Consider the following 72,089-nt stretch of genomic DNA (forward strand, 5'->3'; position numbering starts at 1 on the left):
TTTAGGAAAAATCCATTTCAACTAAATTTGTAATTTGTCTTTTCTCTATTTATACAAATATTGGCTTTAAAAGATTCTTCATTATTATCTTTTATATACATACATCATGTTGCGATATCATGGGGTTGTTGCGACACTAGGTTCTCAGATTGCTCATGTCGCGACATTTTGTGACCAGTGTCACGACCCTGAGTCTTCTTTTACTAAATAAGTCAAAACTATTTTATTTTTGTGTTAAGATCAATACCACATAATCCCACAAATGTACATCAATCAATTTAAATCTATATAATACTTCAATTTATCAACTAAAATTTCATTAATTCATCGTATAACAATTATCGCTTAATGTCCCAACAATCTCATTTAAACTTCTTTTATGTATTAGCAATTTCATCACTTGTAACATCTTCTTAGCATTACAAATCTTCTATTATTTTCCTCTTCCTCCTCTCCATTCCACATCCTATATGTACATGTATATATATGAGAATCTTTGGCTTTTAGTATAGCATGCCTATATGTAATATTAATTATTCTTTTACTAATTACCTTATAGTACTCTTAACAAAGTTGTCTACTTAAGCAGCAATCACTAAATCATTTTTATCTTGACCTAAAAAAATCAAAATTAAGATAGCCAGTTGTTTTTGAAACTAACTCAAAATTTCAGAATTTAGTTTAAAGTAGATTAATACCAATTTTTCTTCAAATCTTCCCATGTTCTACTGCTATGCAGTTTTGACCCTTCTCTACTAAATATTATTTATCTTTCTGTACAAAATTCGTATAACATTTCCATTTATTTCTCTTGAATTAGACTCACCAAGATCTTTAGACATATAAAGTTCATCTCCTAAATATTTTTATAGAAGTTTTAATGATTTTTCAAAGTCAAAATAGGGATCTTAAAATCCATTTGACCTTGTCTCACTACAATGCATGTATCTCATTCAATACAATCTCAGTGCTTGCATTGTTTCTTTCACACAAAACTAGATTCATTAAAATTTAATTCTACACTTGGTTCATCATTTAACTCATCTTCTGCATTTTTTGGTGAATTTTTAAAGTTAAGCTACTGTTATTATCTAGAAACTATTTTAGTGATAATATTTACTTTTCCGTGATTTTTTGTATTAACTTTCATTTAAACATACATAATCATTATACTTTTGATATCATATTCATTTATTTACATTGAAACTTCTCATAATACAAATCATGTTCTTCTCTTTCACTTGAAAACTTAGTGTTTCTATATATCATATTTCCTCAAATACTTTCTCTCTCTATTATTTCAATTAAAATTCACATATCATACATTTTATTCATAAAATATTTAACTCAGCTCATAGAAATACCAGTAAAGTTAATATGAGAACTTACCTCTTTTGACAATAAATTTTTTCTCTTTTGCTTCTCTTCCATTTCTTTCTCAACTTCATCACTATCCTTCTCTTTTCCTTTAATTTTCTTAACTTCCATATCGTAATTTCTTGCTTATAAATTCTGGAACATACTCTCTAGGATCTCTACTTCATCTTTCCGATTTGCTTCCTATGGAATTTTTCAAAGAAAATGAGAACTTCTCCCCTTTTATAATGGTGCTGGCGACGTTGGAGTATGGAGAGTATGAAGGAATTTCTTCATATTTCCATACAAATATATCCTTTAATTTAATTAATTAAAATATTAAAATATCTTATAATAAAATATTCCATCAATTATATTTCAATACCTAAATTCAACAATTATTATATTTCAATATCTTATATTGATTGAGAAATGGTCATTTTGCCCTTGTAATCACTCAACATTCACTTTGGTGTCATTTTCCACTTTTGGTAAAATTTTAATTTAGCCTCTTTAGGGAATTTCCACTTTTGGTCATTCAATTTTTCCATATTTATGTTTTAACCCTATAAATTTTAAATATTTACATTAAAATCACAACACACTTTCATATGTTTACGATTTAGTCCATATCTTAAATTAATAAGTCACATCATACTTCTTGATTTAACTTTCTTTAAGTATCTCATGACATTTACTTATACCTTATTTTATTAAGAAGACTAAGATGTTTTTGAAATGTTACATTTCTTTCCCTTTAAAAATATCGCGTTCGAAATTTTTCTTAAATCGGTAGTCATCTTTAATTTTCTGTCACTTTCGTTTTCCTTTTATCACTTACTCTTACCCTTACTCATTTAATAACAATACCAATATTAATACTAACTAAGTTAATGGTTGAACCAAATATCCAAATCAAAATTAATCATGCAAAATGTCGTGAAATTAACTGAATAGATAAATTCAACATTCATCATGCAAATCAGTTTACACTAGAGTTGTTCATGGGCCGGGCCGGGCTGGGTTCGGCCCGTGTCCTAGGCCCGGGTCGGCCCGACCCATTTTTTTAATAAACACCAAAAATTTATTTTAAAAATAAAAAATAAAAAAAAATATTTTAAAAATAAAAAAATATATTTATTATATTCGGGCTGGGCCGGGCCGAGCTCGGGGCAAAAAAAATGGTGCCCGAAAACGGGTCTCGTTTTTTTTCCCAAACCCATATTTCGAGCCTATATTTTTACCTGAACCCTCCCATAATTCGGGAGGGCCGTCGGGCTGGGCCGGGCCTCCCGATCCATGAACACCTCTAGTTTACACCTCACCTACCCTCCCGTTTTGCAAGCAAACTAAATTGAGGAAATTATTAAAATTGATTTTTTAATGCATTAATTGCTTATTATCCTACCCCCATTCAGGTTTTCCTAAAGCAAATCTCACTATCTCAATGATAGATAATAAAAATAAAGCAAATTAGGTCAAAGAAATTACTAATTTCTTTTTATTGGCAAAAAACCCCCACTTCCGCCTTTTTTAAGCAAAGAATCTAAAAAAAAGCAAAGAATTACAGACTGAAGTAACCATTTTTCTGCTAACTCTTCATCTTTTCACCTACTGAAGAAAAGGAAAAAAAACCTTTTCTCAAAACAATAACCTAAAGTGCTCTGTGCCACCGTTATTCTCTATTGTCAGTGCCGTCATCTCCGATTGAGAAGGCCACCAAATCGGGCACCGTTGCTTTCTGAACTCACATTGAAATGTAATGTTGTCAAAATTCCGACATCGTCACATCGATAATAATACTAATAGTGAAAGATGACAATAGGACTAAATTGGAATTGAAGAGATGAAGTATAATTTGACCATTAATATTTAAATTAGAAAAGTGGATCTAATAAAAAGATTTGCAAATGTAAGAGGACCAAAGTAGAAGTAAGAGATCAAAGAATTTATGATGAATAAATAATAACATATGAGGAATGTGTTTTAGAGTATAGTTTTTTTTTTGGTGAATTATAATAATAAGGTAAAGTCTAAACAACAAGCATAATTAATGTGACTCAAACTTAGGTTCCACTTGAGACGGTGAACACCCTCAACCATTAGATCATTACATGGAATTTTAGAGTATAGTAACATATAGAAATGTTGGCAAGATATATTAGTAACATATCCCATGCATAAAATGCTTAAATAAGTGATAATAGAAGGAACTAAAATTTAACATTACAATTTTGTTTCACTAATAAGTTAAGTGATAAAAATTGAATCAAGTATAGAATAATGGGCTTAGGCTTTGGGTTTTAACTTGTAATTGGGCTTACAATTGTGTTTCATTAATAAAATAGGTCAGTAAGCACAATTACAAATTAAAACTAAAAAATTAAGTGAATGATGGGCTTAAAAATTAATTAGCCCAAAATCAAGTTGAAACATAAAAAATGCCTTATCCAAAGAACAAAATTAGAAGTTAAAACCAAAAGCCCAATTAAGAAAAAAAAGTTGGCCCAATCGTGTGTCAACCCAAAATTCCTCTAGAACAATTTTAATTGAAATAACAAGTTGAACCGTCTATTGAAGATGTAACACCCCGGATATTGGGTTAAAGGTTTTGAGGTTTGAAGTAAGGGTCAGTGAGTAGGTTGAGCAATTGGGTTGATTTTTGCGTTCTAATGTCAGAATGAGCTTGTTGGTACAGTGGTTGGAAGTGTGTTAGTTTACTTTTGGATCTCGGGTTTGAATCCTCATGTGTGTTAGAGAAGAATTGGTTTTATTCGAATTTTGGTTTAAGTTATGTTTTGATTTTGAGTTAAATTATTTAAGTAATTGTTATTTTATTTTTTTAATTTTTTTAAAAAGGAAGTTGTTCTCATAAAACAAATATCACGTTTTTTTTCCATTACACTCTTTTCACGTTCTTCTCTTTCTGTTTCCCAAATTTTTAGAATTTTGTTGGGGTTCCTTCCGTTCTTCAATTCTTTTCTTATTCTTTTTAGTTTCTACATATATGTTACTTGCCGATTGGTCAAGGGTTAGTCGTCTTCGTGTGTTCCGTCTATTTGCTTTTTAAATTGGGTTTTCGAACTGTTTAGTGGGAGCGAATCATCAATCTTGGCACCAGGGTTTCAATTTAAGGTGCGTGTTCTTAAACTATTTAATTTCGCTATCGAATTACTGGCGGATTCTGTGGAATTCGACAATTTCTTGTGTGTTTCTGAATTAAGTAGTTAGAGGTTGAATTGATAATGAAATGTATGATCTCCAATTGGTTTCGGTGTGTGATTTCAGTACTGTAGATGTTAGGGATTGATTTGCTGAGGAAAATCATGATTTTTGGCATGTTTGGGTATGGTTTCGTGACCACACGGGTGGCCATACGAGCATGTGCCGCACACGGGCAATCCACACAGCGGTGTGCAATTGGGAAATTAGGGTTTTCGATGATTTTTGGTGCCACACGGCCATGTGGCTACTATTTGGGAATTTTGTCAATTTTCACACAGACGTGTGCCTTGGACACATGGCCGTGTCCTGTAGCCACACGGGCGTGTGATATTTCTATATAGCCGTGTCTACTCTGCTCCTTATTTTGGCACTTTTGGATAGTGAGTTATACGGGCTACTCACACGGCCATGTAACTCGGACACACGGGCGTGTGCTTCTTGCACATAGGCGTGTGTCCCTTTCACACGGCCATGTTGACCTTCATACGATCTAGATCCTTCCACACAGTAGGGGCACACGGCCGTGTGGCCTTGTTTCACAGATTTTTATTTTGAGCTATAAACTGTCTGTTTTGTACTTCTGTGTAATCCGACCCTCGGTTAAGCCTTAGTAAGTATGTTTGGGACTCGGTTAAGTTTGGGTTCGTGTATGTCTGTGCATTTATGAGCTTTAATTTAATTGTTCGTTTATGTGATGAATAAGTTTGAGTTTGTTGTTGTTATCATAACTGAGTATTGGAGTGCAAGGTAGGGGTGTTCATTCGGTTAACCGACCCAAAATAACATTAACAGAATTAACCGACCTTTCAAAATTTTTAACCGTTAACCGAACCGAAAATTTTTCAAAAAAAATTAACCGAACCGAAATTTTTTCGGTTAATTCAGTTGGTTAACTGAATTAACTAAAAATTATATATATATTATTTTTGGTTAAAAATTAACCGAATTAACCGAATTACCTGAATTAACTGAATTAACCGGATTACCTGAATTAACCGAATTGAATCACTACATAATTAAATTATTTTTAGACTTTAGACTTTAGTTTTAGTTTTAGTTTTAGAATTTTATTTTTATTTATTAAATTATTTGTAATTTTTATGATTGGGTTGGGTTGGGTAATTGGGTTGGGTTGAATACTTGGGTTTGGATTGGGTTTAGGTGAATAGTGGGCCTATTTATATATTATAATTTTATTTATTAATTTTTTCGGTTAAACCGAAAAAATTCGGTTAACCGACCGGTTTCGAACCGAATTAACAATTAACCGAAAAATCAAAAAATAATTAACCGACTCCCGACCTAAAAAATTTGGTTAACCGACCGATTAACCGAATTTGGTCGGTTAACCGAATTTTTTTGGTTTTACCCAAATTTTGCACACCCCTAGTGCAAGGGCAATCAAATCTGAATCTGTTCAATTGGAAACGTGAATGTCTCTTTCTGTATGTTTGTCTGCATACTGTGTGTATTACTGCATTAGCATGAAAATTTTGGGATTTGGTTATAGAGATAAGGAAGCTAATTTGGCAGTTTTAACTGCAATATTTATGTACAGCAGTTTACCGCACTATACTATACATATGCTAGCTTAGCTGCATATTGTTATTTTAGTGGCTTAGTTCCACATTGTGGTGTGTAGGGTGGATGAACCTATTATGGTTCTATGTGGTGTGCAGGGTAGACGGGCCAGCCCTTATGTGGTGTGCAAGGTAGACGAAGCGGTGTTTGGTTGGTGGGGTGGGATCTTTGACTTGTTGCATTTATTTTGTATCTGAAAATAAGTTTGTTTGTGTGAATGTTTGGTTATTGGCAATATGGTTAATGTGTTATAATGTGTTCTGATTATTACGTATAGTTGGGACGTCGTTTCTGTGGTTTGGTATGATATGAGAATATTTTGGTATTATGAATTACTGGTTTGAGTTTTTGTAAGTGGTTTTTTATACATATATGGTTTTGGAATATTGATGTGTTACTATGTCTTTTTCCATCTGTTTATGTTTTGGACTCACACTGAGCTCGCATAGCTCATCCCTTTAGTTTCTCCCTTTCAGGAAAATTTCGTGTTTGAAGCTAGACTCGACGACCAGAGGTCTCAGAAATAATGTTAAAATAACTATATAACTTGGAAGGACCTGTTATCTTAACAATATTTATAATGCATGCATTCTTCCCATCATTTCTTCTATACCTATCTTCAGTAAAAGCAAATAATGTTTTGAACACATTTCATCTACCATGTGTGTTTGCATTTCTATACCCATCATGTAGTAGCAATTGGATCTCTCTTATTGTCAAGAAGCTTAGCAAATATTATACAATTTATTGAAGACAATTTGTGGGCTTATGATTTGGATTAAGAAAAAGGCAATATGTGCATGTCACAATCTTTTTTTTTAATTCAGCGGGGTAGACAACTACACACTATTAAGGAGACACTTAGAAAGATTTATTAAATTTTTGTCGATGTTAATAAATGACTAAACTGCTTTAACTTTTGATCCAATTAATTTTAAATACTTGTCTTACAATATTTGATTTATCTTTATGTTTTTGTCAAAATATTAACTTCAAGAACTCTACTCATTTAAGATTACAAGTTAAAGTTAAAAATAACTTGGAATGACCTGTTAGTAAAAATCTTTGGTGAGGAAAATCTCGAACACACGAATGGAACTCGAATAGAAAGGAAGAAATAGGACAAGGCTCCAAGGCGTGTATCAAGCCACCATCTTTAAAGTTATATTCGCCCCCACCTATCTTCGGTGTGCAAATGAGTCCAAGCAAATTAACCTCGAGAATACAATGAAGCCAATGACTATTTGCGTTTTTCACTGACAAGAATAGTTCATTACGCACTGAGCAATGTATAACAAGAAACTCAATTTCTACAATGGACTTCTGCAGTAATATTTTATAGAATAATCTAATAATATTAGAAAATGAAGGAAGGAAAGAAAGAATATTAGAATTTGTTTGTGTGTTTTCCAAATGAAATCCCATTCCTATTTATAGGAATTTTCATGTCTCTTCATAGAGACATCTTTCAATAGGTTTTTTTTTTGAATAATAATGTCTTTAAAAATAAACACATAATTATTCATTTAATATTATAACTATTTAAATAATATAATTTTTGATTAATATTATTTAAATAGTTATAATTCTTTTTAAAAAAAATAAATAATATAATTTTTGATTAGTTACACCTATTCATTTATAGTTATTGGAACACTATAAATATTTGAAAATATTCCAACAATCTCTTCCAATTTTCAAAATATTTAGATTTTGATATTCTTGGAAATCAATTTGCATAAATGAAGGTACCTTACGATTGAACCTTTACTTAGTGAAAACATGTTAAAGTTACTCGAAATTGCATGGTAGACTAAGCTTTGAACCAACTATTCCATTTGATTAACCGAACACATCTCACACAATGATTTCAACATTGGTCAATGCATAGTATCTAAGGACACTATTATGGCATGTGTCTGTGTCCTCTTTTCATGAGTGCTTTCAGAGCCAAACCAGTGAGCTCCTAGAAGTGGCCACACTTCCACTCACATAGGTAGATCCTATCAAAAGTGTTCCCGTAATTATAACACTCTAACATATTTATGTTATGGGTCCATTAAGAGTACATTACTCATCCTTCCCTTATCATTACGGGTACCTAGCACTTTAATCTTAGGATGGATTTATTTATAGTGCAAACAGTCACATACTAATGATGTACTTTGTCTCATTGAACTCAAGGTTTGACGCTATACCAAGCATTGAGTCGAGTTTCCATCATGGGTGACTCTAATTAATGGGCTTGAGTCCCATCCCTTTTGAGGTCCTTTTTATTGCATCTCTAGCATGACTTTTTGTCAAAGGATCACCAAATTTTCACTTGACCTCACATAATTAATAGTGATCACTCCATCAGAGATTAATTATCGGACATAACTATGTCTTAATCCAATGTGTCTAGAATTTCCATTATATACTTGCACTACACCAAAACAGGCTTTTAGCGGCGCTTTTTTAGGCCTTTAGTGGCGTTTTTTAGCGCCGTAAATACTTCAAAGCGCCGCAACAGAAGCCACTAATGACTGCGCCGCTAACTTTAGCGGCTTTTGTAGAAATAAACGCCGCTAAAGGTATTGGTCTATAGCGGGGCTTCAAGCACAAACGCCGCTGAAGACTCAGACCTTTAGCAGCGCTTTAATGGAAGCGCCGCTAAAGATTAGGGTCTTTAGCGGTGTTTTTGCGAGAAGCGTCGCTAAAGATTAGGGTCTTTAGCGGCGCTTTTCCCACAAACGCCGCAAAAGACCCTGATCTGTAGCGGTGCTTTTCCCACAAATGCCGCAAAAGACTCTGATCTGTAGCGGCGCTTTTCCCACAAACGCTGCAAAAGACCCTGATCTGTAGTAGCGCTTTTCCCACAAACGCCGCAAAAGACCCTGATCTGTAGCGGCGCTTCGACCACAAACGCCACTAAAGAACCAAATCTTTAGCGGCGCTTCCCCCACAAACGCCGCTAAAGACCATGATCTTTAGTGGCGCTTTTTCCACAAACGCCGCTAAAGACCCTTATCTTTAGCAGCGCTTTTATCAAAAACACCGCTAAAGGCCAACACCTTTAGTGGCGTTTTTTAAAAAACGCCACTAAATTTGGCAGATTTGTAAAATAAATTTTTTATATTTTCAGCCCTCCTGTAAAAACAAATCAGAAGAATCATATCTAAACCAGCCAAAAGTAATAAATCTATAGATCAATAAATAATATAATAAATATCAATAAATAAAATAAAATTCGTATTATTCTTACAAAAATTTTAAAAGTAAAAAAATGATAATTAAAAGTCAAAATTGAAGTATATTTACACGATAGTCTAAGACGGCGGCTGTTGCGACTGCTGAAACATCTTCATCATACTCTGAAGCTGCTGCTGGAGTTCATCAAACTTTTGACGCTGCTTTGCTTCCCTCGCTGCAGCTTTTACTTCCCTCGCTATAGCTTCTGCTTCCCTTGTTGCAGCCTGTACTTCTCTCATTGCCGCCTCTGCTTCTCTTGCTGCCGCATCAGCTTTTACTTCCCTCGCTTCAGCTTTTACTTCCCTCGCTATAGCTTTTACTTCTCTGCTTTAAGCTGCTGCTGGAGTTCTTCATACTTTCGTTGAACCTCAGCTTCTCTCGCTGCTGCATCAGCTTTAAGTTGTAGCTGGAGTTCTTCATATCTCTTTTGAACCTCAGCTTCTCTCGATGTTGCCTCCGCTTTAAGTTGTGTAATTTGCTCAGTTGTTGTCGCTTGCATTTGAGCCATCTGGTCTCTTAACCTCTGAACTTCAGCTTCAGCTCGACTCCCCGAAGGCATATGTTGTTGCGAGCTAGATCCAAAATATTGGGATGGGTTAACAAAAGATCCTTGAAATCGAACCCGACCATACCTTTCAGGACCCGAAACTTCAGTGATAATCCGGTTATCAATGTCGTCAATATGAACAGAACTATCACTGGAAGCAATCGCTTCGTACTCCGCCTTTTTATCCTTTAATTTTCCTAAAAAATAAATCACATAGTTAGGAGCGCAATATATATTAAAAAACCCAATGCAACATAACTTAACAATATTTGCATTACAATAAATGAAATAAACCATTAGAAAATAAACACTATAAATAATTAAAACAAGTGAAATTGTATTAAGCAAACGTACCATAATTTCTGCAGCTTTAGGAGTCATAGGGTTTCCATCTTTCTTCCTATGTATAATGTCAAAAAGTTGAAGGCGTCCAACTTTTTGACCGGACGACAGTTCCTATAATACAATAGTAAAAATATTAATTGATAGAAAGTAATAAATATCTGCCAATATTAAAAAATTCAAAATACCTCTGCATGAGCTACACACGTAAAACTTTTCGACCCAGTTGTGTGGGTGAATTTTTGTTGCTGCCTACTATTTTTTCCAACTCGTTCACGATCCTATATTATGAAATTATTAGTACGTTAATTAGGAAATACTATACACCAAAATAATTACAAAATTTTATAAGTTACACATACCTCTCCTTTCTTCGAAGTCTAAAATCTAACGACCTCTTCCCACTGGTACTTCAGCATTCCCAGTGGGACATTTTGTAATCTCTCGTCGAGTGTTGTTTTTTTCTTAAAATAGTCTTTCTTTAAAGTGCTCTTATGGTCTCTCCATCTTTTTCCCAATGCCTTCTTTACATAAGCATCGGAGACCTCTAGAGCAAATCTCGCCTACAAAAAACACAACTTAAGAAAGTAAATGTAAACGAAACTTAAACCCAAGTATTATAAATGACATACACGTTTTGTTACCTCAATGTTATCGAGAGCTTGGTTCTTGTTACTCTTGGGCACTTTATGCCATGACTCGAAGTTAATTGGCAACATATTTGCATTCCGTGCTAGAATGCCCATGTATCCTGCTAAAAGGCGAGCTTCTGATCCAACAGGCTAACCAAAGCTATTACTGGATACTTGGACACGCTCGACTGGATCTAGCTCGTATAAATCGCTCAGTACTGTACGTCCGCGAACTCTCCGCGTCCTACCAGTTTCATCTGAAAAATAAAAGTATTGTAATATACGAAATTTAAAAAAATAAACAAGAAGTCAACACACATGTAAATTAAATGTTAAATCACTTTGAACTTCTATAGGTTCCTCAGGTGTAACCGGAACATTCGAAGATCCAATAGCAGTCTATTGTTCAGTGCTGTTTGTTTCTGCCGAGTTTGGAGTACCTTGAACAATGCGGTGCGATCGCACTTTCCTTCTAGGCATTTTATCTGCAATACAAATAAATTAGTTGAAAACTTTGTATACAATTACAACAATAATATCACATATAAAATAGTTGAAATATCTTCATTCGTAAATATAATTAGATAATGGTAAAAGCTTACTACATTATAATTCGTAAATATCTTCATCCGTATCCTGGCGGACCCATTGAAATTGTGTACTAGTACTAGGGATGTTTTCGTTTAAGTTCTGTTCTGGAAATGGCAAAGTTTGTGCTCTGTCGTCAATGTCATCTCTACTTCCACTGCCCATGTCAAACAAGTCTCTAGGGATGTTACGGAGTACAACGTACCAACCCTCATCAGTTGGATCTTTTGAGTAAAAAACTTGTTTGACTTGAGAAGAAAATACATACGGCTCATCAATCAATTGTTGTCCTGTGTGAATCAATCGAGCGAAGTTTACCATTGTGAAACCAAATTGATCTTGCTTGATTCCACGTGCAGTATTAACATCGGCCCAATCACCTCGAAATAAGACAACTTTCCATTTGCCGTAGTAATCCAACTCAATTATGTCAGTAAGAAGTCCAAAATATTCCACATTTCCCTCCACAGGATTATTGTCCTTAGCACTAGCATAACTTGTAATTGAGGAATTAACAACTATTCCACAATTTTGCGTTCTCCTCAATCTCTCGCGATATTTTGTATGAAATCTGAATCCGTTTATGAGGAACGCACTATATCTTTTAACCACCCGATTTGGACCTTGGGAAAGCCATTTAACTTCGTCGGTGATGTTCTTCCCACTCCAAACCTATTGAATGGAAAGTAAACTGAGTAATTAAAAATGTTTTGAGTAAATATTATTATTTGTCGGTGAAAGCTCCAATTACATACCGTTTGGCTTAACCATTCATGAAAAGATTCTGTAAACAACTTATTGATATCTCGATGTTGTGTTCTTCGGGAGTGCGAACGAGATCTCAATATTTGTTTGTACTCACTATGTTAAAAATATGTTCAGTTTGTTAGACTATTTTAAATGATGAATATTTATCAAATTTCTAGAACTTACTTGCGTAAAGGTTCCACTGATTCGTGGTGAAACAGAACATATCGATGTGCTTGTACCCACGATAAATCATCTAGTTCTGCAATTTCAACTTTACCGATTGGTTCTCCAAAACTTTGGAACAAATAATTATCGGCAAAGTTATGATCCGTGAGTCCAGCATTTCTATTTGGTCTGTTCAACCTTGTTTCAACATCTTCCAAATATCTTGAACAGAAGGTCATACATTCCTCTGCCAAGTAGCCTTCAGCAATCGATCCTTCTGGATAACGCTTGTTGCGGCAATAAGACTTTAATATGGATAGGAACCTAAACACGATATACAATATTATCAAAAGTTGTAACTAAAGGCATATAGGTGAATGAAGGAAAATTTTAAAAATTGTAATTAATACCTTTCTATGGGATACATCCATCGATAGAAAACGGGTCTTCCAAGAATTGCTTCATGTGGGAGATTGATTATCAAGTGAACCATAATAGTGAAGAAGGAAGGTGAGAAGATTTTCTCCATGTTGCATAAAGTTAAAGCGGCTCGATCCTGTACCTTCTGAAGTTCTTGAACATCCAAAACTTTGCCACAAATGGCTTTCATTATATTGGATAGTTCAATTATACAAGACGTCACCTTCTTCGAAATACAACATCGTAGAGCAACTGGCAGTAAATCTTGCATCAAGATGTGTAGTCATGTGATTTTAGCGAATATAGTCTTCGATCTTTAACACTAACACATCGAGATATATTTGATGCATACGTATCTGGAACCTTTATATCCTTCAACACCATGCAGAACACTTCTTTCTCTGTCTTAGACATTGAGAAAATAGAAGGCGGCAACCGATATTTACCATTCGGAAGTGGATTCGGATGAAGATCAGGTCGAATTTCCATCTTAACTAAATTAAGTCGACTCTGAAGATTGTCTTTTGATTTTCCGTCTACATTCAAAATTGTACAGACAATGTTCTCGCAGACATTTTTCTCAATATGCATAACATCAAGATTGTGTCGTAAAAGGTGGTGCTCCCAATAAGGCAACTCAAAAAAAATACTTTTTTTTCCACAAGTCCGCCTCAGTAGGATCATCCTCTTCATCGGAGTTATCATCAGCTTCATCATTTGATCTTCTATTTCTTTGCGTGTTTGCCGGTTGATTCATCTTCCCATAACTGAAATTCATATATTTCAACATTAACAAGATTTCAGATCCACTTGTCTGCGAAGGAGCTTCTCTGAACTCTTCAGTACCGTCAAATGCCGAACTCTGAAATCTAAATCTATGATTTTCCGGTAACCACCAACGATGCCCCATGTAAGAGAACTTCTTCCCATTGTATAACCATTGCGAACATGTTTGTGCAGCACAACAAGGGCACGCATAACGACCCTTGGTACTCCAACCAGATAAATTGGCATAAGCGGGGAAGTCATTAATGGTCCACATTAAAGCTGCACGTAAATTAAAGTTCTCCTTTCTTAGCACATCGTAGGTCTCGACACCAGCCCATAATTGTTTTAACTCTTCAATAAGTGGCTGTAAATAAATGTCGATATCATTCCCGGGCCTTTTTTCTCCAGGGATAATCATAGATAAGATAAAGGAAGATTGCTTCATGCAAATCCAAGGAGGCAGATTGTAAGGAACAAGCACTACTGGCCAAGTACTGTATGCAGTACTCATGATCTTGTAAGGATTAAATCCATCAGATGCTAGGCCAAGCCTCACACTCCTGGGATCGCTTGCAAAGCTTGGAAATTTATTGTCAAATGATTTCCAAGCTAAAGAATCTACCAGATGCCTTAATAATCCATCATCGGTTCGTCCTTCATGGTGCCACGTCATTGACTCCGCTGTCTTCGACGACATGAAAAGCCTTTGAAGCCTTGGTATCAGCGAAAAATATCGCAAAATCTTGACCGGCTTCTTTCTTGGTTGTGCATCATTTTCATCGTCGTTCCCATCTTCTGTGTTTCTATTTATTCAACGGGATTCGCCGCATACATGACAGCACTGTTGGTTTCTCCGATCGCCCCAATACAACATGCAATCATTCGGGCAACTATGGATTTTGTTGTACCCAAGACCCAAGTCTTTTATCATTTTCTTCGTATCTTTGCATGACTGAGGGATTTTTGCAAACAGAAACATTTCTCTCAAAAACTCTAACAGCATTGTCAATGAGTTCCCGGTCCACCCTCCCAAACATTTTAACTGGAAAAGACGAATACAGAAAGACATTTTTGAAAATTTCGATCCCTCATATAGTTCTTCGTTCATCTCATTAAGTAGCGCGTAGAACTTCGCCGCTTCTGCATTCGGCTCTTCATGAGGTACACTTGTTCCCGGTTCGGTAAAAGCATTTGCACCAACATTACAATCATCAGATGCCATAAAGTCAGCTGGGAATGGCGACTGAAAACCATGATTGTGCATATTAAATGCATCCCGCAACATACCTTCCATGTCATCCCCTCCAACAGACTGATGGTATGCAGTACTAGGATAAGATACATCCATCGTTGAAGAGGAGGTACTAGGCGGGCATTCTCCATGAAAAAGCCATTTTTTATAACCCCGAACAAACCCATCAACAATTAGATGCTCGTATACAACTTCGCGATAATGCCAGTTTATGTTCACACACTTCTTACACGGGCAAAGAATCATGTTCTCTTGGCTTGCATATTGAAATGCAAAATTTAGAAAAGTCTCAACTCCGTTTCGATAACCGTTGCTTACCCTTAATAAATTCATCCAAGATCGGTCTATATCTCAATTCTTGAAGTCTGACGTTGACAATAAATTGCACGGGTAAGTTATGTATTATGTAAGCTATGTAAGTTGTGTATTATGTAAGTTATTATTATGTAAGTTATGTAAGTAATGTATTATGTAAGTTGTGTATAATGTTAGTTATCAAAGTTATGTATTATGTAAGTTATTTAAGTTATGTAAGTTGTGTATTATGTAAGTTATGTAAGTTGTGTATTATGTAAGTTATGTAGGCTATGTATGTTAAGTAAGTCATGTATTATGTAAGTTGTGTATTATGTAAGTTATCAAAGTTATGTATTATGTAAGTTATTTAAGTCATGTAAGTTGTGTATTATGTAAGTTATGTAGTCTATGTATTATGTAAGTTATTATGTTATTATGTAAGTTATGCAAGTTTATATATAAGTTTATATTATGTAAGTATTTCACTTTTATGTATCTTATTTATAATTATTTTTAAAATTATAAAATTCATTTCTAATAAAATTGAAATGTAGGATATATATCCATATCATATATGGGGTAATATATTAAAAATATAGGTTTTAATATTTAAAAATAATATTTACAATTATTTTTAAAATTATAAAATTTATTGACAATAAAATTGAAATATAGGTTATATATCCATACCATATATGGGGTGATATATTAAAAATATAGGTTTTAATATTTAAAAATAACATTTACAATTATTTTTAAAATTATAAAATTTATTGACAATAAAATTGAAATATAGGTTATATATCCATACCATATATGGGGTGATATATTAAAAATATAGGTTTTAATATTTAAAAATAACATTTACAATTATTTTTAAAATTATAAAAAATAATTTACAATAAAATTGAAATATAGGTTATATATCCATACCATATATATAAATTTTTAATATATATATATAAATTTTAAGTAATGTAATATATTTAAGTAATGTAAGTTATAAATTTTTGTAAGTAATATATTTAAGTAATGTAATATATTTTAGTAAGTAATGTAAGTAATGTAATATATACTTTAATTTTAGTAAGTCATGCATTTAAGTAATATATTTAAGTAAATTCTAGTAAGTAATGTATTTAAGTAATATATTTAAGTAAAGTTTAGTAATTAATATATTTAAGTAATGTAAGTTATAAATTTTAAAAATATATATATTAATAATTCATTGACATTCATTGACAATTGACTAACAGTCAATCAATTAATCGATCAATTTATTGAATAATCATAGATTATTAAACATTAACATTCAATCAATTAATCACATATAACGTCGATAATTTATTCATTGACATAAAATTGAAAATCGATAATTTATTCACATTAAACCGAATAAACTAATCGCCCATAATTTATTCAATTACTCAAATATAAAAAGTGATTTAAGAATCATAATCTGAACATTATGAAATTTGTGTAATTTTTTTTTCTTGGGTAAATGATACGTAGCAAAATAACAAGCATAATTTAAAACTAGCATAACTTGTAATAAGCTGCAAAGTTACACGCAAATTGAGCTAGCAACATATAAAGCAAAGATGATAATTAAAACCGATACCCACAGCTTTAAAACCAAAAATCTTAATTAAAACTCCGTTTTAAAACTAAAAATAATAATTAAACGATAAAGCTAAAATATAACCAAATCCGAAATTTAAACATTTGGAGGTGTTTTTTTTAAGAAAACTATCTAGGGAAACATAGAAATAAATACCTCAAATTTCCTCAACTTCGAAGCAAACTTCTGTAGAAAAAAAAAGAAAAACACACACACAAGTAAATTAGTACCAACAAAACAGAAAAAAATAATAGAAGGAAACAAAACAATATTTAACTAAATTAAGATACAAATCTAAATTTGAATTTTAATTATCACAACAATCAGAACAATACATAAAGACCAATGCAGAACAAGACTCTATATTTCTTCAGAATTACCGTATGAACTATTTCCATATCAAATTCACTTCATTAGTCATACCAAATATTAATATCAAATATTTAACAACTTTGATTCAGATGAAATATCTAATATCAAATTCACATCAAAGAACATTTGACAGTAGCCTAAATTTAGGATCTAACCAACCATTCTTTTACAAATTATGAACAGTTGACAGTAGCTAAGCTGCTGTCTACAGCCTGTCTACAGTCACAATTTCGGCAAATTGCAGCATTGAGTCTCATAACCCACAAGATATAATTAGTTACATTTAACTAAATATGAATAAAATCTATTATTAATTAATATATGTTGCTATCGCAAAACAAGGTAGAAAACAGAACAGCTATTTGCATATTCATTTAGAAAATCTCGCAAAACAGACTAGAAAACAAACTAGATCCCTTTTGTTCAAATTGATTATAAAACAGTCATCCCGAGGTATTGAAATTTAAGCAGCAAAATCTGGTATCGATTTCTCCACACTCAAACCACAGGTGTGAAATGCATTTTAAACATTTATAAATTTCATAGCTTTATTTTTTTATATATCTGATTGACCTCATGAATAACATGATAACAGAAATGAGTCTTATATATTTTGTAATCAATTTTTGCAGGCATTGAAGGCTAAATTGGCGAAAGATAGTGAACTTCAACTCATCTGCTTCAGCTTGTTTGATTTAGTAAAGCGGTTAGTCAATTCTCTGCAACATTTATTCAGCAAATTGAATTTTCTGTTTTCATTTGCATCTTCTAATTTCTAAGCTATTTTGGTATATGAAAATATGAATTTCTAAACATTTTTCAAATACATAAAACTTTAAAAATATAAAAATACTCAAGCATTCGATCCTTACACTGGAATCCAAGTAGCATAGATTAAAACCGGTGTTTATTTTTTCTTTTCTAACAAAATCCTAACCAAATAACTGACATTTATAATCAAAATAAATAATAAAATAAATAAAATACCTTTTAAAATTATAAAGCACAACAATGTTATTGTCAACAGAACATAACTAAAAATTTAAAGAAAAAGAACAGCGAAATAAACAAAATGAAGGGAGAAACACGCAGAAATCCCCAAACCCTAGACATGCAGAAATCCCCAAATTCCTTAAATTCCCAAACAAACTACCAATAGCTTGGTGATTGAACTTGGAATCTAAACCCCAAATTCCCAAATTACACTGAACCAAAACCCTAAATCAAGATACAGTATTTCGAAAGGAAAAAACGCTTACCTTTTAACCACAAATCCCGCAGCTTTGATAGTATCCTGTGAAGATTGACTAAACCTTTTCTTCGTTTGTGATGATTTTGAGTTCTCCTCTCCCTTTTTTTTTCTTTTTATTTTTTCATGATTTCTGGGGAAAAGTTGGGGGGCCTTTTTGGGGACAAAATACGTTTTTCGGCTAAGTGTTGGGATGAAATACAAAATGAACAATTGTGGCGTTTGTAATATAGCGCCACTAATACCGTTAATGTGGTAGATAAACGACAGCGTTTTTTTAAAACTGGAAAGCAAATTTGCGGCGCTTTCGCCTAGCGCCGCTAAAACATACCTTTACTGGCACTTTTACAATTGCGCCGCAAAAGCCAGTAAATTCCCGAACAAAAACTACATCGTTTTGACCAAACTATTCATAATTTTTTGCGGCGTTTACGAATAAAACGCCGCTAATGCCCATTTTTTTACAAAAACGCCACTAACAAATTAAATTCTTCTACTGAAACGGCACTGTTTTTTAGAAATTTTAAAACATTGTTTTTTTAATTCATATTTAAAAAACACAATATATAATTACAAATTGCGGCGTTTACGAATAAAACGCCGCTAATGCCGTTAATATGCAATAGAAAACGACAACGTTTTGATTAAACTACAGAGCAACTTTGCGGCGTTTTCTTCCTAGCGCCTCTAATACCCAACTTTAGTGGCGTTTTTGCCCTTGCGCCGCGAACGCCGTTAAATTCTCAGCAAAAAACTACACCGTTTTTACCAAATTATTAATAACTTTTGCGGCGTTTTTGCTCAAAACGCCGCTAAATCTCACATCTTTTACTTAGTATTATTTGTTTCTTTCTTTCTTCTATGTTTCATTAGAATTTTAATTAATTAATTATTAAAATTTTAAGTAATGTTTAAAACTATCTGATAAAATCATAAATTTTAGTTTTTTTTATTTCATTTTTATATTATTTTATTTTTTCATATATTTTGATCCTATCCAAATTAAATATAAGTAATTACTATATATATAAAATATCGAATTGTTAATGTTAAATATTTTTAAATATAAATTTTAGTAATTAAATGTATCATTTAACAAGCTGTCTAAAATAAACCAAAACCCTAATTAATTAATCCATTCGGTATACATGCATATATAAATTAAGTGATCTATATATATATATTATATCTCTAATTAATTTAATAATATATACTATACATATCTTTGAAATATCTTAAATGATCACTGAACCCTCCCCCAATTGTAGGATTCTTGACATGTGCTATCGGTGCCCTAGGAACATTGCCAATACCGAAAGGGGGCATCTGCTAGCTTCCAATTAACCCTCCAAATCCCGTCGTTCATCAATAAATATTTTTAGAACGATCCTTTCTACTATAAGTTAGAAGGCTGAACCAGATTTTGTAGAGTAGTGACAAAAATTTGGAGAAACAAAACCGGACGGTCACTACTTAATATTAAATTTATTAATTATTATATATTTTACAAACATATAAGAACATATTTAATATATAAATTAAAAAAACTAATTAATCTAGCCCCTAACTTGAGTAGTACCCTTAATTGACACCCTAAACCCTAAATCCCTAACCCTTAACCCTTAAATCTCCTAGCCCCTAAATTCCTAACCCCTAACCCCTAACCCCTAACCCCTAAATCCCTAACCCCTAACCCCTAAACCTTATATCCCAAACCCTAATAATCATATATACCCCCTATATATATACCTTCCAAAAAATTCCCTAAATCTTTAATAATCATAAAAACAGTTAAAATCGATTAAACAATAATTAATAGTTAAAAATTTTGTATAAAGTAGCAATAAACAATATTATTCTTTATAAATTTTATTTTTTACATAAAGTATGGAATTTTTAATATTTTATTTTATTGATAAATAATGAATAAATTTCTCTAATTAACAAATTTATTATATTCTTAATTTCTCAAATAGATATATAAATGAAAAAATAAGAAGGACGAACAACTATATATATACATGGCATTTTTCTTTAATATTGATAAAGTGATAACAAAAGGAATGATAGCAAGTTAGGACGTATATATATGCATATATTTTAATTAATTGAATGAGATCAATTCAAATTCACAATTTGATTTAAGTATTTAATTAAATGTTTGTCATGAAATATTATAATTAGTTGAGTATTACGTACTATTTCAACCTTGAATTTAAATTAAATAATATATATTATCCATCAAAATTTTTAATCCTAATAAAAAACATAATTTTAAAATTTTAACCTTTTTTTGGATGTTGATCACATCCACAATATATAATTTAAATTAATACTATATTAAATTAATAATCATATATATATACCTTAAACCTATAATATTAAACCCTAAATTAGCTATACTGATAATTAATTAATTCAATATTTTAAATTTAAAATCATACTATATCTGTTTTACGATTATATAAATTTTTTTACTATATATAATAATATAAATTAAAAAATAAGCAGTATATATTAATCATGTATCCAAAAATCTTAAAAATTATTTTAAATAATAGTATTTTAATTTTTTCCATGTGATTTATTTCAAATTATTTTTATGTGTTATTTTTTCTGAATATTTTAAATATTTAATTAGATTTAAGTTGAATTTTATTTAATTAATCTAAATAATAAACCAATTAAGATAAAATGTTTTTTTGCGGCGCTTCAACAAAAACACCGCTAAAACCCTAACATTAGCGGCGCTTATCATAGAATCGCCGCTAAAAATCTTAACTTTAGCGTCGCTTATATAAAAACGCCACTATAAGACCAAATATTCGCGGCGCTTCAAAGAAATCACCGCTAAATACCTTAACTTTAGCGGCGGTTGATTAAAAACGCCACTAAAACCCCCGACCATTAGCGGCGAGAGCCTAAAAACGCCGCTGAAAGTAAAAGCATTAGCGGCGCAAATATAAAAACACCACTAAAGCCCTCCGAAGACAACCAAACGACGTCGTTGGGATTTTTTTTTGGCAGCGTTTTTGACAAAAACGCCGCTAATGCATATTTTCAGCGGCGCTTTTTTAGTAACGCTGCGAAAGCTCATTTTTAGCGGCGTTTTCTGTCAAGCGCCGCTAATTCCTGAATTTTACCGGCGTTTTTAATCGAAACGCCACTAAAAGTGCCGCTAAAACCCTGTTTTGGTGTAGTGTTGGCTATATGCCTTTGCTAGAGTAGCCTCACTATCACAACAGATAGAAATAGGTGAAATTGGCTTAGGCCATAAAGGTACATCATAAAGCAAATTTCTTAACCATTCTGCTTCTTTAGATGCAGCGCAATAAATTCTGCTGCCATGGTGGAATCAGTAATACATGTTTGTTTATTGGAACCCCAAGAAATGGCTCCTCCACCAAGAATGAAGATCCATCCACTAGTAGATGCATGATCTTCCAAACTTGTAATCCAACTAGCATCCGAATACCCTTCTAAAACTGGAGGATATCCATTATAACACAATCCATAGTTAATAGTTTTCTTTAAGTACCTAAGTAATCTATTCAAAGCTTGCCAATGCAAACTACTTGGATTACTTGTGTACCTACTAAATTTTCCAACAGCATATGCAATATCTAGTCTTGTACAAGTCATGATGTACATAAGACAACCAATTAGACTTGCATATTTCAATTGATCAATTTTCCTACCAGTATTAGATACTAATTTTATTTGAGGATCCATGGGTATAAATGTTGGTATACAATTGAAAAGATCAAACTTTTTAAGCACCTTTTCAATGTAATGTGATTGTAATAAAGCTATAGTGCTTTCATCTTGGATTATTTTAATCCCAAGAATAACATCTGCTACACCTATATCCTTCATAGTAAAGTTGCTTGACAAGAATTTCTTTGTGTTTTTTGTTTGTTCCAAATCCGTGTAAAAAATGAGCATGTCATCTACATATAAGCAAATTATGACACCTTTTCCATTTTTAAATTTGCTACATATGCACTTATTAGATTTATTTATTTTATAACCATTAGCTAAAATAACCTTGTCAAATTTGTGGTGCCATTGTTTTGGTGCTTGGAGTATCCAAAACATAAGCAATCTTCAAAGTTGATAATAAGAAGTGCATCTTTTTCTGCCATTGTCGAAAATTGCCACCATCAAACCGATCAAGTTTGACAAAGTTGGAAACCCACTCCCTTAGTGTTCCACTTTCATGTGTTGTGGTAGTCATCATGAAATATAACCTTAAAATTGTTAGTACAAATCTTCGGTGAGGAAAATCTCGACCACACGAACGAAACTCGAATAGAAAAGAAGAAATAGGACAAGGCTCCAAGGCGTGCATCAAGCTACTATCTTTAAGGTTATATTCGCCCCTACCTATCTTCGGTGTGCAAATGAGTTCCAAGCAAATTAACCTCGAGGATATAATGAAGCCAATGACTATTTACGTTTTGTACGCATTGAGCAATGTATAACAAGAAACTCAATTTCTACAAAGGATTTTTGCAGTAATACTTTACAGAATAATCTAATAATATTAAAAAATGAAGGAATGAAAGAAAAAATATTAAAATTTGTTGGTGTGTTTTCCAAATGAAATCCCATTCCTATTTATAGGAATTTTCATGTCTCTTCACAGAGACATATTTCAATAGGTATTTTTTTGAATAATAATGTCTTTAAAATAAACACATAATTATTTATTTAATATTTTAACTATTTAAATAGTTATTCATTTATAATTATCGAAACACTATAAATATTTGAAAATGTTCCAACACCACCAACCTATCAAACAATTGTCATTGAATCTTGATAATTTTGACCTATATATTGTGAACTTCCAATAAAAAAAAATGAAGCCAATACTATTCTTTTTTCGAGAAAAGTAGGTGATGTTTCGCCTTACACAATTGCATCTTTCAAATCACGTAAGGTATTTGTCTTGAATTTCATTTGATTCTTCAATACCTAATCAGATCTCTTATACTATATACTTATATAATAATCACAAATGTATTCCTGAGTTAATCAAACAGTAATTAAGGGCTAATTTATCATTGAACTTCAAAAGTGTCATGAAAAATAATTTTTGAAAATTGTTTTTAAAAATACCTAAAACTATTCATAAACCCTCCCAACTCTTAAATAGGAGGATAAATACGCTTCAACGTGCTCAAACTCATGTCCTTCTGCACTGGCAACAATACCAATGCTAATCAAGTTAATACTCAATCGGCTTTTTAAAATATTTGATAGTGTTTACCATTACTTTTAAAAGAGTAATTTTGAGAAAATATAATATCAATTTTAGACATAATTTTGTAAAGTAAAAACAACTTTGATTTAGCTTGTTTGGTCAATTTTTTTGGATAACCAACCTTGAGTTAGTGCGTTGGATTTATAGGGTTAAATATTAATTATATATTATAAAACATAATTTTTTAAATAATTTAAAATTACTATAAAATAAGTTAATTTTATTGGTTTAGACACTAGAAATAATTTTAAAATTAATATTTGTAAGTGTTCACATGTTTCGTTTAGTCAATAAAAATTAAATTAAATAAACCAAATGGAATGCAAAACCATAAATAATAAACTCTCATTTTATTTATTTAATTAAAAAAAACTAGAAAACCATATTAAAGCTACCAAAACAAAAACAAATTTGGGTGCCTAAATAATCTAAAAACCCTAATCATTTCAATCTAATAAAACTGGGAGCAATGTTGTCTGAGCTTATAAACAAACCACCTATTCCGACCGAACATTAGACGATGACAGTTTCCATCCACTTCCTCAAAGGCTTCACAACATTGTTTACCAACGTTCATATATTTATTAAATGCTGCTCCCCAAATCTCTCTGAAACAACCTCTGAAATTCTCCAATGCACACCAACACCGTGTACGATATTTCACAATATACGGAGCCCATTCTGGTACTTGGCAATAATCTGAAGGATTCGGACAATTTGGTTGCTGCTTCTCCGGTGGTTTCGGAGATGACGGACTTGGTTTAGCCCGTGTCGGTGGCTCCTCAGATGGTGGTTGCGGTTTTGGTTCTGAGGGAGGGTTAGGTTTAGCAACTGGTGGTGGTGATGGTTGTGGATTTGGTTTAGGCACTGGTGGTGGTTGCGGTTTTGGTTCAGAAGGCAGGTTAGGTTTAGTCACTGGTGGTGGTTGAGGTATTGGTTTTGGTTCAGGAGGCGGGTTAGGTTTAGTCACTGGTGCTGGTTGTGGATTTGGTTTAGGCACTGGTGGTGGCTGCGGTTTTGGTTCAGAAGGCGGGTTAGGTTTTGTCACTGGTGGTGGTTGCGGTTTTGGTTCAGAAGGCGGGTTAGGTTTAGGCATTGGTGGTGGTTGTGGTTTTGGTTCAGAGGGCGGGTTAGGTTTAGTCACTGTTGGTGGTTGTGGCTGCGGATTTGGTTTAGGAATCGGTGGTGGTTGTGGTTTTGGTTCAGAGGGCGGGTTCGGTTTAGCTACCGGTGGTGGTTGTGGTTGCGGTTTTGGTTCAGGCACTGGTGGTGGCTGTGGTTTTGGTTCAGAGGGCGAGTTTAGTGGTAGTTGTGGTTTTGGTTCAGAGGGCGGATTAGGTTTAGGCACTGGTGGTAGTTGCTGATTTGGTTCAGGCACTGGTTGCGGTTTTGGTTTAGGAATTGGTGGTGGTTGCGGTTTTGGTTCAATTACTGGTGATGGTGGTTGTGGCGAAATGGGTGTAACCGAGGCTGGTGGTGGCGTACAACACAAACATGTACAAGAATTGTCTTGTTGTGAAATAACATAAGGCTCCTGTTGTGCAGCTGAATTGAAGGAAGAAGATTGGGACATGGAACAATGACAACTGCAACCACAACCTAATACAGCCTTCAAACATGATGTCCACAATACCAATACTAACAATGTAACCGGAATTCCTCTCATTCCTCACTTCACTTTTCATGCTTATTTTTCATCAAAAATCTCATTTTATAGGCCATGAATCCCAAAATTTTATCTCATTTTTGAAATTTGAAATTATTAGTTGATTTTAAGATAATAATTTTGTTTTTATTTAAAAATATTTTAAGTTTTGAAATTATAATTTTGTAAAAATAATTATATTAATTTTTGGTACCTAAAATAATTACATTATTTGTGTTTCAACAATGTAACCTAATTTCAATTTGGTTATTTATTATTATTTAAAGATAATAGTATATATACATATATATTACTTTATCCAATATTAATGTTTAATGTGCAAATTTATATATAAAATTTTGATTCGATCTAATTCTAATAAATGATTAACACAATTATTGATATAGCATCATTTTATGTTTATATAATAATACAGAAATAGATTATATTTATTCAATAAAAAATTGATGAATTTATTTATTTAAATGTGTATTATTGAATCAAAATTAAAGTTTCATGAATACATTTGAATTACAATCAGTGTATAAAATTGCACATTGAATCAAAGTTAATGTATAATTTTAAAAATGATCCCAATAGTATCAACTAATTGAATGTCAACCTTTAAATGTAATTTGTTAACTTGTAGAAAAGGAAATTTGGTAAATAAAGGGATAAACACCAAAATTATATATGAATTTTAATAAATTTTGCAATGATATATATCAACTTTAATTTGGTATATTTGTATACATCAAATTTTAATTTTGGTTCAGTTTTCACATTTTGCTAACCCCGTTATCTATGTCTTTTATTAAATTAGAAAACAAACAAATTAATTTAAATTATTTACACATAGATACACTTGGAAATTTGATTCTTATTTCCCCGTAGAGCTTTCATTTTGAACACTGATGGGGTGCAATTCATTCGAAATTCAATGTAGCATCGACTGAGTTGATAGTGTTAAGGGCTTCACGATATAGATAACTTGCAAGTAGAGTTGTGGGGTAGTCGAGAAGGCTTGAGATTAGCGAAGTGTTTATCTATTTCGAGTTTAATTGTTGAACTGGATGCTTTGACAGTCCTTCATTTCCTAACTAAGCTTTGTGAAGGATCTCATCCAAGATTTGTTGAGGGATGGGTAAAAGATACTAGACATATTCTTAGAGAAGGGAATTCAATGTGCAGACCACCTTGGACAAAGTATTGAGATGGGATTTATGTTCCTCGTCCATCCACTTGCAACTTTCCTTCCCTTGCCACAAAGGAATAGTTAAATTGTATATCACCTTTATGTACAAAAAACCCCTTATTTACTACATCATTTAAATTTATTAAAATAAAAATAATTTATTTTCTTCAACTATACTTGACTTGTGACTCAAAATGTAAACCCACTATTTTAAACATATTGTTTAATAATAAAATAAAATACTTTTTTCTCTCAAAAAAATATTTTTTTTGTATAAACTAATATATTTTAAAAAAATGAATTTTTTTTATATTTTAATATTTGAAATAAAGAGTTTATATAAAATCAAATGAAAGGGTGAGTATGTGTATATAGAATCAAATAGATTTGGATTATTAATCATCACAATTTAGAAATTTCTTGTGGAAAAGAAATAATTTAGAAATTATTTCCGAGTCGTTTAATCCTTTGATGAGGTGTTCTTGGCCAACATAATTTATATTTCTTCAACTTTCACCTGATTTAAAATTTTGTCCGAGTTTATTTATATTTGTAAATGACTAATCTAAATCCATTTTACATATACATTTAAAAAAAATATTTAATGATATTTTAATTTAATATTTAATTTTATAAAAAAATCAAAATTTTAAATATAAACAACTTAATAAATATATTTTTGTATGATTAATATTTTAAATATTCAACCGTTATCTTTCATATTTCATTTTATAGACCATGAGGTCAAATTTGACATAAATTTTAAAAAAATTAAACTATTTATTTTATATAAAAAAAACTTTGAACCGTTCAATAAGTAATAATATAGACACTTTTTTAGATCAACGTGATATATATATATATCGAATCAATTAAAAAATTTACATGCATAACAAGTATAATTATATCGATAAATTCAGCGATTGAATCATTAAAATATTAACCGTACAAAAATATACAAAAATGTGTAAAACTACTATAATTTTATCCCGGTACAAGTGAATTCCTTCCCCAATATATGAATTTTCAAAAGTTAACATCTTCTCCAAAGTTAGGTTGTTAAATGACTGTATCCTTTTTTATACCGGGCTAAGGGTTAATCAAACAAAGGAAATTGAAAACTTGTGTTTGGTTTCTAAAAATAATTTTTGTTTCTATTTTCTATTCTTTTAAAAGTAGTTTTCATTTTCTATTTTTAGAAATTGAAAAGCACATTTGGTTAATAAAAAAATATTTTCGATAATGAAAAATTAAAAACATGTTTGGTACACTATTTTCTTATAATAGAAATAACTATATAATTTATATGGATTCGAATCGAGGAAAGAGATTTTAATATATATAAAAATTGTTAAAAAATAATATTTTTGAGTTTAAATTATGATAATTTATTAATTAAATTTAAAATTTAAAATTTAAAATTATTGTTTTTAACCTTTTTCAAGTACGGAACATTTTAAAGAAAAAATATTTTCTAATTCTCACGCATTTTCATTTTCCAAAAATTATTTTAAAAAATTTCAACCAAACATATTTTCCTTATTGTTAGAAAATGAAAACAAAAATGATCCGGTTTCTTGAAACTAGACGCGATACCTAATTCTCGTATTTGAAGCAATAGAAGTCCATCTTCACACCTCCTATATGCTTGTGGCATTCATCCCAACCTCATGTCAGTTACACTGGCATTATTTTTAACCAACACTTGCACTACTTGGATGAATTATAATGTGAGAAGATAACCTGTATTATAGGTGATTTAAAAAGTTAATAGTCTGATGAATCAAAATTGGGCAAATCAGTTAATAGATTATTATGATGTCTATTAAGTCCAAATGGGAAGATATTTTATCTTGGATATCGAAGTGGATGACTCAAAAGATAAAGACATAGATGCGATTGTTTGTATTGACAATACATCGGACAAGTTTCAAGTAGAATTAATCCTAGAGCCATTTATGGATTAATTCACTTGTGATGTTCATAGGATAGGTTACCGCAATTCTAAGTAGATGATTATGTGTGTGTGACTCGTATATTTTGATATATTAAAATCCCGAGTTCAAATAACTAAAGAGCTGAAAGCTGATACATTGGGTATATGACTTTTGCATGGCATAACTTTATTTGCTATTTCATAGTAATTGACTTTTTCATGAAGAAAAATGTAATATTGGGTAAACAAAATTAACCAAAAAATATTAAGAATACCCTATGAAGGTAACATACTTATAACAAGGTAATTGAACAAATATTTATTAAATTGCTTTCGCAATGTTATATAATAAGAGAGTTCAATCATGGTACTTTATTGGAATGATTCCATGTTTAATGATGGGTGTCGAATAGACCTGTCCATGGGCCGGGCGACCCGGCCCGGCCCGGCCCGACGGCCCGCCCGAAATATGAGAGGGTTCGGGTAAAAATATAGGCCCAAAATATGGGCTTGGGCAAAAAAACTGGCTCGGGCTCTGATTCTGATTCTTGGATAGAGAAGAGGCAGTAGTAAGCCCGTTTAAAAAATGGGCCGGGCTCGGGCTCAACTTTTTTGGCCCGGGCCCGGTCCGGCCCGGCCCGGCCCGGCCCGAATATAATAAATTTATATTTTTTATTTTTATTTTTTAATTTTAAAATACTTTAAAAATATTTTTATTTTTTTATTTTTAAAATATATTTTTTTGTGTTTATTAAAAATCGGGCCGGGCCGGGCTCGGGCTTACTCTTTTTTTCCCGGGCCGGGCCTGGGCAAAATTTCAGGCCCATATTTCGGGTCGGGCCGGGCCCGGGCCTAAGAGTCGGGCCGAAAATTTTTTCCGAGCCCGGCCCATGGACAGCTCTAGTGTCGAATCCATCAAAAATAAATTCCTACGCCTAAATTGAAATTAAATTAAATTTGTAGTAAAGTGAGTAGGGTCGATCCCACAAAAACTAACTGATTAATTTTAATGATTTCTTATGATAAAAAATTAATGTGAAACTACGAAAATAAAGAAGAGGTAATTAAATCTAAATATAAAATAAATAAGTAAAATTCAAATAAAATAAATACCAGAAATAAATTGAACGCGATAAAAATAAAATTAAAAACAAAATTAAAATTGAGTAAACCGATATAATGAAAGCTCTAGCTCAAGCATGATTCTGACTTCGGCTTTGAACAAATCCTAGATAATAGATTTTCAACTCCAACCGATAAGTCGATTATAGTGGTTGAGGAACAACCTCAAACCATCAACCCTTCTGTATGTAAATTAGTTGCAGGAACAGCTCGACAACTAACCCTTACCAAGCGAATAACCTTGAAATCAGCTTCTACAATTTAATTTCTCGGTAGCTATGCGAATTAGAAGGATTCGACTCAAATCAACGGCCTCAACTACGCATGTCGTTTAAACTTGATCGTTAAGCCCCTTGATGGATCCAATCATTTACTCAATTGGTCACGTCAATTTATTTTTCAATTGACCAAACACGACAATTATAGCTCGTACTGGTTCCCCAATTGTATGCCATTTAACACCGAATCAAGAGGCCCAACTCGATTTTGATACTAAAACGACATTATGAGATGACTGAGTCTATCTCCTAAATCGATAAATTAACAAATACTAAATTAAAAAATATACATACGATTTCTAACTCATAGTTCAAACATCAAATTAATTATTGTCCTAAAGAATTTAGCTACTCATAATTTTAACAAAAAAAAGAATAATTGAAAGAAAATTGCTCATCAAAATTAAAATTCAAAACTCAAGAAAACTAAAAAAAATCCAAAATATTGTGTAGTTACAACATAAAATCCCAAGTTCAAACCAAAGATATGGTTTTTGTCTCCTGGTGCGTGACTTCTCTCAGGCCTATAATAATAATAATAATAATAATAATAATAATAATAACTAAAATGTAATATATATATATATATAATCTTTCCTTGTCCTTCAAGATAAATCTAATCCTTAACTAAACTATTAAATAAATAAAATTAATTATTAAAATAACCTTAATGTCTGAGAATCTTGTGCTACACTTCAACCCTCATGCAAAATCTTCATTTTAGTCTACAAATTGACTTGCTTTTCAATGCACTGAACACTATTGTACCTACATAGAAATTATCAAGTAAGTGCCAAAAATCGGTAGAATTCATGGAAAAAATAATTAAAATGAAAAACAAAATTGTGTCAACTAAACACAATATCAATTAAATAATGTTGTAATTAATAGATGAAGAGATGAAACTTAATTATGTTAGAACCGTAAAATTCTTATACAAAATTTTATGAGTCAGGGTCTGTCATGTAAAATCATCAAGAATAAATTAAAAACAAAACTAGATGCAAAAGTGTATCTCAATTCATTGATTTTTTGAAATCTTCGTATTTTATGGTTTTGATTTTCCAAATTAGCACACAAGTAACCTAGAGAAGGTAATTTTCTCTTCTCTAAAAATCGAATATTAGAAAAGTTACCTATGTGTAATTTGGGGACCATAACCCTAATATATAACTTTTGCATATTAGCCCTGATTTCTAATTAGCTCATCAATTAGAAATTAGTTACTAGAGTATCTACACATATTTAACCTATACTTTATTTAATAACTAAGACTCAATAAACCTTAACCAAATTAGATCACTTTTAATTGGAATTAACCTTTTATGATGTCCATATTTTCTAACAAATTACAAATTATTTAAGCTCTAATTATATATGTCTAATTGTTCCCTCCACTAGCTTGATATAACCCAAACCAGATTGCATGTAGAATTGATAGTATGAATTGAATGAAAACGACGATTAAGAAAAAAAAAACACATGTATCTCTATCCACAATGAATGAGCTTTCTCGTTAAATACAAAAGATGACTTAGAAATTAAATTAATTTCTTTGGATAATTTAATTTATTGGAATTAAATAATTGTAGTTCGAAGTGAGAATTAAATTCATTAGTCGTCATAATTTTAGTAAACGGGATAATTAAATATAATTTCTTATAGATTCTAATACGGTGAAGTTGCCATGACTTTAATCGAATTAGATAACTTTAACAGAATTAGAATTGAGTTGAGAAAATAGTTTAATTGAACAATTTAATTAATTTAATTAATCAATTAATATTGAGAAATAGGAAAAATAGTTATTGAGTTGGTTAAAAGTTCATATAACACATATAATCGTACCCAGTACATAAGACAGGCCCAACAAACCCATCCCATATAAGAGGGGCGGCAATCCCTAGTGCACAATAAGGCGTGTTGCTGCCCCTGTATTCCAGATAAGGGACTATTGTATTTTCTAGTAAAATATTATTATTTAATTACCCATTGTTCAAGTAAAACTTTTGTACTTTTTTCTTGTAAATAGGAACTATTGGATGACCAAATAGAAACATTATTTGAGCATTGTTGCTCTGTTAGAAAATAGTGACAATTTATTTATAGAATAAATTCTACTTTATGCTAGGCTCAAAGTTTTCTAGTTCTTATAGAGAGAAATTAACTGTCCCACTAAAAATTAATCAAAGTTTTCATTCTGTGCATTTGGTTCAAGTTGTTTACCCCCACAGTCAAAGCAAATCGGGGTTTGAAGATAACAAAGAAGATTGTTTGGTAAAAAACCAGAAAACAACTTAGATGTCTCGTTCAAAGAACCAATAATAATTTAATTAAATGTTTATTAATATAAATATAATGAGACTTGATTTTAAGAAAAAATTTAAACTTTCAATGTGAAACATTCACCGTTTTGTAAACCAATTTTTCCAAGATTGCTTGGGCAGTAAGTTTTTGGTATGGCACTTGAAACAAGTCAGCAAGAAGATGAGAACCCCAAAGTTAGATATTTGAATGAAATAAAACAAATAAAAGAGAAGAAGAGAGAAGCAGAAGAATCAGCTTTGAGGAAGGACCCCTAAACCGAGTAGGAGATTGATCCCAAGGCTGCCAAATGTGATTCTTAAGCAGGAGAAAGAGTTTGATAGGGTACTAAGCCCTTTTAAGGTTTGAATGGCTGCTAGAAAAACAAATAAAATAAATCAGCAAAGAAATAACAAAGATCGGCAAAGAAAATTTGAAGAAGAAGACAAGAGCACGTTGGTTTAAGAGGGATGGGATAATCGAAAGTTTGGAAGCCCCTTGAATGATGATTTCGACTTAAATAAGCCTTTCTTGAGACCTAAGAAAAAAAAAGCAATCAATATGACTAAATCGGACCAACAATAAAGATAATTGATGAAGTTGAAAAAAATAAATTGGAAGATGGAATGACAAAACCAATGGATTGCGGAATAGAATGATAAGTGCTCTATTGAATTTTCAGAAAAAATTCTCAACAAATTCAATTAGTAACTCTAATCGATCCTCCAAAAAAAATCTTGACAACCTAAAGTGTGAAAATTTGCCCCAAAAAATTTTGAACAAATTTAAGTAAAAGAATTTCTAGATACTAACAAGAAATGAATATTGCAAAGAAAATTATTTCAAAAGTAAAGTTAAGAGATGGCTCTTTCATGGGCAAGAAAACATCTGACCTAAAAATATCATAATCCTGTTCTAAAGTGCGTCACAAGTCAATTGATTTTTTAGATTTAAAAATTGAAAACTTTAGTGAATTTAAATTAATAAATTTTACCCTATCCGTGTACATATAACTCTACCTCAAAAAATGAGAAAGAGCTTTGTATTAATACACCTTTCTGCATGGTTAATCAACTCATTTAGTCGAATGTTACAATATCTCGCCTCTTGCACTATCTCGTCCCTCTCCCTCATCTGGCCATTAACTACCATTATTTGGTTTCCACTCCACACTTCGAGTTCAGGCCTCATTTACTTCATTCTTTCCCATGTAAAATACTTTCCAAATCCACAAATCATTTGCCTTGGAAGTTTCTCAACCAATGCTTTTTTTACTGCAATATTTTTTCACAATTATATTTTGAACCACCCAGCTTGCACCTCTATAAATAGGGCCAAGCTTGTCTTCCAAAAGTGCTTGATTCAATGTTTTGGATTTTCAAATCATGTGAATTTTTCTCTTGCCACTACTATTATGCCGATAAAAGTCTTTGACTATTGTGTCAACAGTATTTCAAACATTATCCAAAGCCTTAAAACAAGCTAAATGGTAGATATTGGAATGTTGCTATAAGAGTAATCAACGTGAATTTTTCCCCTGCTGAAAAAGATTTGCTTTCCAACCTTGAAGCTGTTTTTGAAGTCTACTAATCGAAGGTTGAAAAAAATTAGCTTTGCTCCACATTCTACCAAAATCAAACCCCAAATGCTCGTTATCCCTACTTTCACCCCAAACCTTGTCTAAATATTTTCATAAATCTCGAATCACAATTTCTGCTAACCATCAACTCAGTCTTATCTATATTTATAACCTGACCAGACATACGATAGTACTCATCCAAGATATTTTTAACAAATTGGCACTCCTAAAAATTCGTTCTAAAAAAGATAGAACTGTCATGCTCAAAAATAAATACCATGAATTTGGAATTTGATTCTTCAGCTTTCACTAATGTGGCATAAGATAAAGATATGGGGTATAATGGCTTGTCTTGTCTCACTCCCATTTCTGGAAAAACAATGTTGCAATTGGTCACCATTAACCAAGAGTTGATAGCTCACAGCGCAGATACAAGTGATCATTAACTGAATCCATTTCTCAATTAAACCCATATTCGCCACAAAGTTCCAACTAAGTCTGTCATAGGCTTTGTTTATGTCCAACTTCAATCAGCCAAAAATTCCACCTTTACTTTTTTTATTTTCTCTAAATTGTGCTCAGAATTTCGACTTTTACAATCACATTATCATATATCTGTTTATTGCTAACAGAGGCATTCTGAAGCGGAGATATCAAGCTTTCCATATAGGATGGAAATTTAATTAAAAAGTGGTTTATTAAAAAGATTTTACTTCAACGCTATCAGTTTGATAAGAATCAATGCAAGTTTAATGTAGTTTAGAGTAACCTAAATATTAATCATTATGAATATTAATCATTATGAGTAATGTCGTGACAATTACATAATAATTGATAAAATTTATTGTTTGTTTTATAAATTTTAAAATGTATATTTTAAATATTTTAAATATATTTTTTAAAAAATTTAAATATAATTTTAAAAAAATTGAATATATTTAAAAAAATTAAAAAATTTAAAATATACATTTCAAATTTTATAAAACAAATAATAAATTTTAACTTTAAAAATAATATATTTTAAATGTTTTATTATATTAAAAATATATTTAAAATGAAAAATATATTTATGAGTAATGTCGTGACAATTACATAATAATCCAAGAAACATACTCATAACGGGTCAGTCCAATATGTTGTTCTCTAACACACATATTCATGTAATGATTCTGACATTCCATATCAATGACAACTCCTTATCATCAATCAACTACACGTTAGTCTTAATGCATTATCGTTGTCCTATCCAACAATAATACTTGACTAAGGAACTTTTAAGAATAATCATATTATTCTCAGGACATTATTATAAAACAGTTTATTTATATACACAGAAAAGAAACTAAAATAATAATGGTAACGCCTTATATTAATAAACATGATAAATCAAGTATGTTATTACAACCATCTCATGATTGATCTTTTGGCATACTCTAACATTTTCCACCACACCCTTAATACTAGTTCAATTATCTCCATCACAAAGGATTATTTAAAGGCAATTGCCTCTAAATTGCAATTACAATATTGATAGCTTACCCATCAAAAATACCACTAGACTTAGACTTGAGAACCACAACCTGGAGAGAAAGTAAGTAGCACACTTTCAAAATTTAAAATCCCACTTTACCAAAACTAATCAGTTCAAATGGAATAAAAATTGATCTCACAATCCTCTTAATTTCTAAGTATACCAATAAACTCAAATTCAAAATTGACTTCACATCAAACACACTTCAACTAAAGTCGAGCAACAAAACTACCCTTTTAATCATTGGCAAGTGATGCAAAAACCTTCAATCACTTAACTCTCCACAACCCCTTCTATCATCCCAAGTTAAAGCCACCCCACAATAACCATAACCACACAAAGTCACAATTAAATCACATACCCTGATTATTATATACATCACATCCTAAAATTTAATTTCATCTTGAAACAACACATCCTAAAATTTAGTTTCATCTTGAAACAACGCGACCACCAGAATGGGCAAACTAAGTTATCCGAAAACCATACCAATAGAATAATAGATGCATAAGTTTGGACGCCACACTTAATCTACACATAAGATCTTTCCGTCTCACCCACTTCCCTACTCTCAATTATTTTTCTCCAATCTCTATAATCAAATGCTCAATATTGTCTGTTTTGGTTCTGCCCAACCCCCAAACTCTCTGTGCTTCACAACTCTACAGCCCTTCCAACATCATTATTTCATCTACTACTTCACGATCATCCCCTCTAATACTAAATCCCAACCTTTTTCCGACTTCCCAAGCTTTCTTTGCTTCCCCGAGAATCAACTTCTTTCTGTTGCTGATGTCAGAATCAGAAAGTGATGCATTTACTACTGCCTCTTCTCTATCCAATATTCCTTTCCCTTTAGATGCATGCTCATTGTGCATTTTAGCTGCAAAAATACTTTTGTTAATGGAATTCCAGTCAAATGCAATTTGCACAAGTAGACAGGAACAAGCTTTCATGAGTCTAATTAAAAACAATTAGTTAGACCCATATTAGATGCAAATACTTTTGTTAATGGATCTGCAACCATGAGATGGGTACTTATATAGTTCATAGTGCATTTCATGTGTCGCGAATTTTCTTATGATTTAGTTATTTACATAATTGATTTTAAAAGTTTCTTAACTTTTTTTCCTCCAAATTGTGCTCAGAATTTCGACTTTTACAATCACATTATCATAGATCTGTCTATTGCTAACAAAGGCAATCTGAAGCGGAGATATCAAGCTTTCCATATAGGATGGAAATTTAATTAAAAAGTGGTTTATTAAAAAGATTTTACTTCAACGCTATCAGTTTGATAAGAATCAATGCAAGTTTAATGTAGTTTAGAGTAACCTAAATGCGTTTACACAAAAAAGTTTAGGAATGAAACCGAAGGATTAAATTATTCAGAAATTATTCCTCAAATTCAAAATAAATATATTTCTTTCCGTAAGCAAGTATAGACAACATTGTAGCATAAATAAGAGAGAAACCTGTTGAATCTGAACATAACAGAGGGTACCTAGCTAGAAAGGAGAAAACATGCCTGGTTGGCCACGTTACCCACCCTGTGCAAGTGGTACTTGCACTGATGTTGTTTGCTGCGCTCATGGTACATTCGGTCCCCTCTTTTCAATTTCTTTTTTTCCCTCTTTTAAGTTGCAATCTCAATTATGTATGTACGTATTTGTTTGAATGTTGCAGGACATAAACTGAGGTGGCCTGAACTGTTGGGTGAAAATGGAGCAGCGGCTAAAGCAACAATCGAAAAAGAAAATCCAGAAGTAACAGCTGAGATAGTGACACCAGGAAGAGTTGGTCCTCCTAATTTTTGCTGCAATCGTGTTTTTGTAATTGTCGACACTCATGGCAATGTAACCAATATCCCTACTATTGGTTGAGTTCACACAATCCCACTACTTCATCATCTCAACCTTATTTATGAATACATTATAATAATGAAATTTTTAAGTATTAACAGTGTTTAATTCCGTCTTGTTTCCTTTTTCTTGTTAATTGGAAATAATACATTATTATCCCTTTTTTTTAATTCACAAATTTACATAATCCAAACAAAATAACTTAACGGCCACCGTCTGCACGAACCAACACTTTGTCAAATTAATTTTAAGAAAGGCATAATTTATTAGGTAAATTACATAAATGGTCATTAAAGTAATGTCCGTGTTTTATTTTGGTCACTGAATTTTTAATTTTTACTATTTTGATTATTAAACTATACAAAATCAAATATATAATAACCAAATTTTGTTCGGTCCTGTCCTAAGTCAAGTTTGAAGCAACCTCGGATAATTTTAAAAGAAGGCACAATTTTAATTGAAATGAATTTTAATTTTTAAAACACTGGATTTTGAATTAAGAATATAGGAGTTGTCGTTGATCTTTTATGCTGGGTACAATTGATAACCTATGAATTTATCATTTTAAGAAGAAATTTTTAAATCTTTTTTAAAATAAGATAATTTTTTAAAAACCAGAATGAAATAAAATTGTATTCTGAAGTCAATTACACGTGGCGCTTAAAATTGGTATCTTTTAACTACCTATTATCTCAAGTCTTGAAAAATACAAGTTAAAAATTCAGTATTTAATTATAATTCCTAACTAAAACAATTAGGAAGGGTTTTTTTTAGTGAATTGGATTTTCTAAAATATGCATAAGTAAATAAATAATACTTTCTCATTTCTCTTAAATTGAGGAAATTTAAAAAAAATTATATTTAATTATTTATATTTATTTGATTTTGTAAATGATATTTCGTTTTTAATTAGAATAAGTGATATCTCTCCCAACAAACTTAGAAAATGTTAGCTTAATTTTTAAAATTGATTAAAACGAATATCCAAGTACATACATAATAACATGAAGCGAATAGCAAGCCAAATACACTCACATCAATCGTACAATGATTAGAATATATATATATATATATATATAATAACAGTCACCTCATATTAATTAATAAATAATATATATTAAATATAATACTAAGAACACCATACTGTCATTCTACTAATAATCTAATAGATAATTAACAACGTTTCTGCTTCTATGAGATCTACTTCTGTAGTTAGAGGTAAGGGAATTATCAGTGGTGGCTCAATTGCAAGGATGGTCAAAGAAGAGAAATTGATTTAGCAGTACATCATCCCCGTCATATCTCATTAAATTTTGAGGGTGAAAAATTCTAATGATTCGATTATTAGTGGTGTTGAATATACGGTTTTGGAACCTCATTTTTATAAATTGAGTTTGTAAATATAAAATAGGAATATTTACGGAGTTAATATGAAAATATAATAAGTATCGATTAAATAATTTAGGCGAAAAAGTAGTTAATTAAAGTTTAGAGACTAAATTATAAAAATCTGATCGCTATTGAATTTTAATTTAGAAAATGATTGGAGACGTAGATAACAATCATCTAAAGGTCCAAACTGGTTATTTAACCATTTTTTTCATATGTTAGTGGGAATTGATGATACTTACATTAGCTTTAATAATAATTTTTAAAGAATAAAAATAGATTAATTAGTTTAATTAAAGATTAAATTAAATATAATATTACCTTAGTGGATTAAAGATGAAAAGATCATCTTGTTCCACCGTCTTCCTTAAGAACAAAAGAAGAAAAAACTTCAAACTTCTCATACCTTCGGCCTATTCAAATTATAAGGTAATTAAGTTAATTTCATGTAATTTTTATAGATTTATGATCATGGAGCTTGATTTAGCTAGTTTATGTATGATTATCGTCAAATGTGTGAACGTTTGACTGAAAAAAAACTACATCAAAAATATATAAAATTAAAGTAGCAGTGTCCACAAGTATACAGGTCAAATTGTATATAGTATTTGTGTTACAACGAAACACAAGGAAGCATTCTGAGGATCGTACCCAAGGGAAGATGGATAAAATCCATTAAAAATCTCTTTACAATAATAAGTCTAAATAGTAATAGTTAAATTCTATATTATGATTGTTATAATAAATGTCGATATGGCAATAGAACGGTCGTAAATCTAAATAGTAATAGATTTTACGTGGAAATCCTTTCGAGAAAAAATCACTGGTAGAGGAGGAGAAATTCATTAATGTTGAAAACTGAATGATATAAGAGGAAATCGACTACATCTATTTAAAGGTTGAAAAACCCTATTCTAATCAATGTCAAATAGAATAAATGTAGTTCTCTAAGATCCCCTTGCTTTGTCACTGTATTTTATTTCTTCAACAAGTGATAGATTCGAATCACACAACTCTAACAATCTATTTAAAGTCACGATTATAATTGATTTTGTTTCTATGAACTAAAGTCCTCCAAAATTTTACTTATTTCGAAAAAGCTATAATCTATTAATTGCAAACGATTATATCATTTGCCTTATTCATAATAGGGTAAATTGCCTATTTAATCACCTGAGTTTATCGGCGCTCTTATTTTGGTCACACATTTAAAAAAATTATTATTTTAGTCACTCCTATTAGATAAGTTGTCAATTTTAGTTACTCCAGTTAATACATTATCAATTTTAATCACTCTACCGTTAAAATAATATTAATAAATTTAATGTTTGAATTGATAATATTAATTAGCTTTCAAGCATGAGTATTTTTTAATTTTTTTTGGGAAGAAAAAAATAATGCCTACAAGGTAAAAAAAATTCTAATTAGTTATTTCTCTCATCACTTAAAAAAAAGTCAATATTAGTATTAATGGTGTGTAAACGTAACTTGTTAAAGAACTATTCAAAGTTCCTAGAACTTTTTGTAATACTTGTTGGAAAATTCATTGTTGGCATAGTTTTGAGGGTGTGTTGCATGTTATAAGAGATTGTCTTGCGGCGCGGAATATTCGGAATCATTTAATCCCTGTTGAAAGGCAGGATCAATTTTATTATGGAAATTTGCAGGAATGGGTTAATGCCAATTTACAGGATTGTCATGATTTTTCCCTGGATGATGTTGATTGGAATTACCTCTTTATTTTTCAAGGCGGAGCGGTAGTGATATCTTTAAGGCCTCCTACAGTATATACCGATAGATAGAGAGATGGCGATTGAGTTGAACTGAGCGTCACCTTGCCAAAATTTTGTCGGGAATTGGGTTCGTTTGTACACTGATGGTTCAGTTAATCATGACGCGAGTTTTGCTGCAGCAGGGGGAATTGTGCGGAATCGTTATGGGGGTGGATATCTGGGTTTAACAAATACTTGTGGAGTTCTTCAGTTTTTGACGGGAAGTTGTGGGTTATCTTGGATGGGTTGACCATTTTGATCAATTGGGGTTTTGATAATGTGTTAATCCAGTCTAATAGTCTTGAGGCGGTTAAGGACTTACAAGATAGTCCTTTGGAGGGTTCCAATTCTGCTCTAACTAGGAGAATTCAGCAGATGCTGTCCCTATTTAGTTGTTGGATTATTATACACATATCTAGAGAAGATAATCAAGATGTGGATAAATTGGTAAAGATGATCCACGAGAGAAGGCATGGGGTGCAACTGTTTGAAGATCTCCCGTTTGGGGGAAGGGTTTAAGTTCTTGTAGCTAGTTTTTTAATTATATTCTTGTCACCAAGAAAAATATTCATTGTTGGACTTGATTAATCACTCTTTGTTGTTCATAATAAATGGTTTTATTTTTTTATTTTTTAATTGTTTCAAAGTCTTGTTAGTTGAATCAATCAAGTTCTTTTTTTTTCGTTTTATTTCTGAGTATCCATTCACTTGAAATTTATCTACTTTATTTTTACTTTCCGTAATTTGTAAAATTTTGAGTGATTAGATTTGATTTCCATCATACGTAAATGCATATTTATTCTAGCATAAGTCTGGATTTATTTTAATTTTCAATTCATTGTATTTTATATTGAATTTATTCTAGTTTTAATTGATCGAACATGTATTACTTGTGATTGTATCAATAGTTATAGGTGTAAACTTCTTTTTTAAATTAATAATTTATATGATCAAAATTTAGGACTTAAATTATCAATCCATAATGAAAGTAGTTTTCCAACTCGGAATTTGAGGTTTGAAACTTTTGGATACCACTCAAGTTTATTTTATAGGACATAGTTTTAAATTCAAACATAGTTCGAATGGTTTAAATTCATAAATTAAATTTATCTACTTAATAAAAATATTTTTATTTATGATCCTCGCTTTAAACTGAATCATTTCTATTCAACTTCAAATATATTTTTAAATTACTAAAACATAATCAAATCACTCAAATCAAACATTAAAATATACAAATTTAAAGCTCATAAGCTCAATTTTTATTTTCTCGAATCGAAATCGAATAAATTGATAAAGAATTTCTTTTACACCCTATTTACAAGATGCAACAAAAAATTTCCATCTTCAGTAAGCAACTAAATGTTAGATCTCTTTCAAATCTCTTTCTCTACATTACTATCTCAAGCCGAACTCAAGGTATCCTCACCTACTAAGAAAAAAAAAAAGAAAAGAAAGGTTTGATACAAAATGAATCAAATTCATAGTTTTGGCCAATTCATTGACACATTGGAAGCAATCTTTAGTGAGTCTTGTTACGAGGGTAAACATACAATTTGATTTATGTTGCCCCGACTCTTTGTTTTTCTTGAAGTACTCGTGTTGTACATCCGAGCCAACACATATCTGGATATGGGTACGAGGATATCACCCTCCAAAAACCCTCCAATACATAAAGAAAATCTTAGGAAAGTTGAACATACCCGTATCCGACACTCATGTCAGAGTTCGAGTAAAATAGAACTTGACAATAACCGACCATATATCTTCAACTGTAAAGTGAGTGAGATGAAGAAAGTGTAGTGAGAAACTAACCCTGAATTGTGTCCAGTGCCGCCATGAATCGTCCCCCATAGCCATGTCAATGACCGAGGTGATAATCTTCTTCATTTAAACACTCAAACCTCCATAAAACTGATTGAATGTGCATGAAAGGACACCGTTTTTCGAAGTTGAATATATGGTTGAAATATAACTCTTTTCTCAAGTGTCCTCTACAAAAACTTTGAAAATAAAGTCCCGAAAGCGTTTTGAATATTGCTTAGGATCAACAGCTGAAATCGATGTTGGATCGTACTGCATCGATTTATATGCATGCTCGAGCTTCTTGGTAATATCGTAGTCTTGTAGAATGTCGATTATACCGAAGAAGAGGATTACATCATAGAATACACCAGTTGGTTCTCCAACTAGCTGAGAATCAGAATCCGATTTTCTCACCGTCTTTTCGGCCCGAGCAGGCATGTTAGTACCTAACCTAACGGAAGACCACCTGCAATCATATTGAAAGATCATCAAATTAGACTTTTCTCTGTTTTTCTTTTTTTCTTTTTGTTGAAAAAAAAAAGGAAGAACACAAACAAACACAGGTAAAACATGAAGATATTCATATTACCGATCACTAGGAAACTGATCCTTGCTAGCTTGAGATAGCCGAGGAGCGTCTTCAGTTAGAGGATCTTGATTTCCTGCGAGTTAAGTCCGAAACATATCTTAATCAGATAAGAAATCCCTGATAACATAGTCAAGGAAAATTTAAGTTCCAAAGAACACTAGAAATCACCAGTAGGCGTGGGAACGTCGGAACCACAAGGTGAGGAAACTTCTCGAAAATGAAAACCAATCAGCAGACTATAGTCCATAATTCTCTCCTGTTCGAGAAAGTCACAATCTCGGTCGACTTGCCTGCATGAAAATCACCCAAAACAACCACAAAGAAGATTATATTTTCATTCAAGAAATCTGATCAAACTTTGAAGGCACAATTGATTCAAACAATGGTTTGGCCTTTGCTAACTGCGTCTTTTAGAGATTTTCGATAAAATTAAACCGAGTATCAATTCAGATGCATGTTACAAAACAAATGATATGGACCGAACAAGAGGGGTATATTGACATAGTACTAGGAAGAGGTTAATAGAAAAGATAATCACCTGCAAAACTCTTGGAACCATAGTTTCTGCAATCGAAATATATAATTGAGATCAAGGTCTTTGAGGGTTGTTGTCGGATCAACTTCTGATTCGGGTTTAGAAGATGTGCGACCATGTGACGAACCTTTCAAGTCAAAGCGCCTATGAATGGCATAGTGAGTACAGAACAGATTCTCCATTATAACAAAGCGCACCTAACTCATCGATCCCAAATGAAGAAAGTATGAGATTGGTTTCTAAAATCTTACAACTTTGAAGCATGTTTATGTTTGATGTTGAAAATTGTGTAACATTGAGATTACCTTCTTCTGGGATGTCCCGGTCAGTTTCACACAGTGAAGACCAAAAAATTTGGTGACTAAAGTGTTCTGAAACGACCGAACATGATTATAGTAGGCTGGGAGCATCCTTATGAGAACCTGCAACATGAATCATTAAGAGTAATTAGTGCAGTTCCTAATTTATACAAACAGTTCCCGGAAATCAGAAAATTCATGAACTTCTGATTGGTGAGGACCAACTATTGTCATCTACGGAAATTTACTCAATTTATAGTTCATACTGCAAAGCTAGCTTATAGTTTCCAAATTCAACTAAAAAAATGCAAAAGAAACAAGTACAACACACTTTTACTTCTGCCTTCTTCATTGTCTTTATCATGTATCTGTCATCATTGGTCAAGTAAAAGAACATTCCACTTTTTCCCGGGGATGATAATTCCCGAAGGGCATCGTTCCCACATATCGAAAGCATGTAATCAGCTGCATCCACATTGAACAATTTCCTAAGGGTCCTGGAAATGTACAAAACAATATGATGTCAGGAAATACTACTTTCATCTAACAAATTGTTTTTTTTATATTTGCTTACAACTAATTTCACAATTAAGCTACGGTAGATGGTCCGGTTTCTAACCTGAACACAAGTGGACAGTAATCCTTCCACCTGAAATCACAAGATTGATGTGGTGGAGTGTGCTTGGATCCTTCGGGCGGAAATTTGGTCCATACTTTTTCTTTCGGATCAAAAGCCGAAGGCCTTAGATCAAGGGATACAACCGGACCAGGCCTTCCAACAGAGTGTCTACAGTGTAAACAGAGAAAACAAAACATAATTAGGACATAAACTCCATACAAGCATCGGCATAAGCTATAAGACAATGCAACATTAGAGGTAAAAGAAATCACTAGTACCTGATACCTAGTTGCAAATTGAGCATTAGATCATAATGCTTGTGGCCTTTGGATATGGTCTGGCCTTGCTTCTTCATTATCTTCTTAAACTGTGGCCTACTCTGTCTTATATCTGAATTTTCAGGGTTAGGTTTTCTTACAACTACATCCTCAACCTTTGAATCCCCTTCACCTGCAGTTGAAACATCAGTTATATCGGAACCATAACTAAGATTTTTGGACTTCCTTTCAACCATTCTCCTTTGCCTCCCTTCACTTCTCTTAGCCATGGCAGACCAATTTGGCATCTTTTGTGATGGCAAAATGGACACATTTTCACCAGTGCATATCTTGGCATCTTTCAAATCCTCTAAAAACACTTGCTGAGGATCCCAATCTAGATTCTCAGATGGAGAACCAGCTGGATAATAGGTTCCATTTTGATCCTTACCATCTTTAGTCCAAATACCAACATAAAGGCTCCCATCTGGCCATTTGAAATTACCATTTCCTCTAGGAAAACCATCTTCCCAGGAACCATCATATCTGTTCCCATTGCTCCAAATCATGGTTCCATTGCCATGCATCAATCCATTCCTCCATTGACCCATGTAATGGTTCCCATTCTTCCATTGGTACCTCCCTTGTCCATCTGGCAACCCACGGCGCCATTCGCCTTCATAGCGATCCCCACTGGAAAAACTATGTGCCCCTTCTCCTTGTTTGAAGTTCATAACCCAAGACCCTTTGTATGTATCCCCTGAACAACCCGTGTAAGTCCCTTTGCCATCCATGAAACCACTCTTGAATTCACCTTCATAGGTAGCACCTGAAGGCCAAGAGAATTTGCCTTTCCCCGTCATCTTTCCTTTATACCATTCACCCACATACATACATCCATCCGTCCATAAATACTTACCATCACCATGGGGCAAATTATCACACCATTGGCCTGTATAAATATCACCTCTTGGAAGGGCTTTTTCAATATTGCGAACTTCACCAGGGGTTAACTCTTCATCATCAACATGAGCTACAGACATAGCTGTAAATATGCTGATTGCTTTCTTCTTTGCAGCAACTTGTGATTTCTTTAGTCTAGTTTCCAAGGCCTTTCTAAAGCCAAGTTTTTTGCTCATCTGTTCATTCTATATATAAAAGAAATAAAAAGGTTATTATCTTTTTTCAAACTACAAATTCCTATTTTCCTTCCTTTAACCACTAATAAACCCAAAGATCAAAAATTTATAACTATCTCTGTTCTTCTGTCTTCCTATTGCATCAATGTGGGAACTTGAAAATTTTAAGAAACAAAGAAAAGCACTCAATCGACCCCCGAAGAGAGAAAATGGAGGGAACTACAAAAAACCCAACCCAAAAATCCAATCGTCTTTTTTCCTTTTTGGATTGTCAAGTTGGCTTTAAGAAATGGGTATTTATCAAATAATGAAAAATAAAATTACAAAGAAATGGGAGCTGTTGGATTGGAGAGGAATGGGTTCAATTTTCTTTTACTCTCTTTGTTTCTGGGAAATTTTTCTGTTCTTTTTTGCTTTTTGGGTTGGATTGGATGGGATAGAGGAAAAAAACAAACAAAAATTTTTTCGTGTGATTTCCGGATTTAGCTCCTAAAATGTCTAGGAAACCAAACAATTGGTGGGAGATTATAAATTATAATGGGAACTGATGAATGCAATTGCCATTTTTAGACTGTTCAAAACCTCCCAATTATGACTAATTTTAGTTCTTTATGTCTTAATCGTGTTTTCCTCTTAGGTTGTCTAAATTGTATATTAATTGTAATCATTTATCTTCTTAAAAACATAAAGTACAAAAGTCAATACATGTATTTTAGGTTTAAATATTGTTTACCGTTTCCTTAACCATCTTTTTGTTAATATAAAATCAAGAGATTAAAATATTAAATTCTATTAATTATTAATAAAATTTTGAAATGAAATATCTATGTTAAATGCATTTGAAGGCTTAAATATTGGTTTCTTGCGAAACAAGTAAAACCATTATCTATAGTTGAAGACTTTGAATTACATCAAGACTTTTATCAAAAAAATTATAAAGTTGATTTTTAGCTTTAATTTATAGAAAATTGATTAGATTATAACTCTTATGTAAACAAAAGTTAAAGTATTGTATAAACCTCGGGTTAAAGAAAGATTAAGAGAGCAACCCAAGACTTTGAGAGTTTGTTAGAGTACAAATTTGTGCAAGTTAGGAACATATATTTATGTTTTATCTTTTTAAGAAATCATGAGAGTCTCTCGAATTGCAAAACCTAGCTTTCGAGTGAGGAGTTTAGCGAGAGAGTGATCTAATATTTATACAATAGTGAGGTCACTGAATTGGTGAGTGTTAAAACTAATATTATGACTTAAATCATTAATTATACTGTAAGAAAAATAGTAAATCATTACTCTAAATAACACCCTGCAAACGCAGACTGAAATCAAGTTGTACAAACATTCTTGGTATTCATCTTAATTTTAGTTGTGATCATAATTTTAAACACAATTTTAATTTGCTAAGCAAATAACCCCTTATTATAATTCAATCTAGATTTGTAAAAGGATAAGAAAGCATTTCAAAATTTTCTTCAACACATTACCAAAATCATAAAATTTTAAATTAATTAATTTTTATAAAACTTCATCAAATATGGATAAAAGAAAAATTAGGAGAATGATTTAAGATAAAAAAATACAGGGGATTTAGTTAAAGAGAGGAGTTTGTTTTGCAATGTTTTCGGGTAGAAACAAATTTATTGCAAAAGAGGAACAATAGCTACAAATAACAGCAAAAGCTTACTCAACTTTTTCATTAAATCTAGAGCAAAATCCTAATAACAATAAGACGCAATTCGAACCCCAAACCACAATCAACACCATCAAGTTAGCACATAAAATTTAATCATTTTAATATCTTGACTACGTAACTCTTTAGGTAAGTTTGGATGGACGAATAGATGCGTGCGTTACGTTTAGTTTACTTTTTATCTCACGCTACAGTATCTAATCTCACCGCCATCGCTGTTTTTACACTAACCGTAAATAAACGAACCGCCCATCCAAACTCACTCTCTGTCAATCAAATTAAGCCTAATTCTTGAGTTTTGAGTTTCAGTCACAATAGGAGTTGATTTCATTGTGGGAAAAAAATTCTTAATTACACTAAAAAGAGAAAATTAAATGAAAATGAAGGTATTTATCGCGCTGACCATGAAATGTAACCACTTTTGGAATTATAAAAGTTGACTTCCATTAAAGCACAGGCCAAAAGCAGCAACAATGCTTCTACTTACAAACGGCATCTCAACTTAAACCAAGTATTTTCATAGATTGGCTTAATTCTAGCAATGCTTTCATGCATGCTTTTATTTCGAAATCGACTGCATATGAACCCGAGAATCTAAAATGGTGACTGTCCGTAACATTCTTAACTATAGGCCACCCAGAGATCAAGGCTCCCGCTAAACACATTCCTCTTGCAGCAAGCATCCTCAATGCTATTAACCCGATAATTGAGCATGATTACGATAAGGAAAAACATCCAAGATGCAACCAATCCAAATTTATACATCCTTTCCCTTGCATTAGGAGTGTACCTTTTATTCTTGAGCCTGAAATGCTCATCTTGAAACTGACTAAGAACACTTCTTTCGTTGTTGCAGGTCTCCAAATCAGACCAATCATATGTTTCAGATGTTCTTCCAAGCTTGTACCTTGTGCTAGCAGGGAATGGTGGAGCAAGGCTTCCTTCGGTGCATGGTGTTAAGCCATGTCCTTCCTCGGATAATCTGCCAATCCGCCTTGGGAACTCGGATGTTGTTGAGAGATTGAAATTGCAGCCTGCATCAATAGAGGTCAATTAGCGAGTGAAAGAAGGCTTGACAAATGTCACCTTAGAAACCAAAAATCACAGAGTAAGTGCATAAACAGAATCCTCACCTCTTGGATGCTTTTGTTTAATTCATATTACTTTCCAACCACTGCTTTCAGTGATTTAAGTTTTAACCGAAGTTTGAAAACAGATCGAGGAAAATAGTGGCAGATATAGGTCAGCATCTTTTATAACCGAGAATTTCATGACTTTAACAAAGGCTTAGAAATAACCGACATCACACTGGCAAAGTGTATGACTTCATAAAATCAGTAGCTGTTTGAAAGGCAGTGGATAGTGACAATGGTCCAATGCATATTATTACTATTACTGGAACAGCAAATTCTTATCCATCATAATAACAGTAAAACAATCAAGAAAAGCCTAAGTGACTCAATTACTCAGCACTTACCTTGGAGTTGCAGAGTAAAGGCTTGCAATGCAAGAAGAACTTTTTTCATTCTCTTCTTAGATGCTGGATCAATAAGGTTGCCATCACTATCAAACTTCGCTGGAGACTCATATGCATTCAAGAAAAACTCGGGTTTGTTTATAAAATGAAGATCAAGATAAACCCCAATCTGGCGATAATGATATTGTGCTCGCGCACCACCTAAACTTCCTGCGACACTTACGATGGCAGCAGCTTTATTGGCAAAAACATTTGGCGATCGAGAAGCCCAGTCAATTGCATTCTTCAGGGGTCCTAGTATAGAGCAGATAACAATATAGTTTTAACAATATTGTTTATGTAAAACCTTCAATGCTGACTTACAAATATCACATAAAAACAAAAAGGTCAAACCAGTTAATAAGCTTGTAACCAAGTTAATGGGATGAAATCCAAAATTGGGAGAACAGACTAAACCATCTACAGTATTCAAAACCTGACATTGACATTGCCTTACACATGAAAAAGTACCAAACTGATTGGAGTTTCTAACCCAGCAAGGCAAGCAGCCTTCTATCAGCTTGCAGTGTAGAGTGGTTTCAAACTAAGGGACCTCGAAAGGCTTACATCTAATCAAAATTCTTCACATAAGAATTCCAAGGAAATGAAATTAAATTTAGGGTGTCTATTCTACTGTTTGAGTATTTAATACTTTGAGGCACTCTTCTTAAGATGCACCATATTAACACCCCCACCTATTCTGAACAGAAAAGAAAATCCAATAAACCTTATTCTGCGTTAAATAAGAGAAAATTCAATATATTCCAAACCAACTGATTACTGTGAAAAACATGAATAGATCCTTTTAAAATCAAGATAGACTAGAACATTTCACTCTTTACATCTTCAGCTAAAAAGTTTTGAACTTTGTATTGATAAAATAAAATAAAATTATGCCTTCTTCCACCTATGAACTTAAATGAACAATCACCCCAACCTCACATATACCATATTTTCAGCTCAAAAAAATTCTCTATTTTACACTTTAATACACCCTGACTAACTCACAATTCCTCCACATTGTCAAAATTAAGCTTTTCTTTTTAGAACTTTTGATAAAATGTCAAAAGTGTTTCCAAGTCACCAAAATTAACATTCATGGTGACAACTTTGAACATTGTGGAGGAAGTTGTGTGTATATCATAGCATAAATTATAGAAAATTTAAAGAAATGAAATCCCAAAATACTTTAGTGGCCAAGAAATGCTTTTGAATGCTTAATACCAGTAACAGAGTAGTTGTACTCAGGGGAAGCAAATAGGATGCTATCAGCCACCAAAATCCTCTGCCTGAAAGCCTCGACAACAGGCGGATACTTTCCATCAACCTCGAGGTCAGTGTTGAGCATAGGAAGCGGCGAAATGTCAATGTAATCAATCTGAATCCCATCAATCTCTTCCTTAGTTAGCTCCATTGCTGAAACAAAAAACACAAAACCCAAATCAATATTTTTTTCCCAGAAACTAAAACAAGAATATTCCTTTAGACGTCAATAGCTAAAGGGGGGAAAAAACCAAAAACCCAAAAGAGTATTTCCCAGAAACCAAAACAAGAACATCCCTTTGGACGTCAATTTGCAAAAGAACCTTACCATAACGAAGTAAGCCTCTATTGTAAGAGCCTTCCCTTAAAGACCCACAAAGGGCAGCAACTTTGATCACTGGTTTCGCTGCCGCCATGGCTTCCATTGCTCAGTAATTTCTCAGAACTCTCTCCAGGCTTCTCCTCTGCTTGAGTAAGTTACTTGCTTGAGTATTGACTTGTGTTTTTTTTTTTTTTTTGAAAAATAATAAATAGATGCCATTAAAGATGAAATATTAATCACAATCTCTACATGGGTGCCACGCGGCTCTCCTACATCTATCAGACGGTGGAGCAGCTCCTAATTAATGAGACATCTGTATCCTACACACCTCCTATGGGACTTTAATCGTCCGGTTCTAAAGAACCAACGGTGTTGACTTGCTTGAATGTAGACGAAGTGAAGGGTGAGAAGGGGTTGATCAGACGCAAATCTTTGGTGACTTGAGGTAGGTAGATATAGAGATTTGTGACCGTCAGATTGAAACAATTTCTAAAAATATATCTCGTCATCTGTGCTTTCCAAAAGTAGGAATGATGAGGTGTTTTTAAAAATAATTATAATTATGTTAACCATTCATTCAATATCAACCTCTTTTTTTTAACTACCTTTTTTTTCAAGAATCATTAATATTTTTATATTTTTTCTAGGAATTATTTTATTAAGAATTAAATATTATATTATCTAAGTTATATTTAATTTAAATAGATGTTTTGGATTTCATCTTCTCTTTTAGCTTTTTAGTATTTTTAGGAATTAAATATTATATTAAAATTAAAATTAAAATTTATTATGAGATATTATTCACTTAATTTTAGGTAACTAACAAATCAATCACATTGGCTTCATTTTCGTCACTCAACTTTAAAAAAATAACAAAACAGTCATTAACGTTATCAAAAAGTAACAAATCAATCATTTATTAACATTTTCCGTTGTTGTCTTAACAAGACCGCTAATATAACAAGTTAACTAGTTGATGTGGCCAATTAACTTCTCACGTTGGACAAGTAGTCAAAGGGTAAAAAGAAGAATAGGAGAAATGTAGAAAGAGAAGATGATTAGTTAAGGGTAAAAAGAAAAATAGGAGAAATGTAGAAGAAGAAGAAGAAAAAGAATAGGAGAGGAAAGGAAAATAGAAGGAGCTTATCTCCATTGCAAAAACAGACCATTGAACCTAGAACTATTTTTGCAAGAGAAAGCCACATTGGACAAGCATCCAAGTCCCTTTGAATAAGTCCTTTGAATAACCTGGAGCTTATCTCCATCAATTTGTGAAATAGCAGATAAATACATGCAAACAAAACATACATGGGGTTAAAAAACAACTGTAAGAAAAACAAGGAAAAAAACTTGATTTGATGGTTGAATAAGTCCTTTCTTACTCGTTTTCTTCTGATGATCTTTTATGGAGATGGACTTAACCAAACTTTCCTTCCTGCCTTCGTTACTGGCAATGACTAGCATAGATTCCTCAGATGTGGCATCTAGGGCAGAAGATACGGAGTTAGATGGCATGCTTTCATCCAAGTTAGTTGCTAGAACCACCCCGGAATGTTTAGCTGCAGCTGATAACAACTTGGATGTTAAAGATTCAGTTCCAGGTTTTGGTTGTTGTACAGTGCTCCCCTGACAAGCATGCAAGTCCCTTTGAGCCTAAGATAAGCTAATCTTGCTAGCTGGAATTGAAGGTTTGACGGACCTAACCTTTTCAACAGTAGGTAAGCTACTTGACAACGAGGAATCTACAACATTTTCTCCAAGAGAAACAATGGTTGGCTTAACCTTAACCTGTACCGAACTACTATTCTTTAAAGCCCAAAAAGCTGAACTTTTTTTTTAATTGACATAGATAATGATTGAAAATACAATTGACATAAAAAAAAGTGAGAAAATGTTTGAGGGAGAAATAATAATAAGACAACACAAAGAATTTGAGTTCTGGAGGAGTCAAATGGGAAACGGTGTTGAATCAACATAGATCAGAGACTAAAGCTTCAAAAATTAGATGAGAGAAAGTTGATTTTAGAATAGAGGATGAATGTGGGGATAACGATGACGATTCGTTACATTTAAAGTTTGGAGGACTCACTTGTAGAGATGCAGTATGGGATTGATTTGAAAAGTGGAGGCATCTCCATTTTTCTTCTTCTTCTTCTTTTCCTCTTTCTCTTTTTTTTTTTTGCATAAACCCTAAATTGGTGCTAAAAGGACTGTTAAAATTGGTGCTAACCAGCCAACTGGACGGTTAATGCCACCAAGCAATCCATCACCTGCCATGTCACTTTATTGTTATGTTTGTAATATAAAATGGTTAAAAGGATTGTTTTGTTATTTTTTTAAAGTTGAGTGACTGAAATGAAACCAATATGATTGATTTGTCAGCTACCCAAAATTGAGTGATTGTTGGTGCAATTTACTCTTATTTTAATAAAGTCCAACTGTTATCTTAAAAAAAAATCCAATTAACATATGAATTTCTGAACATACTCATACTTGATTTAAGTTTTAAAAATTATTTTTATACAATAAATTTTTTTATTTTAGAATGTATTTTATTTTTAATTTTTAATTGTATGTTATTTTATTATTCTCGTTTGAACAATCTAAAAATTTTATTAAAAATAAATAATTTACCATTCAATTGATCTACTAAATAATTAATTAAATTACGCTATATATATTACAAATTATTCGTAATAAGCTCAAGTGCAAAAAAATCATCCATGTAAACTACCACATGTACAAACGCAGCTGACTCATCATCTATTAACTATCACATCAACAAATGGTTTATTTGACCTTAATTGATTTTTTAAAATATTTTGCGAGCTTCTTTTACCAGTAAATTCTAAATAAAAAAACAAATGTGTAAAAAGTACATAATATGAAAAAAATATACATAATTGAAAAATAGGACAAAGTTTGTATCTTGAATGTTGAAACATTTTTTCCAAGTTATTTTCTAACCTAATATTTTGTTCAACCCTTCCAATATATCAAATGTATCTTATATCAAGAGTTAGATTATATTTTGTTTTCTCTACTAAAAATAGATAAAGTAGTAGTCCATATAAGTTGAATTAAAGAGCAAACTATATGTTGTTAATATGATAAATATTTTTTTAGAATAACAAATATCCTCTCAATCATATGTTGAAACCTTAAATGTCTCAAATTAAAGAGTTAGTGAGTCGTGTCTGGTATTTGTGTCTAACTCCATTTTCTCAAATGGTATCATATCCCGCGATATAGTGTAAAAAATCTTTTGTATTTGCATAATTAGCATCTATCATATAATATTTGAGTTCATGGTGCAAATAATCCATAGCTTTAATTATAAAAACTTATATAAACTTGATTTTAAGAAAGAATTATACAAAGTTATAATTTTTTATAATATGTCAATAAGTACAAAATAATATAAATTTTATAATATATAGAAAAATTATAAAGTGTCCTACAACTTTTATATAACACTTTTTATAAATAATATTTTTTTGTCATGACTTTAGAATTTTTTTTTTACGAATAAGTTAAATAAGCATATTACTTTAAAAATATATAGCATGTACACATAAATAAGTTATGTTCATATTTATCGATCATAACTTTTTATAATTAAATATTTTATAACATTTTTATAACATGTAAATTATTTTTTATAATAATTTTTTAAAATTTTAACTTAAAAAATAAAATATAAATAATATAATTTTTTATAACTTTATAAAATGCACATACGTTATTTTATAATATAATCTTTTAGGATTTATAATATAATACATCATTGGCTATAACCATCCAAACACTTATACATTTTTATGTATATAATATAAAAATTTATAACTTAAATTTGAATAAAAAATTTTAAATTAAATTTGAATGTAATTAACTGTGTAATTATTCCAATTCTCCCCCTACCCCTAAGAATTTAGAAGCATAATTGGAATGCTCCAATTACATCCAAATCAGTAGAACTCACCAATTATACCTAAATTCAATTATTAAGTACCTTTATAAACACTACCTAAAAGTTTTGTTGTTTTTATTATTACATACTGACATAACTGACAGAATAATTAAATAATAATACGTTGATATTTATCCATTTTAAGTCCAAAACCCCACATTTTAAATGAATCGGGCTTTATCACTGTTTATTATTAGGGCATTAACATAAAATAGTGCATGTATTTCAAGTGGGCTGGGCCTAGTTAAGCACAAAAACCATTAATTCTCTCTTTGAACCCTGTCCGATACATGGTTCAACTTTTTGTTTTTTTTGGTGTTTGAAGTAAGTTCAACTTTATGGTTTTTGGAATCAGAATAAACTTGGAATTGATCGAAATATGGTTCAAAGTAAGAGATTGGGTTGATTAATTCGCAAATAGATCAATTGAATCGATTAAAATTTCAATTAAACAGGTAATTGAACAAGTTAAATTAATTCTTCTTTTATTTTTTTATAATTTTTTAATAATTTTTTATGGAATCAATTCTGAAAATTTTTATTAATTATTGGTGTGTGGGTGAGTTGTGTAACCAAACACAGAAGTCCGGCAAGATAGTGTTTGTGGTCTCTCCACTATCAACAGTGCAACATTATAGATTTTTTAAGTTGAAATTTTGTAGCATTGTCTGTTATCCATTCAATTTCTATATTTTTCGATTTTGCAATCCAAAAGAAAATTGTAGCTTACTAATAGTAAGGGGTTGTGTGACCTCAACAAACAACCATCCATCCACTAGAGCCTCATCGTCGACACCAAACATGCCGGCGTTATGGTCAAAAGAGGCGTCACCATTGCATTTAGCACAATATCAACCAGTGGAGCATGCCATGATGACGCTGAATGGAACATTGAACTATTCTCAATGCAAAGCTGCTATACTAAGGCAAACCAGTTGTGAGCCTTCCTCAACTGCCAACGAAGAATGGTAGCAAGGCTCTTTGAGCATAAGTTTTAAACATATTATTATATTTTGTATGTTTATTATTATTAATTAATAATTTAAACTTACCTTACACCATTCAAAAAAATAAAAAATTGAAACTTGATCTCGGAGAAATTGCCGATTGAGTATTAATTTGATTGACATTAACATTGTTTCCAGTGACGCATTATGTTTCTATTTAAGAAATAGGAGTTGTGAGTAGTTTTAAATTTTATATAAAAAAGAACAAATATCATAATAAAATTAATATTAGAAAATAATACCAAAATGTTAAATAAAAGAAAATGGGTGCAGTCATCAACTATTTTTCCCCTTCTCTTCTCCCAGAAGGTATAGGATTAGATTGACAGCTTATTATGAAATTGAAAACAACCTCATATATCATAATCTGTTTGTTTTATTCCAAAATGACAAATTCACATTTGTAGTTTCACGTGCTACTTCAATTTAGTGATTTTTAATTGATATATAAGTTATTTAATAAACTTAAATAGGTATAATGAAAATGTTTTTATTTTTTATTAATTTTACTCTTATTCTTTTTATAATTAAAATTGATCATTAACAAATTGCTTTTTCCAATAAAAAGGCTGACTAAAACATTAATATTTCAACAATGTTGATATGGCGTATACTTCATTCAAAGTGAAGAAATACTTGAGAAGATGTCGGCTTATGGCATTCAGATTCTTACATCTTGCTGTAGGCTAAACCTACCCCTTTGTGTTGTTTTTTTTATCCTACTTGTCCACTGCTGGAAACTTTTGTTTGGTATTGGCAAATGGAATCCCCCAAATCTTAATGAAATGGTTGAAAACATTCAGTACACCCAATTGCAATAATCAATCTTTTCTTCACCAAAATTTTATTATCTTCACAACCCATAAAAAATGTGAGCTAAAGGGTTAAAAATATCTTTTTCTTAATAAATTTTTTAAAATTTTAGAATTACAACTAAATTAATAAATTTTGTAAATTTTAAATGTTAATTTTTTTTTAGAATTCAAATTAAAATAAAAAATGTTATAAATATTAAGGGTTAAATATTTTATATTTAGGATGTATACATATTAGAGGGCTAAATTTATTACTATGCTATTAAAGAAAGCCCACATCAACTTTTCATCGATCATCTAATGAAGAAGAGTGACCAAAATATTTAATTTCGAGAAGTTTAGTGACTACATTCGAAAAATTAATAATTCAATAATCAAAATAAAATAAAATCAATAGTTTAGTATTTGTTTAAAATCTAAGATGTTGCTTGGAATTTAAAAAAGGTTATAGCATTCATACAGAATAGATTATAAAATAGAGAAAGCTCAGTGCCTCCTTTGGATTCTAGTTTAGAAAAGGAACACAAATGATGTAAATCCTTGTCCATCATCAAAGGCTGCTCAAAATATAATTTTCTGAGTGAGGCACACTTGGTTAGATCCAAAATACTTACAACTTTTCCTTTTACAATTGAGATTACCAATATTAATATTTTGGCTGACTCAAAATAAGAATAATTTAAGAGGTATATTATTGGAAATCATCCATATTTATGGAAAGTCAAAGATATGGGTATCAAATAGGCATAACCATCTCTCATTTTGTATATTATATTTGTCATTCTCTACTTAAGGCATTGTTCTCTCTCTCTCTTTGTAAATTCTCACTTGTATTTTGGAGTGAAATGCATTTGGTAGTGCTCGAGGACGTAGGCAAAATTTGCTGAACCTCGTTAAATTCTTGTGTTTTTTATTGTATTATTTTGCATGAATTGTGAGTGTGATTGTAGTGATTTATTGTGCTATTAAATTACAATTGAGGAATATTTTGACTAGGAAAGACTTGGTACTTAAGCGATCCTTGTGATCCACCTCTCTTTCCTGGGAATTGAACTTAGTGTGATTTTTTAGTACAATAATTTTACTCTTTTACACGCTTCCGCACAACATATATTCCGTTTGGTCCCAAAGAAAATGGGAAATGGAAAATGGGTTTGGTCCCAAAGGTGAGAATGCTCTTAGTCTTCGGGTAATGAAAATCACTCTTCCATCATCATGATGTCAACATTTAGAATATAAATTAATTAATTAAAGAGATAAATATTAAATTTATAAATGAATTTTGTTTCAATGTGTAATTTGATATATAAACTTTAATTTGGTGTAATTATATACATGAAACTTAAATTGCATTTTATATATATACATGAAATTTTAATTTTGATTCAACTGTTCATATTTTAAAAAATGAATATATACTTTTATCCTAATATTAGATTAATATAATTGTTTGTGTGCGCAAAATATCACATAAAATAGTGCTAATTTAAAATTTTGTCAATAATTTGTGAAAATTGAATCAAATTAAAATTTCATATAAAAAATTAATTACACAAAATTAAAATTCATATATTACATTATACATTAAATTAAAATTTATGTATAATTTTAATATTTATTTCTTAATTAAACCTAGCAACAAGACAATGCTTTGACAACTATAAAAGATTTTTATTAATTAAATAATATTTTAAATTGAATTTAATTGGTGGAAATCATAAACATTTTATTTCTAATGTATCACATTGGAATTGGTCTGGTCTCCACTATAGTTGATGCAAATAATGTGTATTTACCTGATTTAGATAATTGATATTCAATTATTAATATTTGTATTTACTCTAAATTTATTACAGATAATAATTAGAGTATTTAAATATAAATATTATGGGGATCAGTAATATATAAATTTACAAATTCTAAGTTATGGTCTATTGGTGGGGTGTTCATCTATTCCGAGAATAGTTTGACTTCAAATCATCGCTATAAAGAAAACAATATATGAATCTACAAATATTTAAATACACTATGCGTAAATGTCATATGTATTTTAAGCTTTATTTTTATTTTTTTATTTTTGGTAGAATAAAGGAGCATTCATAAAAACTTACATTAATAAAATTAAGCTAGGAGGATAATAATAAACAACAAAGTCAAAGAGAAGCATTCCGGGAGGAGAAACTTTGTGAAGAGAAGATGTTGCTGCATTTTCTTTCTAAAGCATCAGGACACAAGTTTCCTTCCTGTAAAACATGAAACAAACGACTACATCAGAAGGTCTCCAATAAAGTCCTACAATATACAACCAAAGAACAAACAATAATAGATCTATTATTGTTGAAGTGGATGCCACTGCTACTTGTCTAAGCAAAATATCAACGTAAAATATCAGAGAAGAACTCTTACACCATTAAAGCAAATCCATGATCGGAAAAGGATCAAGTAATTTGGTTTCTGAGAGGACCAAGTTCGGTCTAATTATCAAACCAGAAAGACATTGAGGATCCAGTAGAAACAAACTAGCTAAAGCCCATTTCAAGAAGGGGTTGAACATTTTTTAAGGCATTCCAAATAATCAAAGAACGAGAGTGATTACTTCTACAATTTAAATATTTCGAATGAAGATAGAGGCCTAAGTGGAATTTGGGTGGTGAATAAGCCTCTATTAATGTAAATATGATTCTAGCATGTAAATTTAATTCTAGCATGCAAATTAGGATTTTGTCTAGTTTGTTTCTGTTAAGTATGACTCCTATTTTCAGTCAAATTTGAGAAATAATCTTTTAGTTAAACTCTGTTTATTTGTTTCAGTCAAACACTGATTAGTTTAGATTATTTTATTATTATTTGACATATGAATTTAGCCTATAAATAGGCTCTTTTACAACCTTAGTAAAAACACCCATTAGATATTAGAACACAACACATTTAGAGAATTTTGTATTTACGTTTTGAGGGTTCCTTGTTTTCGGGTTTTCGAGGTTTAGTTTTTAATCTCCATCTTTTGTACTCTTCATTCTTTTGCCATTATAATAAAATTATCTTTGCCCGTGGTTTTTTATCTTCTTTGGAGGAGTTTTTCCACGTTAAATTTGTGTGTTCAATCTTCTCAATTTATTCCGCTATTTTTACTTGTTGCTTAATCGGGACGATCCTAATAAGTGGTATCAGAGCTAGTTCAAAGATCAGCCTATTCAGATATGGCAACAAGGTTTGAAATTGAGACAAATTTCAATCTGTGGCAAGTTTGGATGATGGCAATTCTAGTTCAATCCGGTTCGAAAAAGGTTGTTACCAGGAAAAAGCCTGAGAATCTAAATAAAATAGAATGGGAAGAGCTTGATGAAAAGGCCTTGTCTGCAATCCAGTTGTGCCTCGCGAATACGGTATTGCAGGAGGTATTAATGGAGAAGACCTTATCCTCATTGTGGAAAAGGTTAGAAACTCTTTATGTGACTAAGTCTCTGGCTAACCGTTTAGTGTTGAAATAACGTCTATTTACGTTTCGCATGAACGAATGTGAGCTTCTTAGAGATCACATCAGTAAATTCATTACTCTTTTAAATGATTTAAAGAACGTTGAGGTTTATATTGATGATGAAGATCAAGCTATGCTATTATTGTGCTCTTTACCCCCTTCATACAAGTCTTTCAAGGAGACCTTGATTTATGGCAGAGACAAAATATCGTTTGAAGATGTGAAGGGTTATTTGTTGAGTAGAGACAAACTCGACAATGAGCTTCATTTGGATAGCAAGGCAGACATGCAAGCTTCCGTTTTGGTAGCATCAAAGAAACGAGACAAAAGGTGTCGCTATTGTAAAAAGTTAGGTCACGTCAAAGCAAATTGTTATAAACTGCGAAATAAAAGAGCTGCTGAGAGTAACGAGGAAGATGTAGCTGATGCTAATTTGGCCGATGAAAGTGGTAATGATTTCTTATTAGTGTCAACGAGCGATAACTCCAAGCTCACGTCTGAGTGGATCCTAGATTCGGGATGTTCTTTCCATATGTGTCCCAATAGAGAATGGTTCTCTACATACAGTTCGGTTGAATGTGGAGTTGTGCTCATGAGAAACGATTCATCTAGTAAGGTAATTGGTATTGGTACTGTTAAAATTAGGATACACGATAGGACGATTAGGACACTCTCAGATGTCAGGTATGTACCTGATTTACGAAAGAATCTCATCTCCTTGAGTATTTTAGACTTGAAAAGATGCAGAATCAACATCAAGTCAAGCGGCATTAAAGTATCTCGTGGAGCTCTCGTTTTGTTAAAAGGTAAAAGAACTGACAATCTTTATATTCTGGAAGGTTCTACAGTGACCGGTGAAATCGGACGTCCCTCGTCCGTTATAGAGTCGAAGTCAAGTCGTTTGGAGCGGAGGCAACTTGGTCATAGAAGGGAAAAATGTATGATCGTTTCGTTGAAGAGAGGTTCTCTTTTGGATGTAGGTTTTGAAAAGTTAGGGCACTGTGTTCGTGAAAATCAGACCCGGGTTAGTTTTGATTTGGCAGTGTACAAGTCGAAGGCTAGAAGTCTTCCAGTTTCTAAGCACAAATTCGACTCAGTTAATTCCCTGCATAGTTCAAGATAGGCTCGTGGCGGGCTTTGGCAAATATGGCGTTGTTGAAATATGAGTCAAGGTGGAGATTTGTTAAGTATGACTCCTATTTTCAGTCAAATTTGAGAAATAATCTTTTAGTTAAACTCTATTTATTTGTTTCAGTCAAACATTGATTAGTTTAGATTATCTTATTATTATTTGACATATGAATTTAGCCTATAAATAGGCTCTTTTACAACCTTAGTAAAAACACCCATTAGATATTAGAACTCATAACACATTTAGAGAATTTTGTGTTTACGTTTTGAGGGTTCCTTGTTTTCGGGTTTTCGGGGTTTAGTTTTTTATCTCCATCTTTTGTACTCTTCATTCTTTTGCCATTATAATAAAATTATCTTTGCCCGTGGTTTTTTATCTTCTTTGGAGGAGTTTTTCCACGTTAAATTTGTGTGTTCAATCTTCTCAATTTATTCCGCTATTTTTACTTGTTGCTTAATCGGGACGATCCTAACAGTTTCTATCTCTTTTGGTCCTACTTTAGACATTATGGCCCCTATTTCTTCCTCTTTTTCGTTATTTAGCTCCTATTTCTTCACTGTCTCTCTATCTGATCATCGCTATCATGGAGAAAATGGAGATTTCCCGTTCCATTTATGCTATTCTGGATAGAACAAATTATAACCTTTGGGCTTTCAAGATGCGTAGCTTCCTTATTGGTTAAAAATTGTGGTGCATTGTTACCGGATATGATATTCAATGTTTGTAAGACGGATGAGACTATTACTGAGTACAAAGAACGTTTGATGGATTGGGATAGTAAGAATTATCAGATTATCACTTGGTTTTGTAATACTTCTGTTCCTAACATTTATGCGCAGTTTGATGAGTTTGAAACAAAAAAAGAGATCTGGGATTTTCTCGCTACTCGATATTGAACCACTGGTCTTGCTTACTATTTCTAACTATATAGTACATTGCACAGTCTCAAGCAAGAGCCCAGACAATCTCTGAATGCCTTTTTAGCCAAAGTGAAGCTGATTTGGACTCAATTGTCCCAAGCCAAAATCAATGAGGATCATCTTCACCTTATTCAAGTATTTATGGCACTTCGCCCTGAATATGAGCTAGTTCGAGCGTCTCTGCAACATTGGAGTCCCCTTCCATTCTTAGACATTGCTCTTAAAGAACTTATTTTCGAGGAGACCCGTCTGGGGCTAGTTCAAGCATCTTCCTTCGACGTTGCTCTTACTACTAGACCACTGCCTCAGAAGTTTAGCTCTAGCAATATTTTCTGTAAAAACTACTGTAAGAACGATCATCAATTCTCCTTTTACCCTAAGGTGAATATGAAAAAAATTGTATTTCTTTCACCATTTAAAATCCAATTTGAATGAGATTTAAGAGCCCACAAATCTTGTTTGAAATCCGGAATGGAGTTATAATTGTTCAAAAGGTTTTTTTTTCAAGGGATGAAAGAAAATCCGAGGGGTGATGAGAAAGGGCTTTTTGGACAGCTCGCAAGTCGTGCCAAAAATATTTTCTTTTTATCATGAATATTACCAAAAATATTCTTGTTCCAGATAGAAAGCGCTAGCTGAATATTCCTAATAGACGCAGAAAGGTTAAGATGACCTTCACTCCAAGATGACGATAAGAGAGGGAAAAAACCTTGATGATGAAACCATATTGTTTCAAAACGGAAGGGCTTGGAACAAAAAGCAATGTCTACGAGTTTTAAAAGAGAGTAGCAGAAGGCAGTGGTTAGAGTGGGTATGGGTGAGGTAAGAAATCGAAGCCTCAAGGAAGAGCGTTTGCCAAGATGAAATTGTGAGGGCAAGATTAAATCATTTTTTTTATAAGTGAACGTAAGTTGGACAAAGTGAAATGAGGGCTAGTAAAAGGAATATCAGATAAAAGACAATAATCCAAGCAATTCTAAAAAGCATTTAAGCGAGAATTATTCAATGGGTTCTTGCCTCTTTTATCAATGAAATAAGCAACCAATAACCAAGACAGATAATGAACATCATGAATTGATTTTAGTAGAAAGTAACCAACTAACGTCAACATTGTTTACCTTCACAATGTTAGTGTGTGAGGATAAAAATAAACTTATTAGAAATTAACAAAGGCTTCAAGGCGTGTATTAATGTCACTTTCTTTAAGGTTTTATTCGTTTCCACTTATATTATGGTGTGCAAAAGAGTTATTGGAAAATAAACCTCGAGGATACAATGAAGCCCAATGACTTTCTACATTTTATACTGATATCAATTTCTATAAAAAGTATAGAACAATCTAGAAATATAAAAGATGGTGGGAGAATAAAAAGAAATGTTATTTCTATGTTTTTGGGTGTGTTATACAAATGAAATTTCACTCTTATTTATAAGAGGTATCATGTTTCTTAATAAGGACATAAACTATCCAAATGGATAGTCATATCTTTAGCAATAAACATAATTATTCAATAGATATCTACTTGAATAATTATGACTATTTGTTAATAATCAAGTGACACAATTTTTAAATTTAAGAGACATAACTCATCACTATAAATAATGACAACTTTTAGTTAATAACAAAGTGACATGATTTTTTTTATTCATTTGCAACTATTGAAACACCTTATGAAATATTCACAATAATGTATATTTCTTAGTTTGTGCCACAAAAATAATTTACCAGAGAACCAAATCATTAAATTTAACCAAATGTTGATTTATAAACAGTAAGGAAAAGGGTTACCATATCACAAAAGCCACTTTTTGCTGCTTGTAAAGTGGCTATAGAATCCCTTAGTTTTTCTATTAAATTGGCAAGCACACAAACACACGAGAAAAATGAAAAACCCAATTTTTTTTCCCTATAGATTTTCAAATCAAGCTTGACCCCTAGAACATGCTCAAAATCCCTCTTTCTCTCTCATTGTGACATAATGTGTTGAAAATATGATGAAAGTGGACAAAATATTACTTGTAGACCACATAATTTTATGTAACATAAATTAATAAAGTATTTAACTTTGTATAAATATATTAAAAATTAATATAAATATAAGGCGAATAATATACATGAAATGATTCAAACAGATATTATTTTTAGGTAGAATTGGACAAGGATTAGAGGTCCGGGCCTCCAAAAACAGCAAATGGAATACAGTCTGTTAAGCAAAACAACCCACTAAACTATATGTCAGTATATATGTCACTCCACTCCAGTTGGAAGGTTTCCCCACTTCTATATAATTATACATACAATGTATATACATACACTCCAATCCAATTAAAAGGCAAGCTTCCCACTTCTATTCTATCATTCTAAACCATCAAACAAATTTACACATTCCGAGAAAACTATGAAAACCCACATATATTTTTCTCTGGTTTTCTTCTTGTTTTCAGTAGCCCAAGGATTGAACCCCAAATGTGAGACCCAAGACCAAGGTTCAAACCTCCAAGTGTTCCATATTTACAGTCCCTGCTCACCCTTCAAGCCCTCAAAGCCACTGTCATGGGAAGAAGATGTGCTCCAAACACAAGCCAAGGACCAGGCCAGGCTTCAATATTTGTCGAGCCTGGTGGCTAAGAAATCTGTGGTGCCGATAGCTTCTGGCAGGCAGATTGTGCAAAGTCCCACTTATATCGTGAGGGCCAACATTGGAACCCCACCTCAAACCTTGCTTATGGCCATGGATACTAGCAATGATGCCGCTTGGATACCTTGCACTGGCTGCCTTGGCTGCTCTTCTACTGTCTTTGACAATGCTAAATCCACCACTTTCCAGTCCCTCGGCTGCCAAGCTCCTCAATGCAAGCAGGTAACCTCCCAACCTTTCATTTCTCCGCAACTTCCTATGAATGCCAAAACCCTATCCATCTTAAGATTTTACACAGATTTGCTCCAAACGTGGATGTTATTCTTGTAAAGTTTCGGCAGCCAAAGGGTGCAGGAATAGGCTAAAATATTATTTTTATTTCCACATATTATTCAAAAAATCAATTAATATTTAAAATTTTAAATTTGAAAAATATAAAAATTAAGATTTTAACTAATAAGATTTTATTAGTACCATTTAGATCTAGAGTAAAATTTAAAAAAAATACATTAAAATTAAATAATTCAAACAAATATATGAATTAAATTTAATTAAATTAAAATATAAAAATTAAATTACTTTCAATTCTCAATCGGAAATAATTTATTGGCTTAATACTTATTAAATGTAAATATTTAATATTGATTTTTTTAATATGTTTTAGCTGTTGAATTAGCTTTTGACTGATTTAATGTTTATTTGACTTATTATTCACCACTGATTTCGGATCCAATCTGATTTTTATCCTTAGCTTTAATAAATGATTGATGAAACAGAATTTGGACAAGACAAACCCAACATCTGCACCACTTTGATCCATTGCCAATCTAACAACTTTCCATGTACCTTGTCAATCTAATATCTTAAAAGCACTTGCATGACATGATGGATTCAGGTACAAAATCCCAGCTGCGATGGCAGTGGCAACACTTGCATATTCAACATGACCTACGGGGGTTCAACCATTGCAGCAAACCTCTCACAGGACACATTCACCTTAGCCAACGATTCTGTCTCGAGCTACACTTTCGGCTGCCTGCAAAAGACAACCGGCAACTCGGTGCCACCACAAGGTCTATTGGGGCTCGGCCGAGGTCCATTATCCCTTCTATCTCAGACCCAAGACCTGTACCAATCCACATTTTCATACTGTTTGCCTAATTTTAGGTCCGCCAACTTTTCTGGGTCATTGAGACTTGGGCCAGTGGGGCAGCCAGTGAGGATCAAATACACCCCATTACTGAAGAACCCGAGGAGACCATCCCTTTACTTTGTGAATTTGATTGGAATTAGGGTTGGAAACAAAGTTGTTGATATCCCACCATCTGCCATTGCTTTCAATCCTACCACCGGTGCTGGCACCATTATTGATTCTGGTAATTTTTGCCTTTTATTCTATCAAAACATTTGCTTTTTTAAAAAAAAATTTAATTTTTATGTGATGCAAAATTATAAAAAATAATATAATATATAATATAATTAAAATATATGTTTATTAAATTAATTCAAACTTTAAATGTTGAATTTTTTAAAGCTCTTTTTTGTGTTAGGCATAATTCCAATCTTATCAGTTGTCTTTAAAGTTGAGAAAATAATAATGACAACATGATGCATTATCGTATTCCAATTGCAACTGTTGAATATAGTGTACTTACTTTTGATTTTTTTTAAAAATATTTTCATTAAATGTTTCATGAAATTTAACTAAAAAAAGCGTAATTTAAAATATCACAATAATTTTGGCATCTAAAATTTCAGGTACCGTTTTCACCCGGCTAGTTGAACCAGCCTATGTAGCCGTCCGAGACGAGTTTCGAAGAAGAGTTAAGGTGGCCAACGTAACATCTCTTGGCGGTTTCGACACATGTTACACAGTCCCGATTGTGGCTCCGAAGATAACGTTCATGTTCACCAGCATGAACGTGACATTGCCACAAGATAACCTGTTAATCCACAGCACAGCAGGCAGCATCACATGTTTGGCGATGGCATCGGCACCGGATAATGTGAATTCTGTGCTGAATGTGATAGCCAATATGCAGCAACAGAACCATAGGATCCTTTTCGATGTGCCAAATTCCAGGTTGGGCGTTGCCCGTGAGCTCTGCACCTAAATTCTAGCTTTGTTCCCTAATTTATTTATCCCTATTTTCGTGTATTTTATTGTGTGACCATCGTATTTAAAGTATTTAATATTTATGTAAACTTAAATGTATTAATAATTTGCAACATTAAATTTTGATATTTGGTATATTTGTGTTGAATTTTTGTACAACATATATATTACTAAAATCTAAGTTTATTTTATCAACAAGTGGTTGGAAGAAGTGAGAGTGAACTTCTTCCTGAAATATTTAAATCAAGTTTCAATATTGGAATTGACATTATATGTAGGGTTTTACCAAAATACCACTTTCAGAGCAATATTAAACTCAAACAATAAAATAGATGATAGCACTTGTGCGTATAAAAAAAAATGTAAATCAATTTTTTGCTTTTAAAAAGAAAAATTCAAAACCATGGGCTCTGGCATATTTATTCGAGAGCTAAATTAGTTCAAGTTTATTCAGCTCAATTTGTAGAGGTGAATTTAGAGGGGCTGGGCCCGACTTCCCTAAAATTTTAAAATAATTATTAAGTCCTCAGGTTTTAAAATTTTTATTTTGATATTATAATTAGTATATTTAGAAAAAGATAAATTTGTGTTTGGTTTCCCAAAGTTTTTTTTTTAAATTTGATTCCTTTAATAGAATTTATAATTTTTTTATTATAAAGTTAGTAACATTTTTAGTTTAATTTGGTTAACGAATACAATTTAGTATCTAAATATTAATCTGATAAAAATAAAGTTTAATAATTGCAATAACTAAATATAAATGTATTTAAATATTAATTAAGTAAAAAAAATTAAATAATCATAATATCTAATACAAATTGAGCATTTAACTCTTTTTTTTCTAAATTTTGATAATAAAAATTATCTCGAATTTAAAAATAGGCTTAGCCTGTACTTTGAACATGTATATTTTATAAAAATACCCCGATCTCCTCTTATTAACAATTCTGACTTCATCTCTGTCAACTTGAATTAAAATTTTAATATTAAAATTAATAATTTTATTTGAATTGATTGTATAAATATATAAACATGCTTTCAATATATTATTATTATAAAGTAGTGAAATGGGCATTTTAAGATTCAAGCCTGGTTGGAATAGGTTTAGGTAAAATTTTCAAAAAATTGAGCTATGGGCTGGCTGGATTGAAAATGTCCATAGGTTAGATCTAACTCATGTATAATATCAATGTTGTAAACTTAACTCTATTCAAGATATAAGCTTTGAATTTTTCTAAATCTAACTCTATTCAAGCACGTCACTTTTTATAATTTTTTAAATATAAATTATTAATTTAATATAATTTTAATATTTATATTAAAGTATTTTATATTGTTAGATTTTTTTGATTTTAACTAAACTTGAATACAAATAAATAAAAAGATTTAAACATAAATGTATGGGACATAAAATAATGTAGAGGAAATGAGAAATTCGGATCTCACGGGTGTCACTGCTGCTGAAGGGTGTTATAGGATCATACATTTCCCAAATCCCAAACTGCATGCAAAAGAGGAAGTGAAAATAAATAAAATTTTTCAGATATTAGTTACACTAATCTATGAAACTCGGATGAATATCATATATGAATATATACAAGGTTATAATTTATTTAAAAATTCATATTTCGTAACTGTATTTCGAATGTGTTGAAGAATTGGAGTAATATTAATATACCTTGGACTTGTATCACTTTTACTCCTCTGAATCACTTTCTTCTTCTTCCTCCGTATCATAGATGAATCTATTATCAATCTGAACAAAAGGGATGCGAGCAATGTTGGACCAGTCTTTCCCTTCATCCCTTCTGCAACTTTCTTTTAACAATGGACAGTCATGGATATATAATTCCAACAATGACATAAGCATGTCTCTTCCGGGCAAACATTTCAGCTTTGGAAGTTTAACAATGGACAGACATTCAAGGAAGGGAAGGTTTTGAAAGCCCTTGGAAGACAGGGTTTCGACATTTGGGAAATCGCTGATGGCGAGTTTGCTTAGAGAACAAGGCAACATCATGCCTTTCCCTTCATGTGGAAACATTACCCCATCTGAATATCCTCCATGGATTGCAAGTCTTTTAAGAGAAGTGAGCTTATGGAATCCCCAATGGATCAGTCCTTCAAGAATTTCAGGTTTTGAGATTGTAAGCGAAGTCAAGTTTGTAGGGAAACCTTCTTCAGGAAAGGTTAATAAACATGGACAGTTTGATATCTCCAGTTCCTGAAGATATGTGAGGCAATGCAGGCCATTTGGTAGAGCTTGGAGTATACGGCACCAGCTTAGATGCAGCACATGTAGGCCGGTCGAGGGCAACCTGGAAACCGAAACCAGATTCCGAAAGCATTCGATATGCAGTTGCTGCAGATGGCTGAGCTTGTCCAATCCATCTGGCAGATACTGAATTTTTTCACACCTGGCAATAAAAATGGACTCAAGGCAAGTGTTGTTGTGAACTGAATCTGCAATGGATTCCAGCATTTGGCAAGTGTCTATCCGCAGGTGTTTAAGCCCCACAGGTAAGTAGCCACTTGATGATAAATAGGCCAATTTTGGACAACTCCATATCTTCAGATGTTGAAGCTTAACAGGTAAATCACCTGTTGATGATAAAGATGCTAGAGAACGGCATCGTTCAATTATCAGATGGCTAAGTAAAGATCTTCTGCTGATGTTCATACCATCTTCATCTAATAAACACTTCAAATTATCACAATTTTTTACCACCAACCCTTTTAGCGTAAGAGGCAAGTTGTCGTGTGAAAATGACAACAGTTTCGGGCATTTTACAATCTCTAGCTCCCTAAGGGATGTAAGATTGTACATAGTTGCAGATAACTTCTCTAATTTTTCACAATGCTTGATTCTTAGATGTTCAAGACTGCAAAGTGTTTCCATTTGTCGCACCTCTTCTTTTTGCTCTCCTATGGATATCCCCATTGAAACAAGTTGAGAACAGTTCAAGATTTCCAAATTCCGGAGGAAACTTGATTGTGCTAACCATCCTGCTCCATTGTGGCACAAGGAAGGAAGCTCTCTACAACCACCGACCCGAAGAAACTCGGTTTGTGATAAGCCTAACATCAACCCTTTTAAACAAGAAAACCATGTGATATTTGAGAGAGTGGCCTTCTTGATTGAGCAAAGGTCAAGAGAGCCATCATGTCTCACTCTTTTGCAGCCAACAATTTCTATTTCATACAACCTGGAATGCTTTGGAACTGAAACTTCCAATAGTTGACAGTCATGGATCACAAGCTTTTCCAAGCAAGGAAGATAGTTTGGTAAGCTTCCCAACAGTTTGGGGCATTTCTTGACAGAGAGATCACGGAGGCAATTGAAGTTTCCGGTTTTCTCATCGGCTTGGTATGTATTCCACTCCTTCAACTCTGGCATTTCTTCGAAACGAAGAATCTCTAATGCCGGAAATGCATTTGAGCAATTTTCTCCATAGAACTCAACACCTATCTTATTGACATAATCCATTCCTTTGACATAAAGGGCCTTCAAAAACGGCAGTTGTCCAAGTGCTGGTAATGAAGTACACTTGTGGCAATGTTCAAACTCTAAGAACATTAAATTTTTTAATGAACAATCTCCGACCCATGTTGGGAATGTCTGACCACCATAACACTTGATGGAGAGTTTCTTAAGTTTCTTATGCGGTTGAAGTAAGCCCAACACTTCTTTTTCGACTCCTGCGTTTTGTAAATCACCTTTCACGTCCGCACTCCACTTCAATTCTAGATCATCAAGGCTGAACTTACTGAACAACATAGCCTCCGTTGCATCTTGAGCATTGACAAGATGTTCCAATCCTGAGATAGAAAGTTGACCTTTGAGATAAGATAAATTCTTCAGCTCCCTTATCTGATATCCAACACCTTGGCCTATAACAAAGTTGGACAATGACTGGAGACCAATCAATTCACCGATTCCAAACGGCATCCGTTCAATTGAATTTGCATCAGTAATATCAAGATGCTGTAGATTGGCTAAAAGTCTCAAATCAGATGGTAAGTGTTTAAGGCGATCGCAGCCTCTCAACAACAATGTCTGTAAGTTAAAGAGTGTACATATAGATTCAGGGAGGCTTTTGATTTTTGTGTAAGAGAAGTTAAGGTAGCGGATATGTGTCAGATCACCAATTGAATCTGGTAGCTTGGTGAGGTAGTACCCTTCGAGAGAAAGCACTCTTAAGCGTCTCAATCTCGGCAACAAATCGATAAGAACACTGTTAGATAGGTAGCAGTCTCCATCATTTGGCAACATAAATGACATAAATGTTCGTAAATGCTCTGCATCACCGACTGTATGGAACCTTTTGAATCCATTATACCTACTTCCGACGAAGGATGAGTATCGAGCACAGCTCAAAATTTTCTCATCACCCTCTAGTCTAAAGCATATGTCTCCTGCAACCGATCGAGCTAGATCATTGATGAGGTCATGCATCATGAACTGAGATTTATTCCTGCTACATCTTTGAAAGAAAGACCTTGACACAAGATCTTGAAAGTACATGCTACCTAGTTTTTTGATTTGCAGCCTTTTAGTGTTTACTTGTTGCAACATTCCTTCTGCCATCCATAACAGCACTACTTCCTCCTCTCCAAACTCATAGTCTTTAGGGATAATTGAGCAATACGAAAAACATTGTTTTAGATGTTGTGGAAGGTGATAGTAGCTCAGCCTTAGAGCTGGAATTATGCCACTTTGCTCTTCTGATGAATTCCATATCTCATTCTCCAATACATCTTTCCATGCATCTGGATCAACACGAGTTCGAAGCAGGCCTCCAATTGTTTTAGCTGCTAAGGGCAAGCCTTTACACTCCTTCACAATCTGTTCTCCAAGTTCTTTCAAGTCCAAATGACCACTGAAATCTTTGGCTCCTATGGAATGTTGAGCTAAAATGAACAAACAATCATCATTTGACAGTTCTTTCAGTGAGTAATCCGGAACCGTTTTCATAACTGATGAGACGTTCTGGTTTCGCGTTGTCATAAGAATCTTGCTTCTCGAATCCCCTACTTCGAAAGGAGATCGAAGGATGGTCCAATCATTGTAACTCATATTCCAAATATCATCCAAAACAAGCAGAAATTTCTTTTTGGACAGCTTCTCCTTCAATTTGACTTGAAGCAAATTCAGATTATTTACATCATTGCAAGATGCATCACAAGTGACCGACTGCAAAATCGATTTTGTTATCCTAACGATATTGAAATCTTCAGAAACACACACCCATGCTTTGACGTCGAAAAGATCTTGGACCCTATTATCATTGTAAACTAGTTGAGCAAGAGTTGTCTTACCAATTCCTCCAATGCCAACAATGGGGACGACAGAAACTTGAACATCAGTATCACCATCCATTAAAAGCAAATCAATCACTACATTTTTATCATATTCTCTACCATAAACAAGAGCTTCATTCACCAAAGAACTTGTTGGTGGTCTTTCAACTCTCTTAGGCCTACCAACATCGAACTCTCTTAATTGCAACTCATTTTTCCAAGTGACCAAATCATCCAATCTAGAACTAATGGCTTTAGTCTTGTTCATCATCTTATATCTAAACAAGAAAGCATTCGGACCAAAACTTGCAGTGAAGCTATGAATGATCTTCCTTACCTTACTTCGGTGCGCTTGTTGATCTTTCGTTAACTTGTTACGAAGAGCTTCTGTAGCAAAC

At 32.2% G+C, this 72,089-nt stretch overlaps 6 protein-coding genes across 14 annotated transcripts in view; 2 read left to right on the plus strand and 4 right to left on the minus strand.

Annotated features, from left to right (window-relative positions):
- Positions 1 to 24,116: 24,116 nt before the first annotated feature.
- On the minus strand, positions 24,117 to 25,331 carry LOC121217137 (extensin). Its single transcript, XM_041092690.1, has one exon. It carries the CDS (start codon positions 25,329 to 25,331, stop codon positions 24,117 to 24,119), a length of 1,215 nt encoding a protein of 404 aa, XP_040948624.1.
- Positions 25,332 to 35,819: 10,488 nt separating this feature from the next.
- LOC107903097 (glu S.griseus protease inhibitor) lies at positions 35,820 to 37,219 on the plus strand. Its single transcript, XM_016829149.2, has 2 exons — positions 35,820 to 36,849; positions 36,942 to 37,219. The coding sequence occupies exons 1-2, from the start codon at positions 36,780 to 36,782 to the stop codon at positions 37,136 to 37,138; spliced, it is 267 nt and encodes an 88-aa protein (XP_016684638.1). The 5' UTR covers positions 35,820 to 36,779; the 3' UTR covers positions 37,139 to 37,219.
- A 4,292-nt stretch (positions 37,220 to 41,511) lies between these two features.
- Positions 41,512 to 46,010, minus strand: LOC107904813 (phosphatidylinositol 4-phosphate 5-kinase 6). 6 transcript variants are annotated; one of them, XR_005914182.1, is made up of 10 exons: positions 44,405 to 46,010; positions 44,127 to 44,294; positions 43,839 to 44,004; positions 43,514 to 43,630; positions 43,212 to 43,405; positions 42,842 to 42,963; positions 42,674 to 42,746; positions 42,094 to 42,550; positions 41,832 to 41,941; positions 41,512 to 41,710 (listed from the first exon to the last, which is right to left on the minus strand). XR_005914182.1 is itself a non-coding variant. In XM_016831303.2 (8 exons), the coding sequence occupies exons 1-8, from the start codon at positions 45,520 to 45,522 to the stop codon at positions 42,262 to 42,264; spliced, it is 2,247 nt and encodes a 748-aa protein (XP_016686792.1). In that variant the 5' UTR covers positions 45,523 to 46,010; the 3' UTR covers positions 41,512 to 42,261. The 6 variants fall into 6 exon arrangements, 1 of the variants encoding a protein (XP_016686792.1); XR_005914181.1 differs by lacking the exon at positions 41,832 to 41,941 and having other exon boundaries at positions 41,512 to 41,707; XR_005914178.1 differs by lacking the exon at positions 41,832 to 41,941.
- Positions 46,011 to 47,617: 1,607 nt separating this feature from the next.
- LOC107904811 (NADPH:quinone oxidoreductase) lies at positions 47,618 to 52,087 on the minus strand. Of its 4 annotated transcripts, XM_041094607.1 has the most exons (6): positions 51,696 to 52,087; positions 51,480 to 51,567; positions 50,320 to 50,455; positions 49,953 to 50,144; positions 48,690 to 48,983; positions 47,618 to 48,246 (listed from the first exon to the last, which is right to left on the minus strand). In XM_041094607.1, the coding sequence occupies exons 3-6, from the start codon at positions 50,414 to 50,416 to the stop codon at positions 47,834 to 47,836; spliced, it is 996 nt and encodes a 331-aa protein (XP_040950541.1). In that variant the 5' UTR covers positions 50,417 to 50,455; positions 51,480 to 51,567; positions 51,696 to 52,087; the 3' UTR covers positions 47,618 to 47,833. The 4 variants fall into 4 exon arrangements, with proteins under 4 accessions (XP_040950541.1, XP_040950540.1, XP_016686791.1 ...); XM_041094606.1 differs by lacking the exon at positions 51,480 to 51,567 and having other exon boundaries at positions 51,696 to 52,051; XM_016831302.2 differs by lacking the exons at positions 51,480 to 51,567; positions 51,696 to 52,087 and having other exon boundaries at positions 47,618 to 47,903; positions 48,003 to 48,246; positions 50,320 to 50,745.
- Positions 52,088 to 63,834: 11,747 nt separating this feature from the next.
- LOC107904810 (aspartyl protease AED3) lies at positions 63,835 to 66,525 on the plus strand. Its single transcript, XM_016831300.2, has 3 exons — positions 63,835 to 64,496; positions 65,170 to 65,650; positions 66,033 to 66,525. The coding sequence occupies exons 1-3, from the start codon at positions 64,035 to 64,037 to the stop codon at positions 66,386 to 66,388; spliced, it is 1,299 nt and encodes a 432-aa protein (XP_016686789.1). The 5' UTR covers positions 63,835 to 64,034; the 3' UTR covers positions 66,389 to 66,525.
- Positions 66,526 to 67,717: 1,192 nt separating this feature from the next.
- The window catches only part of LOC107904809 (putative disease resistance protein At3g14460), a 4,694-nt gene continuing 322 nt past the window's right edge, over positions 67,718 to 72,089 (minus strand). Inside the window, exons 1-2 of the mRNA XM_041094608.1 lie at positions 68,069 to 72,089; positions 67,718 to 67,891 (exon numbers count right to left, since the gene is read on the minus strand). The exon at positions 68,069 to 72,089 is cut by the window's right edge and continues 322 nt beyond it. Coding sequence (XP_040950542.1) covers positions 68,087 to 72,089 — 4,003 coding nt within the window. The 3' untranslated portion in view covers positions 67,718 to 67,891; positions 68,069 to 68,086. The remainder of the gene's footprint in view (positions 67,892 to 68,068) is intronic.

The sequence above is a fragment of the Gossypium hirsutum genome, chromosome D05 (assembly GCF_007990345.1).
Source record: "Gossypium hirsutum isolate 1008001.06 chromosome D05, Gossypium_hirsutum_v2.1, whole genome shotgun sequence".
Taxonomy (NCBI): Eukaryota; Viridiplantae; Streptophyta; class Magnoliopsida; order Malvales; family Malvaceae; genus Gossypium; species Gossypium hirsutum.

Coding starts and splice junctions, on each gene's coding strand:
- LOC121217137 (XM_041092690.1), bottom strand. CDS start 25,331: ATGAGAGGAATTCCGGTTACATTGTTAGTATTGGTATTGTGGACATCA.
- LOC107903097 (XM_016829149.2), top strand. CDS start 36,780: ATGCCTGGTTGGCCACGTTACCCACCCTGTGCAAGTGGTACTTGCACT. Junction 36,850..36,941: donor TGTTGTTTGCTGCGCTCATG/GTACATTCGGTC, acceptor TGAATGTTGCAG/GACATAAACTGAGGTGGCCT.
- LOC107904813 (XM_016831303.2), bottom strand. CDS start 45,522: ATGAGCAAAAAACTTGGCTTTAGAAAGGCCTTGGAAACTAGACTAAAG. Junction 44,005..44,126: donor TACTGTCCACTTGTGTTCAG/GTTAGAAACCGG, acceptor GTACATTTCCAG/GACCCTTAGGAAATTGTTCA. Junction 43,631..43,838: donor TGAAGAAGGCAGAAGTAAAA/GTGTGTTGTACT, acceptor TTCATGTTGCAG/GTTCTCATAAGGATGCTCCC.
- LOC107904811 (XM_041094607.1), bottom strand. CDS start 50,416: ATGGAAGCCATGGCGGCAGCGAAACCAGTGATCAAAGTTGCTGCCCTT. Junction 50,145..50,319: donor TAGAGGCTTACTTCGTTATG/GTAAGGTTCTTT, acceptor TTTTTGTTTCAG/CAATGGAGCTAACTAAGGAA. Junction 48,247..48,689: donor CTTTACTCTGCAACTCCAAG/GTAAGTGCTGAG, acceptor CTATTGATGCAG/GCTGCAATTTCAATCTCTCA.
- LOC107904810 (XM_016831300.2), top strand. CDS start 64,035: ATGAAAACCCACATATATTTTTCTCTGGTTTTCTTCTTGTTTTCAGTA. Junction 64,497..65,169: donor AAGCTCCTCAATGCAAGCAG/GTAACCTCCCAA, acceptor TGATGGATTCAG/GTACAAAATCCCAGCTGCGA. Junction 65,651..66,032: donor TGGCACCATTATTGATTCTG/GTAATTTTTGCC, acceptor CTAAAATTTCAG/GTACCGTTTTCACCCGGCTA.